This window comes from Suncus etruscus, chromosome 16, assembly GCF_024139225.1.
Source record: "Suncus etruscus isolate mSunEtr1 chromosome 16, mSunEtr1.pri.cur, whole genome shotgun sequence".
NCBI classification, from domain to species: Eukaryota; Metazoa; Chordata; class Mammalia; order Eulipotyphla; family Soricidae; genus Suncus; species Suncus etruscus.
The window spans coordinates 59,854,601-59,926,689 of NC_064863.1; the positions used below are offsets into that span (position 1 = coordinate 59,854,601).

The 72,089-nt window shown below is 38.4% G+C and overlaps 1 protein-coding gene and 1 pseudogene across 1 annotated transcript; both read left to right on the top strand.

Moving 5' to 3' along the window:
- The first annotated feature begins 9,786 nt into the window (after nt 1-9,786).
- On the top strand, nt 9,787-37,441 carry AMTN (amelotin). Its single transcript, XM_049789862.1, has 8 exons — nt 9,787-9,826; nt 13,702-13,796; nt 15,419-15,484; nt 16,757-16,846; nt 18,181-18,216; nt 20,072-20,098; nt 22,639-22,903; nt 37,212-37,441. Exons 1-8 carry the CDS (start codon nt 9,787-9,789, stop codon nt 37,439-37,441), a joined length of 849 nt encoding a protein of 282 aa, XP_049645819.1.
- Nucleotides 21,544-21,715, top strand: LOC126032865 (uncharacterized; annotated as a pseudogene).
- Nucleotides 37,442-72,089: the final 34,648 nt, after the last annotated feature.

Here is a 72,089-nt window from a genome sequence, read left to right on the forward strand (position 1 = left end):
AGAAAACACCATACTGCAAGTGTAATTATGGGGAAACAACAGGCCTCCACCATGCATAGAGAATGTAGATGGCAGTCTGATGACCTGTAAAGTACCAAATACCTACAACATTCTCAAATAAGAACCATAGTTATAGAAGAAATATGGAGTATGCTCAAATAACTAAAAGAAATTATGAAACAAACTAAACCCACAACCTAGACTCAAGAAGATATGGAAGCAGAAAGGAAAAATATTCTAACTTAAATAATAGGGGTGAAAATTTATAGACAAAATAAAAAATTCACTGGAGGCCTCATCAACAGATTAAAAGCTGTTGAGGACAGAATCAGTGAGCTGGAAGAAGAGCCACATTACAACTCCATACAACAGAAAAAGTTGGAAAATATCAATAAAATTATTTACTGGACAAGGGGGAATTTCTTAAGGAATTTGAACAGATGAAAATCAAAGTCTGGATAACTTAAACAAAAACAGTATAAGAATAATTGGAGTCTCAGAGATCCAGTAAGAAAATCCCCATGAATAATCAACAGTAAAGGAAATCATTGCAGAGAATTATCAGAGATAGAGTGCATGCAACCACTTCCAGGATGCCCCAATAGTAACAGCTAAAAAAGATACAAAGAAAAATACCCAAAGGTACATTGTATTCACAATGATGAATACTACAGATAATGATAGAATACTTAAGTAAGAAAGATCAAAAAGCGAAATTACATACAAAGATGCATCTTTAAGATTTTGGGGCCTGGAGAGATAGCACAGCGGTGTTTGCCTTGCAAGCAGCCGATCCAGGACCAAAGGTGGTTGGTTCGAATCCTGGTGTCCCATATGGTCCCCTGTGCCTGCCAGGAGCTATTTCTGAGCAGACAACCAGAAGTAACCCCTGAGCACCGCCGGGTGTGGCCCAAAACCAAAAAGAAAAAAAAAAAAAGATTTACAACAGATTGATCTTAAACAACCATCAAAGCCCAAAGAAAGTGGTGGGATATAGTTACAAAGCTCAATAAAATGAATTATTTGCCAAGAATACTTCACCCATCCAGATTTACATTCAAGTCTGAAGGAAAGATACATAGCTCACGGATAAACAACAGCTCAGAAACTTTAAAGACTCAAAATTAACCTTAAAGAGAACTGAAGGGTCTACTTTAAGGCAAGGCAGACCCAACAACAAATTTCTACAAAAAGATGCCACCTGAACCCATGACGATCATTTCTCTCAATGTCAGTGAATAAAGGCACCAATTTAGAGACACAGAATAGCGAAATGGGTCAAAAAATTAGATCCAAAAATTTGCTGCCTATAAGAAACATACCTGAATAAGTAGAGCAAACATAGGCTAAAAGCCAAAAGCTGCAGAACAATCATTCAAGCAAACAATCCCCTTACAAAGCTGAGGGTTGCTGCAAGTCTCCGGTTCCCAGTGTCACTACCGAATGAATCCATTTTCATCTGGGAACTGCGTGGCCTCTGCCACGGCAGGAGACCTGAGCAACAGAACCCCAGTCCCAGGGCCTTCTAAGGCCTTACAAAAGAGCTTTTCCCTCCTCACCAGTCCTTTTTTTCCCAAACTGCCGGGCTCATAATTATAGGTTGCCTCTGGGAAAGGAAATGGGATGCATGAGACCCACTGAATAAATAATACATGGTATTTGATATAGTCCCTATACAGTTCTCATTATCATATCACTATTTTCTAGAGTGCTCTATATGCAATCTATTCTGGGCAGCCTTTCACCAGTAATGTAAGGGCCGTAGAGATAGCATGGAGGTTCATTGTTTGCCTTGCATTCAAAAGGACGGTGGTCAAATCCAGGCATCCCATATGGTCCCCCAAGCCTGCAAGGAGCGATTTCTGAGTGTAGAGCCAGGAGAAACCCCTGAGCACTGCCATGTGTGACGCTGCCAGGTGTGACCCCCAAAAAGAAATTTAAAAAGATTACCCTCACCAAACAAGATTGGACCTGGCTTTAACCATTTCTCTTCTCTCTCTCTCTTCTCTCTCTCTCTTCTCTCTCTCTCTTCTCTCTCTCTCTTCTCTTCTCTCTCTCCCTCTCCCTCCTCTCTTCTCTCTTCTCTTTCTCTCTCTCTCACTTTCTCTTCACTCTCTCCCTCTCTCCTCTAGATTCTCATGTCCCATCTCATCTGGATCTGCTTTTTAACTATAACCCATGAATTGATCGAATGAGTATATATGTTCACCACACTAATGGCTGTCTACTGTTCATCTGTGATAGATGTAATAGATATGTAAATATATAATAGATATGTAATAGATATGGTATAGTTTCCCCCAGACAGTGCTCATTACCATGTGACTTGGTTACTTAGACTTGATAACCATAATTGTTCTTAAGAATGCTCCACACAAAACTTAAGCTATGAAGACTTTCTTCAATCTAGTTTACCCTTATCAAATATGATTGGCCTAGAAGGAAAACAAAAGGGGAAAAAAAGGAAAACCTTTTACAGTAGACTTTGCCTGCTGTACTTTTTTTTCTTTTTTTCTTTTTTTTCTTTTTGTTTTTTTTTTGGTTTTTTTTTTTTTTGGTTTTTCGAGCCACACCCGTTAGATGCTCAGGGGTTACTCCTGGCTACGCGCTCAGAAATTGCCCCTGGCTTGGGGGGACCATATGGGACACCGGGGGATCGAACCGTGGTCCTTTCCTTGGCTAGCGCTTGTAAGGCAGACACCTTACCTCTAGCGCCACCTCGCCGGCCCCTTCTTTTTTTTTTTTAACAACGATGATAATGACAACAACAAAAACAACAGATTGCACATCATGCATAATTAGACCAGACTCATCTGGCTTCTAAGATTGTCTCAAGAGAGCTTAATTCAAGAGATTCTTTTTTTTTTTTCAGATTTCTTTTTTTTTTTTAATTTTATAACTTTTATTGTTTTTTTTCTTTATCTTTATTTAAACACCGTGATTATAAACATGATTATAGTTGTATGATTACAGTCATGTAAAGAGCACCCCCCTTCACCGGTGCAACATTCCCACCACCAATTTCCCAGATCTCCCTCCTCCCCACCCCCCTACACCTGTACTCGAGACAGGCTTTCTACTTCCCTCATTCATTCACATTGTTATGATAGTTTTCAGTGTAGTCATCTCTGCAACTGCACTCATCACTCTATGTGATGAGCTGCATGTCCTGAGCTGCACCTACCAGCCCTCATCTCTCTTGTCTCTGAGATACTGTTAAAAATGTCCTTCATTTTTCTTAAAGCCCATAGATGAGTGAAACCATTCTGCGTCTTTCTCTCTCCCTCTGACTTACTTCACTCAGCATAATAGATTCCATGTACATCCATGTATAGGAAAATTTCATGACTTCATCTCTCCTGATGGCTGCATAGTATTCCATTGTGTATATGTATACTTTTTTTTCTTTTCCCTTCTTCTCTTTAAGTGTTCTGTCCCATATCATCTGAGAAAGCTTTTCAAATGTAATCCACAAATCTATCCTCTGGCTGCTGATATAGGCGCATGAATGTCTGTGTATGCCATACCAATGTCAGTCTAATCTCCATCCACAAGAGATATAACTTCTATTTATATAGTGTTGTCCCCTCTGTCATCGATAACCCTCCCCCCGTTTTTTGTTTTTTGTTTTTTGTGGGTTTTTTTGCTTAATACCTTACAAACCCTTTTAGACCCCTTCATGTTATTTATCAACATTTAACTTTTTTTTACTCTCAGTCCTTAATTCCTCATGAAGCAGAACATTCTCCCCAGTCCAGCCAGAATCCAACCAGCTCCCAAAGTGAAAAGATAAATTCTCAGCATGAGAAGAACCAACAGTCTGCTGCTACTGATTTGCTCTTGGTGGACCCTCTTCCTTCAACTCCCTTCACCATGGACTTTTGCTTGCTACCAGATTTGGTTTCTGAGAAATCCTCTGCTTGAGGAGACTTCCTGATATAGGACTTTTGGGAGCCATCTTCCCTAGACTCCACAAAACCAAATCACAGGTTTGATTTTTACCCCAAATTTTACCCCTTCTCCGCCTATTTAAAAAGATTTAAAGAGGACATATAAATTCCTCTTGAATGTTTCTTTTAGTTACACCTCTTTAATAGGCATAACCATTTTCGAATATCTTCTCATGTAGTAGCAATTTCCCCTATCCTTGGGATCCAATCAATATAGAATGTTAGTAGTAATGGCCAAAAGACACATGAAAAAAATGCTCCACATCACTAATCATCAGGGAGATGCAAATCAAAACAACTATGAGATACCACCTCACACCACAGAGAATGGCACACATCACAAAGAATGAGAATAAACAGTGTTGGCGGGGATGTGGAGAGAAAGGAACTCTTATCCACTGCTGGTGGGAATGCCGTCTAGTTCAACCTTTATGGAAAGCAATATGGAAATTCCTCCAAAAACTGGAAATTGAGCTCCCATACGATCCAGCTATACAACTCCTAGGAATATACCCTAGGAACACAAAAATACAATACAAAAACACCTTCCTTACACCTATATTCATTGCAGCACTATTTACCATAGCAAGACTCTGGAAACAACCAAGATGCCCTTCAACAGACAAATGGCTAAAGAAACTGTGGTACATATACACAATGGAATATTATGCAGCTGTCAGGAGAGATGAAGTCATGAAATTTTCCTATACATGGATGTACACGGAATCTATTATGCTGAGTGAAATAAGTCAGAGAGAGAGAGAAAAATGCAGAATGGTCTCACTCATCTATGGGTTTTAAGAAAAATGAAAGACATTCTTGCAATAATAATTTTCAGACACAAAAGAGAAAAGAGCTGGAAGTTCCAGCTCACCTCAGGAAGCTCACCACAAAGAGTGATGAGTTTAGTTAGAGAAATAACTAAATTTTGAACTGTCCTAATAATGAGAATGTATGAGGGAAATGGAGAGCCTGTTTAGAGTACAGGCGGGGGGTCAGGTGGGGAGGAGGGAGATTTGGGACATTGGTGATGGGAATGTTGCACTGGTGATGGGTGGTGTTCTTTACATGACTGAAACCCAAACACAATCATGTATGTAATCAAGGTGTTTAAAATAAAAAAAAAGAACATTAGTAGACAAATCTTTGTTCAGAGCTCATGTAAGCAAAAGGCAACGGAGACTGTTGGTCTTGACACCGAGGCTCCTCATATGTACTACTAATTCCACGTGGCATCGTCCCTTTTGCATAGGCACATTAAAATGGGAAAAGTTAACAGCTGAAAACAAGTCTTTATCAAATAGAAATGGGAACACAAAATTTTATACTGCGGTTGGACCTTATACCCTAAACACATGTGACACACGGGTCCTCCCACACCCCTCGCTGGCCCGTGCAGTTATTTCTGAGGGATGGGAGACAGGACTCCGTGCTTGGAGATCTCTCCTCAGTGGTCCCTCCTCAGAAGCAGCAGAACAAAATCCAAACTTGGCAAAGAGCCACAGTATACAAAAGAATGAGAAGAGGCAAAGAGCCGTATTCATTTTGTCCGGGAGCCACATGCGGCTAGAGAGCCGCTGCTGGTGTAAAGTGTCAACAAGATCATCAAGATTTCATAACTGGAAAAAAGTTCAGATTAAAAATAATAAGATTTTTGAAGGACGGTTGCACAGTGTGGTAATCTGCCTTGCTGCCGCTAGCCTAGCATGGACCTTGGTTTGATCCCCCGACTTCCCCCCAAGCCAGTTCCCCCAAGCCAGGACCAATTTCTGAACACATAGCCAGGAGTAACCCCTGTGCGTCACCGGGTGTGGCCCCCCAAATTTTGAGGGGAGCAATAGCGCAAGGGGTAAGGCATCTGTCTTGCCTGCCTTGCTGGTGCTAGCCTAGGATGGACCTTGGTTCGATTCCTGGCATCTCATATGGTCCCCCCAAGCCAGGAGCAATTTCTGAGCACGTAGCCAAAAGAAATCCCTGTGCGTTACCAGATGTGGCCAAAACAAACAACAAACAAACAAACAAAAAGATAATAAGGTTGGTTTTTTGGGGGGTTTCGGGCCACACCCGTTTGATGCTCAGGGGTTACTCCTGGCTCAGCGGTCAGGTTGAGATCTTTCCTTAGCTAGCTCTTGCAAGGCAGACACCTCACGGGCCCCGATAATAAGATTTTTAATGTGCAGACTTAGAGGACTAAGTGATATAATTTATCGTTTATAAAGCATTTTACTGAATCCTGAATTTTAAATCATTTCAGGAAGATTAATTAACACTTTCTGGTGCTCTCATTTTTGGAATGGGGATTTTTCCCTTTAATAGTACTTATTTCTTCAAACCTGACTTTGTAATTATATTACCATACGTAATCTTCCTTCAGACTTAAATTTTCTTGTCTAAGGAATTACTCAATCTTCTTAATTTTACTTGTTTATTTTGACTGCTCCATTTCTCAAGAAAGGTCATGTCAGACTTTCGGCTTGGAGCCAGAGGCATGCCTGCAGCATGCTCTCAATACACAATCCTTTGCTGAATCATCTACTATGCAGACTTTTGCAGTGATTCAATCGGAATGAGCTATTCATTAGCACTGTGCTTCATACTGGTCACAGAAACCATTTCTTTTCATTTGAATGTGGTAATAACAGAGACATAAAATTAAACTCTGCCTCCATCAAAAAATAAAGAAAATCAAGTCATATCCTTCCTCTCTGCATTTAATAAATATGATACACTGTGGGAAAGTGGATTCACTGTGTTATGCATGCCTTTCACACAACAAGATTTAAGTCATTAATGTTCCCTTCTCCCAAAGAAAGTCATGTGAAAGGAGGGATTTGTCCCTCTGGCAGCTGTTTCTTAAAGTACTACAACAAAGCTAGCAGCACCTAGAAGGAAAAACTGCAAACTTAGGAGTTCAAAGAATAGTTGATTGAATACAATAATGATCTAGCAAGCCTACGAAAATTATAAAAACTTATTTCCCTTTCACATACTTACAACATTTATGCTGCATTAACCCTCTGAAATTTGATTACTTTTACTTTGTAATTTTTCCTCAATCATAAATATTCTTTATCTACAAAATGTCCCATCTCTTCTCTGAAGGTTTCACTCAAGTTACTCTGGCTCCAACTTTTCATAGCATATATCTCTAATAATTGTTTATACATGAATAGTAAACAGCAAATACTTACAGTATTAATAACATAGAAAACACTAAAGAGGAACCTTGCACATAACCAACTTGGGTTCATTTTCTATCACCATATATGGTCCCCTGAGCCTTCCAGGAATGATTCCTGAGCACAGAGCCAGGAGTAAATCATGGGCACTGCTGAGGGAGGAAGTGAGAAAGGGAAGAACACTAAAATATGAAACAAGGCTCCCAGTCTTTGTATTTCAAGAAAAATACACAATCAAGGAATTAATAAAGAACTTTTAAAGATAACATTTTATCAAGTAACAAAGTGAGTAATATAAACCTCAAAAATGCTACAGATATTAGGGCCGGAGAGATAGCACAGCGGTGTTTGCCTTGCAAGCAGCCAATCCAGGACCAAAGGTGGTTGGTTCGAATCCTGGTGTCCCATATGGTCCCCCGTGCCTGCCAGGAGCTATTTCTGAGCAGACAGCCAGGAGTAACCCCTGAGCACCGCCAGGTGTGGCCCAAAAATCAAAAAACAAATGCTACAGATATTTAAAATCAATAATTTTTCCAACCTGTACTCGCTGCTTTTCTAATTATTTTGTTTCAAAATAGGAAGTAACAGGAGGCCTGAGTGATAACACAACCTGTAAGAATTTGCCTTATCTGCGGCCAACCCAGGACAGATCCGGGTTCCATCTCTGGCATCTAATATGGTCACCCGAGCCTACTAAGAGCAATTTCTGAGTGCAGAGCTAGAAATAACCCTGAGCACAGTCGGATGCGGCCCAACACACACACACACACACACACACACACACACACACACACACACACACGAAATAACAATTGATTCATACCTACACATTTGATCTCACTGGGTTAAGTATTTTATTCTTTGTGTTCTTAATGAGCCTCTTTAGTCTTCAAAACCCAGCTCAAGGAACTTCTCTATTAATTTTTTTCTATAGTTCCCCCAACAATATTTACCACACTCCCCTTATATATTTGAGCACTTAATACGAGTATTGTATTTCACATGCACAAAATGAATTACACATTAACATTTGTGTGCCTCATCTACATAATATTCTTTTCTTATAAATAGTAGCAAAATTGATTGCAGAATAAAATAATTACAGAAAAGTTTTGAAGAACATAACATTGTCTTAGAAATGTGGAAATTTTTCACTAGCAGGCATTTTATACCCTAAATAAACTAAAGTGTAAAAAAGAATACAACTCAAGGGAGGAGTAAACACATAGCCAACAGGATTTACCTATGTGGGAAGATTGAACAAAGGGAAGGGAAGGTCCTTACTGGTCAGGTGTACGTGAAGCATATCAGATCTGTGAACATGACCTATATGACTTGGAGGAACATGACCTACATGACCAGGGAAAGCACAGGAAGTGGCCTCCATTGTGACATACTGAGTGTTTACGCTAATAGGGTTCATCTCCCTCTACCCCAGTGAGGTGGGGTGGTCACAACCTACAGGGAGTCTCCTTTCCCTGGATGTGAGAATCTGCCCTACTAGAGTGGTCTCAAGATCTCAGTGGGGTCCAACTCTGTCTCTGAAGGGCCCCAGTCAGTTACAAAAGTTAATATGGCGTTCTGCATGAACTCTTGGAATAACACAAATTCATCATTGGTTTGAACTCAGAAATCCAAATCTCAAAACTGAAAGCTTAGACTTAGCTCTTAGTATCTCTTCTAGTAAAATAAATCTCACCGAACCCTTATATTTCTCTAGGCTGCAGTAAATTTTGCCTGATTAAAATTAAAGCAAATTGTTTAAAATTTCTGCAAGGCAGTTTGCCCATATTCTCAAAATTTTAAATATCCAAATTCTTTTATACAGAACTTCTGGGACTAAAACTTACAGAAATAATTCCACATATATGAATAAAATGTCACATATGATTTATGATGTTATTAGAGCTAATACTTTCATAACCACAAAATTATAAACTAAAATGAATATGAAGTAAATATCCCTGAAAATAAAATGAACATTAATATATAATTATTAAAATAAAGTAAATTATGTGTGCTGATATAAATTAATTTAGGCAAAGTAATTTGCAAAGCAACATAAATAATACATTTCATTTTTAAACTATACACAATGCTATTTATTTTGATGTTTTGTGTCTGTGTTCTTACAAACATGATAAAACAGGAGCATCAGGGATGTTCTTTGGAAAGAGATGAACAAGTATTTTAATTTTTTAATTATAAGGCACAGCTTTCGGAAGTACCCTTTATTCAAATGTAGACATTAAGTAATATGCTGTCTACAACTAATAACTCACTTAATGAAATGTTGGGAAATGAACAAAACCAAATGATTTCACACACAGCTAAGTCCTGATTGGTCTCTCAGTAACCAACTTCTTGGAATTGGATTTAAATTTCTTCTACAAATACTGGGTTGAGGGGGGTGGGAAATTCAACATAGAAACTGGAGAACTGGACTTTGAATATTATCTCTTCTCTACATTTTGCCTGGTCAAGAGAAAGGTAACATTTAAGTGGCCATGTTTCAACTAGAACCTGATCTTTAAAAAAAAAAAAAAAAAGTATCTCTTTCAAATGAAAAAAAAAATGTTGTGAAAAAGTAATCACCTATTTTTTTGAAGTATTTGCATTTGTAGTATCGTATTTTGTTATAGGTAACAATTTGAAACATGAAGAATGTGATTCTACTGTTCTGTCTTCTAGGACCAGTCTGGGCATCACCAGTAAGTACAATAATGGTTTGATTTGTTCTGTTTCAAATACCATCACTAAGAGTGATTAACATCACTAATTGTGGATCTCTCTCTCTTCCTATCCTTCAAAACCATTTTTTTGACTCAGTGAAAGATGAAATGTTAGAGCATACCACTATCTTGAAAATGTATCACTAGCTCGAGAAAATAGCTCAGAGAACATGGCTGAAAGCACAGGGCTAGGTTTCAATTCTAGCACTATATAGCCTCTAAACACTGTGATAGTTAACCCTGATGGACCCAGCATGGCTGGAGAAATCAAAACAAAACTAATTCAGTCTCTGAATTTTGTGAAATAAATGTAATTATTTTGGCAGAAAATAACTATTTTCACAGAAGATAGAGCAAAAGAACACATGAGATCATATCCACTCAAAGTAAACAAATAATTTCAAAAAGGGGAGTTTAATTAACACTTCCTAGAAACTAATTTTTGTCATCATAAAATAAGTAAACCATACCTTCTGATTTTTCTAATTAGAAGGCACAAAATATCTAGACAGTATAAATTCTCAAAAGGATAGCAAATAATCAGTATACCATGTAAATATACTCTATATTTTTCTATTACATTTAATCACAGGAGTTTTCACATATATTATACAGGGTTGTAGGGTTTTTAATTTCTTTAAGAAGTACATATCAAATACATACTTTATATAATGACCCTTTAATATTTTAGAAATGGGAGATATAACCTATAGTGCTCAGGGATTATTCTCAACTCTGCTCAGTTGTTCCAGGTGATGATTGGTGTAAGGAAGGATGTCAGGAATGCGTCATCTGATGATGGAGATCAAGTCAGGATCAGCCATAAGTAAAGCAAACTCCTAAACTCCTTCATTATTTATCTGAACCCCTTTAATCTTTACAAAATAGAAAAAAATAGATTGGTGACTCAGATATCTAAATAGACTTTCCTTTGATTTTTAAATATATACATAAATTTTAAAAATAATTCACTATGAAATAAGAAAGCAAAAATAAACTTTTCTAAACTGAACCTCAGTTCACTGAAAATTTTTATAATCATAACTTCATAACTACTTAGGTGCTATGATAATTATTGAAATATAATAAGAGCAGCAAATAAAATGATTCCTCATATGTAAACAAAGACTAGATCCTTATAAGTAATTAAATTATAACTTATTAATACTTTGAAGATAAACAATGATTTATGGGATGAGGAGTGGTACAGACATAAATAACCAACCACCCATGTCATTTCAAATAGTTACATGTCCTTTTAAAAGAAGCCATTATCAAAAATTTAATTTCTGCAAAATATATATAAGAAAAAAGTCTTTTCATTAATAGGTTTTTCACTTTATAGATAAACCTATTAAAATGTTTTCTAAATAGAGTGTCCCTGGTATATTTAAATTGCCATACATATGCACCTATATACATAACTTTTACAATTTGTTCAAATAAAGATAAAATCTCAAGAATGCCATTAGTATTCATAAGGAATGACATGCAGGTTATGCAGATTAATTGCTAATAGACAATAATGACAAAACAGCAAGAGAGCTAGTGTGAGGGAATGTGGGGGTAACACAAAAATGTCTATTAATTATAGTAATGATATTTAACAAATGACCAATCAGTATATATGGACAAGGTGTTTGTTATTTCTAAATAAACTTAAATTCTCTAAAGTCATACAAATAAATTAATTGAGACATGAACAATTCAAATTCTAGCCACTGTTTTTACCACATCAACCATATAATAGGGTATGTATTAGAGATCAGACAGGTAGCATATTAAGAAGAATGGTCAAAGTCAGACTACAAAAAAGTGAACTCAGCAAAGGCTTGAGAAAGGTAAAGCAATGAGTCAATGTCTGGGGAAATAGCATTTCAGACAGAGAAAACAGATGGAGATAAGACACTGAAGTACAGGGGCCTCATCTGTCCCAGTAAGTGTCTTGTATGGTACTAATAGCAGAAGTGAGGGGAGTTGAGGGAAGACAGAAAATCAGGGTGGCATTAAAGACCTAGGACCTGAGGACCTTTGAACCATCGGTTCTCAACTTTTACTCATTGAAAGTTCTGAAGCTTTACTCAATTTAGAAGTTGAATAATAATTCAGAAGTAACTAAGATAAGACTTATTTTTCAAAGGGCCACTATGATTGGTTTGCTGACATAAACTATAGATAGATAATGAATAGACTCATTTGCAAATTCCAATCTTATATAAGAATATATCTTGAAGGGATCTTTAAAAAATATATCAAACTTAATTGTTAAAACTGAAGGAAAAAATTCCAAAGTAAACTAGGAGTTAATGGTAGTTCCTAGGTGCATGCAAGTGAGTCAAAATTGACTATGGGGGCCGGTGAGGTGGCGCTAGAGGTAAGGTGTCTGCCTTGCAAGCGCTAGCCAAGGAAGGGCCGCAGTTCGATCCCCCAGCATCCCGTATGGTACCCCCAAGCCAGGGGCGATTTCTGAGCGCTTAGCCAGGAGTAACCCCTGAGCATCAAACGGGTGTGGCAAAAAAAAAAAAATAAATAAATAATTGACTATGGCTAAAGACCACACTGCAATGTCTTTTAGGATGTGGCTAAAAACAAAGGTGAGTTAGGACCAACCTGCCTGGAGAGGTCCCCCAAAAATGCAGGGGTTATACTGAGAAAGGCTAATGGAAAAATTTCTTTCTTTAAGGACAAAAAATTCCACTGGCAGGGATCACAGAACAAACTCTTCCACTTACCTTTCACCCTGGCAGAGCAATTTGCTTATCTGGTCCTTGGTTTCTTTATCTATAGTCAGAGACTGGAGCTATAGCACATTGAGAAGGGAATTTACCTTGGAGATGGCTGACCAGGATTCCATTCCCAGTATCCAGTGTGGTTCTTCAAGCACTGGAGTAATCTCTGAGTACAGACTTACGCCCTGAGAAAAGCTGGGTATGGTGGTGTAGTCCAAAACCGAATCAATCAATTAATCAATAAAAGCCATAAAATTATATCAGGTGGATGACAAGGAGACTTCATCCTAAAATTGTGATTATTTTTTGTTTTTTCTAAGAGTTCATTTTTGTGGGGGTTTTTTGGGGGGGCCACACCCGGTGATGCTCAGGGGTTACTCCTGGCTATGCACTCAGAAATCGCTCCTAGCTTGGGGGACCATATGGGACTCTGGGAGATGGAACTGCAGTTCTTTCTAGGTTTGCGTGTGCAAGGTAAAGGCCCTATTGCTTGTGCCACCGTTCTGGCCTTTTTAAGAGTTATTTTTTTAATTTATTATAGTTTCAGAAATGTATTTGCAATAGTGTTGGCATTTGTGGTGTACAGTTGCCTCACTTCATCACCACCCCCAGAATGCCCAAGACTCTCCATTCATGTATCTATGGCAACTCTAGTACCAGTGATTCTGTCCCTTCACCATCATGACTTGTCAACTATGAGATAAAAGCAAGACTCATAATAATCCAGTAAAAAATTATGGCATCTCCAGAACTGGAGAGAAGACAAATTCATGCATAGTTAAGGTGGAGATTTGTACTGGGGGTGCAAGAGGATGATAAAGGCAATTATAGAAAAGAAACTTGGAGTTTCTACCAGAAATTCAAATGCTTTAGTTGTCCTCTTCCTTCTCTCCTTCCCCTCTACATTCCTGCTTTGGCATTGTAACAAGCTTCATTTGCCCTTCCTATCATGCAAAAGGTGTCCCAGGGAATTTTAAAACACATGGAGCTCAAAAACACATTTTTGTCTTTGGAACAACTTGCTAGCTACTAGAAATAAATGAATATCGATAAATATAAAACATTTTATATTTATAAAATACATCTCTGCCCTTCATATATGTATATTTTTTTAAATCTCTAATACAGATCAACCCTGCTTTAGGACTTCCTCCGATAAGTTTGGTTCCAGATCAGGCAACACTAAACCAACAGCAGTCAAATCAGGTAAGAGTCCCGCAAAAGACATCACTTGAGAGTAACAGAGTAAACATGCTAAGACTACTGAATTTACATTAAAAACTAGAGTCTCAAAGCTAAACCAGAAAGAGCAAAAGGCTTCCCTGTGGAAAAATTATGAAGTCAAAATTCAATGCAGTTTTACAGTCATTCATCAAGATATATTTGTCTTGGAGAAAGCAATGCATCCTAATTATTTGTCCCTCTGTCTAAATAATAATTTGGCCTTGCAATCAGAGCTAGTAAAAATTGAAAGCAATTGTAACACCTATGCTCTTGAAATCCTGATGTATCATTTACGGTATGTGTCAAAGCCTGTAAAAATTAAATGGTAATCTATATTGTTTAAATCATCAGACCAGAACAGTTGCTAGGGAGTTTGCCTTACTTATGGTCAACCAGAGTTCAATCTGGCATTCTGTATAGTTTCTTGAGTCCAAAAGAATTGATTTTCTGAGTACAGATCAAGGAGTAACCCCAAGAATTGCCAGATGTTTAATTTTTGGTCTCAAAACCAAAAATAAAATTATCATCAACAAATTTCCTCATGGCATTTTATTTTAATTCTGCTCTTGCTGATGAATTCAAGTGTTACTGAAAACCTGTTCCTCAAAGTGCCTCTGAAGATTGCTGACTCTTAACTACCCCTTTATCCCTCTCCAATGTATTTAGGACTCTAATGTGATGGGCCTCCTCCTTTTATATATATATGAAATATTCAGAATTAATATAATCAGATAATATCAGGGTATAAAGTCCTCTCTTTAATATATAGATATTATTAAACATGATTCACTACTATTCTCATCCTTTTAGAAGCCTGAAGAATATACATTATGAACTTTTTAAAATTTTTTATTTAAATGCCATGTTTACAAGAGGTTTTTTTTACATAATGCAGTTTTTTTCCACCGATAAAGTTGTTCATGATTAAAGTACAGTCATACAATGTACAACAACCTTCACCAATGTGCATTTCCTGCCACTAAGCCCCCAATTTCTCTCCCACCCTCTCTGATGTCCTCTTCCCTCCTACTCACTATCTTTTTAACCAAAAAATGTAGAAGTTTTGGATGTAGCTCAATAATAAAGTACAAGCATTGAACTCTGGGTTTAATCTCCAATAATACACAGAGAATTTTAAAAAATCAGATACATGAATTAAATACTAAAACTAATAATAATTGATAATAAAACACAAGGTAATTTTACATTTTAGAATAATAAATGCCCAAACAATACATTTCCAAAGGTTATGCCCAGAGCCACAAAAAGGATGCCACTGAGACCTGAGTCTTCATCTTCATTTATCTTTATAATAAAACCAAATGTGGTGAAAGCATAAGTTACTTGATAAGAAGCTCAGAGTAAATAAAATACAGTGGTAGGGTGATGGCACATAACCAACCTGGATTCAGTCCTTGGCATTGTATATAGTGCCTCAAGCACTTCTAGGAGTAATTTCTGAGTTTAAAGCCAAAATTAACCCCTAAGAATCAATAGGATTGACCCAAAACAACAACAAAAAAGTTATTTGAGGAAATCCATTGTTGATACAATAGTGGAAATAGAAAGTCTATTTCTTGTTCACCAATTTTAATGTCCCACAGGTATTCTCTTCTGTAAGTCTAATACCATTGACACAAATGCTCGCTCTAGGGTCAGATCTGCAACTGGTAAGTACTTTTATATAATTTCAATTTTCAGTGCTAAATAAATATAATGTCTAATGCTATATTTATGCATAGCCACAAATAACCACATACACATTTATCATCATAAATAAGTTGGAAAAGAAACAACAAAAAACTTAGAGTTGAGGGGCCAGAGCAATAGCGCAGTGGTAGGGTGTTTGCCTTGTGTGCGGTTGACCCAGCACAGACCTTGGTTTGATCCCCAGTGTCCCACTTAGTCCCCAAGTCAGGAGCGATTTCTGAGAGTATAGCCAGGAGTAACTCCTGAGCAACACTGGATGTGGCCCAAAAGAAAAAAGAATAAGAAAAAAAAATGATTGAATGCTATTCAATAGATCTTACAAAGCTTTTTTGAGCAAGTATCAAGCTGATCTTCAAGTTTAAACTTTTTGGTTCTTCTCAACTCTTTTTTAAACTCCTATCTCAGCCCTCCATTACATTTTCCTCACATCCCTCTGCAATATCCATATATCTACATAAATAGTTTCATTACCCCAACAACATAAGCAAACTATAAGGAATAGAAAGATATAGTTTAATCTGTCTTAAGTAGAGAAATAACTGATTCTTTCATGATTAAAGTGAATTTTCCTCCAATGGACAGGTTTAAATATAGTATTTATTAAACCAAGTTCAGGCTTTTATCTAAGTTTTCATGGTGATATCTGGAAAAGAATTTATATCTTCATTTAAAAAAATAATTAAAAATTATTTTAGAAAGCATTGATGTGACAATAAAAAGTAAAAAGCAAAGATAAAATCTATATCTAATTCCCAAAAGAATGTGTTAAATGTCAAAGAATAAAGTTCTGAGAAAGGATTTGGGGTCTAATGTAGAATAAACAGCTCTATAATCTTTAAACTTTTCTTCCAAGGTTCCACATATTTAAGTCCAAATGAAATACAGTATTATATATTGACTTAGCAAATCCCTTAAAATGGTTTGAATGTATAACAATTGGTTAATTGTAACAAACATTGAGAGCCAGTCCACAGATAAAAAATTGTGCCAAGCAAATGGTGTGGTAGTACATGGAAGCTTTGAAACATGGGTGGAGGTATGCTGACACTGTTGGTGTGTAGGGGGTTGGGACAATATATACCTAAACCTTTATTATTAACAGTATTTTAAATTACTGAATTTAAAACACTAAATAAAAATAAAATAATTTTCATTTACTAAGAACATTTAATTTTTCTGACATTCAAACTGAAAAAACAAAACTCAATGAAAATATTTATTATTGCCTTTAGCTAAATTCTCCTGCAGGGATTACACCTGCTACTCAAACCCTCCCACTGTCCCTGGGAAAACTGAATGGACAACAACCACTGCAGCCACACGTAAGTTTAACAATAGGAATTTTGTTCTAAGCTTGTTCTAACCATGGAGAGTATTTCTTCTCAAGATCTAAAGGGAAATAAATAATTTTCAACTTCTTAAAGGTTTTTTCTAGTTCATTTGCAGAGTTATATTCTACTAAATATACAAGTCTTTGGGAATTTTATTCTTGCTGAAAACCTAAGAAAATAAAACCCAGAAAAACTATGCATACTATTCCCTAACTCTCTAAAATACATAACAAGAAAATATTGAGAATGTAGGAAGACTGACGAGTGGACATTATAGGGGAGATACTGAGGGTTATTTGAGTTCTTCTCAAATTTGCTCATTTTTCTATTAAAGATTTTCTGAGTGACAAAAATTATCCCTTTCACACCTCCCAGAAGACAAATAAGACAAATACAGCACATTTTCACATAGAAATCTCCAGTTCAATTCCCAATAGGTGATAGTTACCTGAGGACAACTATTTGTAATACTCACGCATACACAAACACACAAGATAGGCATAAAACTTAAATTCCGCAACTCTGAGTTCAGCAAAAAGTTCTGAGGTAGTCATGAATGCTTCAATTTCATTTTGTGCCCTTTTTCAATACCTTCAGGATCTCAATCCCTTCCCCAAGTTCCTAGTTATTTCCCATCTCCCACCACTGGTTGGAATCATTAAAAATTCTCAAAGCCCTTTCACACTATAAATTAGTATAAATTAGGCATCATTTGGGGGGGTGCATTTTATTTATTTATTTTGTTTTGGGAAAGGAACTATGCTTGGCTCTGTGTTCAGGAGATTGACCCCAAAGGTGCTGGGAGGGATTATATGCGGCGTCAGGGATTCAAATCATTGTCCACAGAATGGAAGGCAAGCACTCTGGTACGATCTCTCTGGTCCTGTATATTTTTAACAATGGACAAAGCACATGTAAACTGAGCTTCCCCCTCCCCATACTTTAACTCAGCAGCAAAATATTCAGGCAACATTTCCATGTGTGTGTGTGTGTGTGTGTGTGTGTGTGTGTGTGTGTGTGTGTGTGTGTGTAATACTTCAATAAACCTTACAGAGGCCTTAACATGGGTTAAGGCATTTGTTTTGCATGCAACTAACCACAGTCTGATTCCTTGCGCAAAATGATCCTCAAAAAACACACTCTGGGTATAATCTCTTGGCAAATTGGATGAGTTTCAGTTCCAGTTCTTTAAGTCTATATGATGATATATGATACAGTAATATTAAATATTTATTTGAGGAGATTCTTTATATATATGTGTGTGTGTCATTTGCCACAGCCTCCCTTGAATTCAATTTTTGATTAATTTTTTATCCTTTTTACAGATGTTACCAGTTATTGTAGCACAACTTGGGACCCAGGTAAATCTGTGGGTTTTTTGCTTTTTTTAATATCTTTATTTAAGCACTATAATTACAAATATGTTTGTAGTTGGTTTTTAGTTATAAAAAAAAAAGAATACACCCCCCCCCGTCACAAGTGCAACATTCACACCACCAATGTCATCCATCTCCCTCCTCCCCATCCTCTGCCTGTATTTGAGACAGGTATTCTATTTCTCTCTCTCTCTTTCTCTCTCTCTCTCTCACACACACACACACACACACACACACACATACTCTCTCTCTCTCTCTATCTCTCTACCATTATCAAGATAGTTGTCAGTGTAGTTATTTCTCTAACTGAACTCACCACTCTTTGTGGTAAGCTTCATACTGTGGGCCAGTCCTTCTCTATTGTTTCTGTGTATTATTATAATAATGTCTTTTGTTTTACTTAAAACCCATAGATAAGTGAGACTATCCTGTGTCTATCTCTGTCCCTCTGACTTATTTCACTCTACATAATAGTTTCTGTGTGCATCCATGTATAGGAAAATTTCATGACCTCATTTTTCCTGATAACTGCATAGTATTCCTTTGTGTATATGTACCACAGTTTCTTTAGCCACTCATCTGTTGTTGGGCATCTGGGTTGTTTCCAGATTCTGGTTATTATAAATAGAGCTGCAATGAATATAGGTTTGCAAAAGGCATTTTTGTATTGTGTTTTTATATTGCTAAGGTATATCCCTAGGAGTGATAAGACTAAATCATATAGGAGCTCAATGTTCAGTTTTTTGAGAAATCTCCATATTGTTTTCCATAAGGGCTGGACTAGACAGCATTCCCACCAGAAGTGAATGAGAGTTCCTTTCTCCCCACATCTCTGCCAGCAATTATTGTTCTTATTCTTTGTGATGTGTACAAGTCTCTGGTGTGAGATGATACCTCGTTATTGTTTTCATTTGCATCCCCTTATGATAAGTGATGTGGAACATTTTTTCATGTGTCTTTTGTCCATTTGTAGTTCTTTGAGGAATTGTCTATTCATTTCTTCTCCCCATTTTTGATGGGGTTAAATGTTATTTTTCTTTTTAAGTTCTGTCAGTACCTTGTATATCTTAAATATTGGCCCCTTATCTGATGGATATTGGGTGAATAGTTTCTCCCATTATGATGGGTATTGGGTGAATAGGCCTTTGTATCCTAGTCACTATATTTTGAGGAGCAGAAGCTTCTCAGCTTAATATAGTAACAACTTAATATAGTATCATCTTCGTACAAGAAACATCTAGACAAAATTACTAAATTTTGCATGCTGGGACTATGAATTTGGTTGTTGTTCTTTATTCTTTATTGTCATGAACATTGGTTTTCTGTGGTATATATCAGTTACTTATTAATAGACATATGTAAATTGTAATATAGGAAGTCATGTGTGACTCAAAAAACAAGCATTAGAAATATAAGTCTTGGGGCCGGGCGGTGGCGCTAAAGGTAAGGTGCCTGCCTTGCCTGCACTAGCCTTGGACGGACCGCGGTTCAATCCCCCAGTGTCCCATATGGTCCCCCAAGCCAGGAAAAACTTCTGAGCACATAGCCAGGAGTAACCCCTGAGCGTTACTGGGTGTGGCCCAAAAACCAAAAAAAAAAAAAAGAAATATAAGTCTTATGCTGCATAGAATTTTGTAATATAAGCACAGAGGTACTTTAATATATCATTCAAAAATTAAAACCTTTATGATCTTTAAAATATTTTAAGCTTTAAAAAATAAAAATAAAATAAAATATTTTAAGTTGTGAAGCGTCTTAAATCTATTTAAGCATTTTAAATCTTTAAAGCACCTTGAATCAATTACAATTTGTCTAACAATTTGTTTTATTTTCCTTTTAGGGTACTATCCTTAGCTCGGAGGAATTGGTAAATAAATTTTATACTTTTTACTATTTAAATTGTTTATTACTACCACAAAGCTGTTTGTTGTTGTTGTTGTTACATAATCTTTTAAACCACAAAAATTGAAGATGGTATGTATCATGATGCATTGATCATTTTTAGTTCATTAAATTAGGATATCTTTATCTCAGAGTTTTTGTCTCTATTATTTTTACTTATATTTAATCACATATTAAATAAAATACAACATATTCTGTTGTAATCAGAAAATCAATTTATATTTTAACTATTTACATTCTAGCTAAATTTTAGGATTAGAAATTAATTGCTTAAGAGTTGGAGAATTAGTACATGAGTAGTGTGTTTAGTTTTCATGAGGCTGACCCAGATTTCATCTCTGGTATCCCAAATGGTTTCCAAGCTCACTAGGAGTGATCCCTGCATGCAAAGCCAGGAAAAGTCCTGAGTATTGTCAAAATGTTGCAAAATGCAAAAGAAAAAAGAAAGAAATTGCTTAATTACAAACATGTTTGGAGTTGGGTTTCAGTCATATAAAAAGAACACCCCCTTTTTCAATGCAAAGCATGAATATGTATAATCATATATATTGGTTTTATTTCAGGTAAAATTAATTTCTTAATTTAAATTTTCATTTTTGTTGGTAGATATACTAATTTTCCAAATCTATAGTGAAAAATGAAATTTCTCTACAAATAACTTAAAGAGCTGAATATGAATAAATCTCATTGTCATTACTAGGAACTTCTAGGCATCTACCTATAAGTTATTTTTAGGGAAATAAATTACTTGGTATCTTAAATTGTCATCAAAATAAAGGACTGGAGCAACATGTGAGAAGAGTTTACTTTAATTATTCATCTTTAAATAACAGGTACATACTTGCTAGATTGTCCATGAATAAAAGCAATAAATGAATGCCTACATATATTAAGACATCTTAGTACATCTTTTCTATACCTTACTTTGAATCCTTATCAAATTACAGCATAAAGGTATTTCACATGTGTTGAGGAGCGACTTGGAGGTCTCATTTATGTGAGGCATTTGCTCAAAAGCATGGAGCTACAACTTCAACCACAAAGTAATGATTGTTATGTCAACTCTATAGTTGAGGCTCAAAATATTAAGCAACTTAGATCCCAAGGAAATAAAAAACAAAGTAGATCCAAAACAAAGCTATTTTTATTTAGTATAACAGTGGGTGTTTTTAACATTATTTAGTAGAACATACAATACTTAGATTTCTCATGCAACTGGCATACAGATACAACTTTGTTGAAATTTATCTTTATGACAAAGAGCAATGATCTTCAATCTGTTTTACTCTTGTGGACTGACAAAGATTGAAAGAATTCTCAGGTATTTAAAGTAGATATAAAAAATTTATAGTTATAGTTTTTTTATTTGTTAAATCTAATTTTGAAAATTTTGTCCAGGAATAATCCTAAAAGACTATAATTTAAAGAATCATTTTATAGTTATTTACTAGAGAAGTTTCTCTGAACATGTAGGGTACCAGAAACTATGAGGATGAGACAAGATACCCTCTCCTGAGTACGAAGCCGGCTTTAGGTGGCTTTCTTCAAGTTGGTGTGAGGGAGAGAGTGTAGTCTGAGTGGAATAAAAAAAAAGAAAAGAAAAAAAAAAAGAATAATCTTGAGTGCAGAGCCAAAAAATGAACACCCTGAGCACAATTGGGTGTGACATAATAATAATAATAATAATAATAATAATAATAAGTATTAATAATAGTAATAAACTAAAAGAAATAACCAACCTTAATCTTGGTTAAAAATCATCAACTCTTTGTAATCTATAAAAATGTCATCAGAACTCAGAGGTCCAGAGAACTGATTCCTGCCTGAAATATTTTTAAAATCAACTAATATTAAATTTCTACTTTAAAAAAAACTTTTCCCTAGGAAAATGCACAAGTGTAGGCAGCAGTATCATTTACTATTAATGGACAAGTTACAGACAATTCAATAAGCAGGAAGTTGCAGAGATTTCACATAGAATATACAGTGGCTTAATGGCCAAGAAGTATATTTATGAATAAGTATTTCAATGTTTTTCAAAATACATAAAAAGAAATATATAAATCAATCCATGAGATAAGTATAAATCTACTTGAGTTCATTTTCCATAGTTTTAAATATTCTAGCTTATGTTTAATAATTTATTAATAATTTTAATAAAAGGAAGCCTGGCTTAGGTCAACACAGAACTGTCTCATATCTGTGTGAATTTTCTACCTTAAATGTACCTCTGATGTGAACAAATTAATGCATTATTTCTTTGCAAGTGATTGGTTTTATTCTAGCTTTCATTATGGGAAGGAATTTTAACACTTCAAGAAGTTCCAGTAATGAAACCAGCAACAGGATTAGCTCAGTCCAAGAAGCATTTCCTTTTTTCTATTTTCTCTGCCGTTACCTTCTTTATCCTGCCCTCCCTACCCCAAATTACTGCCCTTCAAGGTTAAAATAACCATCCTTAAACTGTATATTTGAACTGTTTTCTCTTTACCTTCCTCTTTCCAGCCTGTGGCCTCACAACTCTTCACAGGCCTCATCCTCCAGCCCTTAGTCCAGGGAGCAATTCTGTCCAAAAGCCAAATAAATCCAGACATTCAGAATGGAGTGATTCCAGCAGGACAATCAAAACCAAATCCTGACCTCCAGGGAACCACAGAGATTCCCTTCTCAACTCCAAGTGGCATAGATGATGACTTTGGGGTGACAACTCCTGCTGGCATCCAAAGAGGTTTCCATCTTACTGAGGAAACCACCACAGAGTCACCAGATGGTAAGTTCTCCAAGGATAGAAAATGTCCCTGAACCATAAAAGTTATCACTAAGTGGAATAGATTTTGCTCTTTCAACTTACCAGACTTGGGTAAGTCTCTGAATCTTCCTAACCTAAAGGCAAGAAAGGAATCACATAAAATAAACTGAAGAGAACACAACAGATAAACTCAAACTCTGGTGGTAATTGTTGCAAGTCAGCCCCTGAAGAGTCTGCCACACTGTCTAGCCAACGTTTCTGAGGTGAAACAAATGTTGTAAACTTAAAATGCCTATTATTTCAAGCAAAATTACTTTACTTGTTAATTTGTGGGAATGTCTACAGGCAAATATCCTTACAGAAATAATTTGATAGTGACATTATTATCCCTAGCTTTTTAATTATCAACTTGAAATTTTGATGACAATAAAAATTATTAACTTCATTTTACTTTTGCCTACTTTTAAATTGTGTTTCTATTTTCTTCCAGGATTTCAGTAAGCTGGATTTTTTTTTCAACTAAACCAACTCAGACATGATTATACATGTGGATCTTTTTCAATGACCAGAGTGTAAAATAGATTTGATATACACTGGAGAGCATCAGGAAAAAAGTGTGCTTAGTTTATTTAAAATAAATCTTTTGAAATTTCAGAATTGGATACTTTCTGGATAACACTGACTTCTTTAAAAAAAAAAAAAAAGGAGCAGGATTTCTGGGTCTTTGCCTGGTATGTTGGGGGCTCTGGGAAGGACAGCTAGCCACAGGCCCCCTGGGCTGACCACCTAGTCCAGGGGTCCAAGGTCCCCCCAAACCTGGTGGGTCTTCAAGGCCACGCCTGGTTAATTGGGCCCTGGGGGGAGGGGGGGGAGAAATTCCTCCCTAGGCATCCAAAAACTACAGAGGCATGGCTGGGCTCAGAACACTCCGCATGCCAGGATTTCTGGGTCTTTGCCTGGTATGTTGGGGGCTCTGGGCAGGACAGCTAGCCACAGGCCCCCTGGGCTGACCACCTAGTCCAGGGGTCCAAGGTCCCCCCAAACCTGGTGGGTCTTCAAGGCCACGCCTGGTTAATCGGGCCCTGGGGGGAGGGGGGGGAGAAATTCCTCCCTAGGCATCCAAAAACTACAGAGGCTCGGCTGGGCTCAGAGTACTCCGCATGCCAGGATTTCTGGGTGTCTTTGCCTGGTATGTTGGGGGCTCTGGGCAGGACAGCTAGCCATAGGTCCCCTGGGCTGACCACCTAGTCCAGGGGTCCAAGGTCCCCCCAAACCTGGTGGGTCTTCAAGGCCACGCCTGGTTAATCGGGCCCTGGGGGGAGGGGGGGGAGAAATTCCTCCCTAGGCATCCAAAAACTACAGAGGCACAGCTGGGCTCAGAACACTCCGCATGCCAGGATTTCTGGGTCTTTGCCTGGTATGTTGGGAGCTCTGGGCAGGACAGCTAGCCACAGGCCCCATGGGCTGACCATCTAGTCCAGGGGACCAAGGTCCCCCAAACCTGGTGGGTCTTCAAGGCCACGCCTGGTTAATCGGGCCCTGGGGGGAGGGGGGGAGAAATTCCTCCCTAGGCATCCAAAAACTACAGAGGCTCGGCTGGGCTCAGAGCACTCCGCATGCCAGGATTTCTGGGTGTCTTTGCCTGGTATGTTGGGGGCTCTGGGCAGGACAGCTAGCCACAGGCCCCCTGGGCTGACCACCTAGTCCAGGGGTCCAAGGTCCCCCCAAACCTGGTGGGTCTTCAAGGCCACGCCTGGTTAATTGGGCCCTGGGGGGAGAGGGGGGAGAAATTTCTCCCTAGGCATCCAAAAACTACAGAGGCACAGCTGGGATCAGAACACTCCGCATGCCAGGATTTCTGGGTCTTTGCCTGGTATGTTGGGGGCTCTGGGCAGGACAGCTAGCCACAGGCCCCCTGGGCTGACCACCTAGTCCAGGGGACCAAGGTCCCCCCCAAACCTGGTGGGTCTTCAAGGCCACGCCTGGTTAATCGGGCCCTGGGGGGAGGGGGGAGAAATCCCTCCCTGTGCATCCAAAAACCACAGAGGCGCAGCTGGGCTCAGAACACTCCGCATGCCAGGATTTCTGGGTGTCTTTGCCTGGTATGTTGGGGGCTCTGGGCAGGACAGCTAGCCACAGGCCCCCTGGGCTGACCACCTAGTCCAGGAGACCAAGGTCCCCCCAAACCTGGTGGGTCTTCAAGGTCACGCCTGGTTAATCGTGCCCTGGGGGGAGGGGGGGAGAAATTCCTCCCTAGGCATCCAAAAACTACAGAGGCTCGGCTGGGCTCAGAGCACTCCGCATGCCAGGATTTCTGGGTGTCTTTGCCTGGTATGTTGGGGGCTCTGGGCAGGACAGCTAGCCACAGGCCCCCTGGGCTGACCACCTAGTCCAGGGGTCCAAGGTCCCCCAAACCTGGTGGGTCTTCAAGGCCACGCCTGGTTAATTGGGCCCTGGGGGGAGGGGGGAGAAATTCCTCTCTAGGCATCCAAAAACTACAGAGGCACAGCTGGGCTCAGAACACTCCGCATGCCAGGATTTCTGGGTCTTTGCCTGGTATGTTGGGGGCTCTGGGCAGGACAGCTAGCCACAGGCCCCATGGGCTGACCACCTAGTCCAGGGGACCAAGGTCCCCCAAACCTGGTGGGTCTTCAAGGCCACGCCTGGTTAATCGGGCCCTGGGGGGAGGGGGGGAGAAATTCCTCCCTAGGCATCCAAAGCCCCGCGCGTACTTCATGTACTTCATGTATTCAGAATATTCCTTATTCTTTTGTTATGTTTTGCAATACAGAATGTTTATTTTGTATTCTGCCCTTTTCCACACCCATACAAAGCTCTTTTTTACTCCTTAACTCTCTAACCCCCTCTCAAACATCACTAACCTACATTACTCTTTTTAACTTCAGTAGTGTACAATCCTAATCACAGTCCAAAGATGTGCATTGTGTGTGACAACCCCAAATTCTTTCAAGATATATAAAATGGACACGTATTTCTTTAGAATATTTTGTGGGTTTTTTTGGACAGCTATAATTCTTACTAAATTTTGTCTTATACAGTGATGATTCTAACCACTTTTTATCTTCTCTTTTTGAGCTGTTTAATAAGGAATTTTGGTGGAAGAGTCCCCCAGTTTAATGCTTATGATTGAACCATGTCATGGGAATCATTGGAATTGTTCTTATGGCCCCCATATGCGCCAATAACACCACGTGGCATTGCTTCTTATTTGCATAGGCACATTAAAATGGGAAAATACTATACATACAAATAAGATCCTATTTAATAGAGATTGGAACACACAAATCTTGTAGTGCAGAGGGACCTTACACCCTGAACATTGACATAACGACTTGGCACAGACCTCAGAAGAAAGGGCATAATCCATTCTCCCCTGAACCAGGGAAGCCATCCACGAAACATCCAGGCTGGTCTATAACATCACCTGGAAGCAATCCTCTACCATGGAAGACCTACACTGCTCAGACTTTGACCTGCTCAAAAGAGACTTCCCTTAACACTGAGAAGACTTAACAACGACAACGACCTGCTTACAGGACAGGGCTCCCTGCATTGCCCTTTGATTGTGAGGTGAAACGAGAGGATGCTCCACATCCTGACTTCAATGTAAGATATGCAGATTTCAGGATCTTTAATACAGAAACATGATACCAACAACAGAGACTGTGTGAAAAATAAAAGTGTGTTGGCACTACAGACAATGTATTGGATTGGACGATCTAGCTTGCCTGAAGCCTAGACTTGGTCTTATGCCAGGAAACTTCAGGGGTCGGGTCTCTTTGTACTTAGGCCAAGGTTATTTCTTTCCATGTCCCTCATATTTTGGTGGGCCTATGCAAACAACAATTGCCACTCTAACACCATTTTTACTGTGCTCCTTTGACTCTAATCTTTAAAAAGAACTCACTTAAAATTTGAGGTTAACGTAAGCTAATATGCATGTATATGGAAATGTAAGAAAATACTATGCCTGTAATGTTTAAGGAGTTACGTAAGTTTTATGGCTTTAGATTGCTTTGTGTACTGTTAAGAAATATTATAATGTGTTACAATCTGGGGACTTGAGGGACAAAGTAATTGTACATGGATTCTGTCTTATTTATCTTGATGTTCTTTCAAAGTTAAGATATCAGCAAGGGGACTTCTGAGAATTATGTTATGGGTGATTGTCCTTCCACTGTAACTTTACTTTGTCCTCTTTCTTTGTACCTTTGTTCTCATAATTAAAAATAAAAAAAATAGAAAAAAATATTTCAATGAAAGACAGTGTAATGATTATATCAAATTCAAAAAAATTAATTGTTTTAAATTTTATTTCTAAAACTTTTTTGATAATAATAAAAAAAAGGAAATAGTTGTTTGTCTTTGAAATATAGCATGATGATATAACTTTGTAACTAGAACACATGTACATTAAAACACATTTTGAAACAGTCATTTTCTTTTTTGGAGACAGAAAATAATTACATAAATGACATTTACCTCTAGGTATTTGATAATAATCCAGTTCTAGAACTTTCTCTGGAGTAGGAGGCACTACCAAATACATAAGAAATAAAGAAAGAGGGGCCAGAGAGATAGCATGGAGGTAAGGTGTTTACCTTTCATGCAGAAGGACGGTGGTTCGAATCCCAGCATCCCATATGGTTCCCTTGCCTGCCAGGGGTGATTTCTGAGCATAGAGCCAGGAGTAACCCCTGAGCGCTGCTGGGTGTGACCAAGAAAAAGAGGAAGGAAGGAAGGAAGGAAGGAAGGAAGGAAGGAAGGAAGGAAGGAAGGAAGGAAGGAAGGAAGGAAGGAAGGAAGGAAGGAAGGAAGGAAGGAAGGAAGGAAGGAATGAAGGAAGGAAGGAAGGAAGGGAGGGAGGGAGGGAGGGAGGGAGGGAGGGAGGGAGGGAGGGAGAGAGAAAGAGAGAAAGAGAGAGAGAAAGAGAGAGAGAAAGAAAGAAAGAAAGAAAAGAAAGAAAGAAAGAAAGAAAGAAAGAAAGAAAGAAAGAAAGAAAGAAAGAAAGAAAGAAAGAAAGAAAGAAAGAAAGAAAGAAAGAAAGAAAGAAAGAAAGAAAGAAAGAAAGAAAGAAAGAAAGAAGAAAGAAAGAAAGAAAGAAAGAAAGAAAGAAAGAAAGAAAGAAAGAAAGAAAGAAAGAAAGAAAGAAAGAAAGAAAGAAAGAAAGAAAGAAAGAACAAATTCTGATTTCCTCACAATACCTTCTCTTCAAGAAGAACTCCTGTAAAGGCTACACACTCAGTAATCCCTACCCAGGAAAATAGATCTAGAGCAGGAGTTGCTGTAGGAAATAATCCAAACCAGGTTGAAAGGGTTAATCAAGTGTGGTCAGATAGTTTTCTGCTAGAGAGAAGGAGAGACAGAAGGAGAGGGGGAAGAGAAAAAGAGCGAGAAGGAAAGAGGAAGAGAGATGTCAAGTAGTTTTCTGCCTTGAACATAGTGGGAGGAGAGGGAAGTGGGGAAGAGGAGAGGGGGAGAGAGTTGCCTAGCAGAACTATAGTTTTTATTGTGTACAGAGACAAGTCCCAGGTTGGGGAGCAAGAACAAAAGGCCTATCCTGAGCCAGTCCCACCTAGTTATGCTTGAGACTTGTAAAACAAGATGGTAAATAGGAAAATCCCTTGTATTGGGTAAAACCAAGTAGTAAACAAACAGATTCAAAGATACCAGGGATAATATTTGTTTTGGTTGAAACCAAGTTGTAAATTTTGAACCAATAAACCCCAAATTTAATTTAGTAAAAAAAATGTCATCACATAAATTATTCATGAAAACCAAGAATTATAAATCTATCACCTAACTTCAAGTTACTTACATATAGATATAATGATTGTGACCATTTTTAACTCTGGTATATCTAAAAGTCAGAAATTACATAAGTAAAAGTGATTTTTTTTTACATAATATTCTTGTTCTACACATTAAATCTATAACCAAACTATTAAGGTTCAAAGTGAAAAAGAGTTGGAGAAATTAATATAAACCAAAAACGTAATGTGTTTGTTTAGTTTTGGGGTATTTTGTTTATTTGGTTTTTGGGTTTTGGGCCACATTTGGGGGCAGTCAAAGGTTACTCCTGGCCCTCTGCTCAGAAATCACTCCTGGCAGTCTCAGGAGATCATGTGTGATGCTGTGAATTGAACCTGGGTCTGTCCCGCATACTCCATGTGCAAGGCAAACGCCCTATTGCTGTGTTATCACTCCAGCCCCATTTTGTTTTGTTTTTATGAAGTAACACTGGCTTATATCATATGTGTTTTAATATTGTTTTTTCATACTGTTTCAAAAATAAATTGTCAGGGCTAGAGCAATGGTGCAGTGGTAGGGCGTTTGACTTGCATGTGGCTGACCCAGGACGAACCACAGTTAGATCCCCCTGTGTCCCAAATGGTCCCCCAAGCCAGGAGCAAATTCTGAGTGCATAGCCAGAAGTAACCCCTGAGTGTCACCAGGTGTGGCCCAAAAATCAAAAGGAGGAAGGAAGGAAGGAAGGAAGGAAGGAAGGAAGGAAGGAAGGAAGGAAGGAAGGAAGGAAGGAGGGAGGGAGGGAGGGAGGGAGGGAGGGAGGGAGGGAGGGAGGGAAGGAAGGAAGGAAGGAAGGAAGGAAGGAAGGAAGGAAGGAAGGAAGGAAGGAAGGAAGGAAGGAAGGAAGGAAGGAAGGAAGGAAGGAGGGAAGGAAGGAAGGAAGGAAGGAAGGAAGGAAGGAAGGAGGGAAGGAAGGAAGGAAGGAAGGAGGGAAGGAAGGAAGGAGGGAAGGAAGGAGGGAAGGAAGGAAGGAGGGAAGGAAGGAGGGAAGGAAGGAAGGAGGGAAGGAAGGAGGGAAGGAAGGAAGGAGGGAAGGAAGGAGGGAAGGAAGGAAGGAGGGAAGGAAGGAGGGAAGGAAGGAAGGAGGGAAGGAAGGAGGGAAGGAAGGAAGGAAGGAAGGAAGGAAGGAAGGAAGGAAGGAAGGAAGGAAGGAAGGAAGGAAGGAAGGAAGGAAGGAAGGAAGGAAGGAAGGAAGGAAGGAAGGAAGGAGAAAGAAAGAAGTTGCCATACTGCCAAATACAAAAAAATTTTTCTATAGTCCACTGGCCCCCTTCCACCTATATACCACCACCACCCACAATGGTAATCTCATTTATGCCAAAATCCCCTACCAAGGTTTAGTTTAGAATTTGTTTAATCTGTTCTCTTGCTTAATTTATTTATATTCCATATAAAAGAAAGATATCCCATAATTTCTTTTTCTTTCTGATTTATTTCACTTATCACAATAGCCTCAAATTCCATCTAGATCTCAAAAATAGAAAAAATTAAGTAAATAGCATCTTGCTATATAATATAATTAAATATAATAGCATCTCAACCTCATCAGTACAGATCAAGTCAAAATATGTAGCCACAAATATATTCCTTAATAAGTTTTACAAGGAATTAAAGGTTTTCTAAAGGTTGACAATTCAATAATATTGCATATACAGGATCAGAATAACATATTTATGAGTTGCAAGATTTCCATGACCAAAGAGTAGTTTATCATTTAATTATAAAATTTATACCATTCATATTATAATTGCTAATTCAAACATCATAAAGTTGTCCTAAATAGATCTCTATAAAATTTATTTTCTCAATTATGTATTTTTCAACTATAAAATGAAATCAAAATAAACAAAATGAACTCTTATGGTCACCATGATAAATAATACATGAAAGTGCTTGGCACATTCAATACTACTATAGAAATTGACAACTTCCCACTGATGTGGACTTCTGTTGTCTCCACTCTAGTTCAACATAGTATTAGAATTCTTTGCAGCAGCAATCAGACAAGAGAAGGAAATCAAGCAAATCCAAAATGGGCAAAGAGAAAGTCAAACTATCTCTATTTGCAGATTACATGATGATATATATATTGAAGACCTGAAAGAGACCACACCACAAAAAAAATCTCCTAAATAATAAATCAATATAACAAAGTGGCCAACCACAGTCATTACACAAAAATCAGTTACATTCCTTTATATGAATAATGAGTTCAAGTAGAATCTATCCCATTTAATATAGTGTCAAAAATCATCATGCACATAAATAAAATAAAAAAAAACTGAAGAGTTTACTTTAAGGCAAGATAGATCCCACAAACACACCAGAATTCTACAAAAAGATGTCACAAAATCTCATGACAATAATCTCTCTCAACATGCTCCAATTAAGAGACACAAAGTGGCAAATTGGTACAAAAGTTGAATTCAACATTTTTGCTACCTGCAAAAAAACATTTTGGAATATTCAGAGCAAACACAGACTCAAAGTCAAAGGTTGGAGACAATCTTTTGAGCAAACAACTCCATGGATTACTTTGGGTGCTTGGCCCAGTTGAGGCCTGTGCCACCTTGTTTTCACATAAAGAGTAGTTATGAGTACACGATCCTGAAGCAAACACGGAAGTGTTTTATGTGGCATAGAAAAAGGATCTGGTCCTGGCGTGGCCTTTGGTGTGGTCACAACATAGATGGTCCATGGCCTCCTGGAATCTCTCAAGTCCTAGAGGCTCTGCTGGAATTTGTGTATCGAGAGATAGTGGTGGGCCCAGCTTACAGCACATGGATCCCGGTAGTGAGTCTAACCAGAGTTTCCATCTTTAAGATTTCAAAGTGGGATGCCCTACCAACCATAGTTGAAACCGTCTGCTCAGAGGCAGACATGGCCTTGGGTGTTTCTTGACCCAAGATTCTTGAAGGAGTACTGAAAACTGTGATCACTTTCCCTAAGCCTAAATTAAGGTCAACAAATCAGAGGCATATATACCATGTCCTCCTGGAAGGTACTACAGCTGTGGGGGCTTGTCCCTTTGATATTTCAATGGCAGTTTCCACACCAGCCTCTGCCCCAGAAAGCACTCTCCTGGACATGATAGTGGTCCTGCTCCCTGACCCCAGATTAAGGCCTCCAAAAGTTTGGCCCAGATGGACCAGTTCTTCCTGGGTACTCAAAATAAAAGGTGTTTCAGTTTGGAGTACTGTGGGACTTTGGAGAGGTGTTCTTTTCTCTATGCTCAAAGCCTTGAATCGTTTACATAGGTCTGAGACATGCACCTGGTTCTTAATTCTGTTGTTAGCCCTGGGTGGGCCAGGTCCCATGCCAGTCCCCCAACCCAGGGGCCTTGGTATCAAGTTTGCTGTGTTGTACCTGCAGGTGGCACTTTGTCAGGGGGAGGTATAGGCTGACTGACTCTTGTTGAATCCTGAGGAAGATCTCAGGATGGGAACCTGCAAAGTTGATGGGGTATCCATAGGTGATGTTAACCTCCTCTTATGTAGGGAGGGGCACCAGGGTTTAGTGATGGGTAATTGCCATAAAGGAACCCAAGAACCTGCTGTCTGAAGATGCTGTCTTCTAGTCTCCAATCTTTCAGGATGTGAGGCAAGGCGAGGACAAGGACTGGATCACTTCCCACCGGGAGGCCGCTGCACAGATACAGCAAAAGACTAGCTTAGGAAAAGGAGGTAAATCTGGAATTAACTAAGCGAAGGTTAGGAGAGACTACCAAAACAGCTGTCTCCAACACAGGCAAAAACCCAAGTTGCTAGGTGCAGTTCACAAACCCCTTGTCCTTGAGCACATCACAAAGGGAGAGGTCACGTGGTGAGGGGAGAGCCCGGCAGGGGACAGAGCTCAGACACACCCACTAAGCTGGTGCGGTAGGCACTTGGCTTCTTCTTGTCCGTGAGCTTTGCTCAAAGGCATATTGGAAGGAAGGCCCATCTTACTAAAATATCTGAACCTTAATCCACCCCACTGTGGGAAAATAGAACGTTCCTAGTAGCTACCAATTGGTGGCTTATTTAGGGGGCTGTTGCCCCTTATGAATTTTATGAATGAACCCAGATGACCCCTTATACTAAAAATTAGAACATTCTGCCTTTTTGTTTTGTTTTGTTTTTAATTTTTATGAGAGAGGCTTTTGGACTACATCTTTTGGCACTCAGGGTTTAATTCTGCCTCTGTGATCTGGAATCACTCTCGGTGGGATCAGAGGACCATATCTATTGTACAGACTTTATTTATGGCTTTGTTGTTTCTTTAAAATTTTATAAAATTTGGGCCCGGAGAGATAGCACAGCGGTGTTTACCTTGCAAGCAGCCGATCCAGGACCAAAGGTGGTTGGTCCGAATCCTGGTGTCCCATATGGTCCCCCGTGGGTGCCAGGAGCTATTTCTGAGCAGACAGCCAGAAGTAACCCCTGAGCACAGCCCAGTGTGACCCAAAAAAAAAATTTTTTTATAAAATTTTTTGGTTTAACTTTTTGAAATTTAAATATGATTACTATAAAGTTATTTATGGTTGTCTTCCAGTCTTACAATACTATCCTTGATGCATAAGTGTTTCTCCTACCAATGTCTCTGATTTTTCTCAAATCCATTCCACTGGCTGCCTCTGGTAGGCATTTTGCTTCTCTCTCTCTCTCTCTCTCTCTCTCTCTCTCTCTCTCTCTCTCTCTCTCTCTCTCTCTCTTTCTCTCTCTCTTTCTCTCTCTCTCTCCCTCCTATCACTCTCTCCTCCCTCTCTTTCTCCCCTCTCTCCCTTTTTCCTGTTTTAGACACTTTAGTTTACACCATTGTTAAAACGAAGGGATTCCTTGCATATCACTACATCTACATTCAACACCCATTATTTTTATTTTTCCAAGTGATCAGTTTCAACTATTATTGTTATACTCATCTGCCCTAATTGCACAACTCCACAATTTGTGGCATTTTACCTACCATAGACTGGCCCTCTTTTCTGATGTCTCAATTCTTTTAGATAACACAACATTTTGAGTTATATACATGACAACTTTGTTGCAAAACTAAGTTTAAATAATTATCAAAGTATAGATATGCATAAGAAGGCTTAGCAATAAATAATCTGCAGGTGGCCGGAGCAATAGCACAGTGATAGGGAGTTTATCCTGCACATGGCTGACCTAGAACAGACATGGGTTTGATCCTCTGCATTCCATATGGTCCCCCTAGCCAGGAGCGATTTCTGAGCAATTTTTGAGCGCATAACCAGGAGCAACCCCTGAGCACCACTGGGTGTGGCCCAAAAAAAAACAACAAAAAAAAATCTTCTATAGACAAATTAGGTCACTCAGGTCACTTTGTGATTTTGTGGTGATTAAGCAATATCTGCTATATGCCTGTTATATTTTAATATATCTCTGACAAAAATAGATACAAATATATTAAATAAAATATTTCCAAAATTAATATAACAAAACACCATAGCCAATCATAATTAATTTTGGGACACACTGGTCCTGGCTTAAGAGAAAATGCTTAAAATGTTTTCACATAAACATTTTTTAGGAGTGGTGAGAGGAGTCAGCTTTTCTTGTAACAGATTTTAGAGGAAAGGCTTTTAGTTTATTCCCATTGAGAATAATATTTGCCATTGGCTTGTGTTAAATGGCCTTGACTATATTGAGAAAAGTTCCTTCCATTCCCATCTTATTGAGAGTTTTTATCATGAATGGGTGTTGGACTTTATTAAATGTTTTCTCTTCATCTACTGATATCATATGGTTTTTATTTTTCCTTTTGTTGATATGGTATAATATGTTGATTTATTTGCATGTATTAAACCATCCTTGCATTTCTAGAATAAAGCCTAATTGGTTATGTTGTATGACCTTCTTGATGAGGCGTTGGATCCCATTTGCCAGGATTTTGTTGAGGATCTTTGCATCTGTGTTCATCAGGGATATTGGTCTGTAGTTTTCTTTTTTGGCATCATCTTTGCCTGGGTTTGGTATCAGGGTAATGTCAGCTTCATAAAAATTATTCAATTTCTGTTTCTTCAATTTCCTGAAAGAACCTGAAAGGGATTGGTAGTAGTTTCTCTTGAAAGATTTGAAAGAATTCATTAGTAAATCCATCTGGATCTGGGCTTTTGTTTTTGGGAAGACTTTTGATTACCATTTTAATTTCCTCAATAGTGATGGGACTGTTTAGGTTTGTTAGATCATCCTGATTCAACCATGGAAGATTATAAGAGTCCAATAATTTATCCATTTTTTCCAGGTTCTCATGTTTTGTGGTATAGAGCTTGTCAAAGTAGTCTCTAATTACCCTTTGTATATCTCTATTATCAATAGTGATATCCACCCTTTTCATTTCTAATCTGGTTTATTAAGTTTGTCTCTCTAGCTTACTTTGTGAATTTTGCTAGTGGTTATCAATCTTGTTTATTTTTTCAAAGAACCAAATTTTGCTTTCATTGATCTTCCAAATTGGTTTTTGGATTTCCACTTCATGAATTTCTGCGCTAAGTGTTGTTATTTCCTTCTGCCTGCCTATTCTGGATTCATTTTGTTGATGATTTTCTAATTTTATAAATTGTGACATTAAGCTATTTATGTAGGACCCTGCTTTCTTCCTGAAGTGTTCTAACAAAGCTATAAATTTTCCTCTTAGTACCACTTTTGCTGTGTTCCATAAATTCTGAAAATTTGTGTCTTCATTGGCATTTGTTTTTAAGAATTTTTTTATTTCCTCTTTGCTTTCATCTCTAACCCACTGGCTATTTACTAGTGAGCTGTTTAATTTCCAGGTGTTAAAGTTTTTCTTCTGTGTCTCTTTTTAGGTCATGTCTAATTTCAGTAGTGTGTATATATATATACATACTTTCTTCCATATATATATACCAGTCCACTTTCTTCCATTTCTCTTTTAAGAGATAGTATATTCTTCTTGGGTGTCAGCCTGGTTGGCCTATCAAGGAGTAGCAGGGTGGTGTTGATGTCTTCCACTATTATTGTGTTGCTATTGTTGTCTTCTTTAAGATTTGTCAACAATTTTATTAAATATTTTGCTGGGTGTGATTTCTTCCTATTGCACATATCACTCGATTATTAGGAAATATTCATCTTTGTCCCTTATAACTTTTCTGAGTCTGAAGTTTGTGTCATCTGATATTAATATGACTACTCTAACATTTTTAAGGGAGTTGTTTGCTTGGATGATTGTCCTCCAACCTTTGATTTTAAATCTATGTTTGTTCTGACTATTCAAATGTGTTTCTCGTAGGCAGCTTAATGTTGTCAGCTTTTTTATTCATTTTGCTGCTATGTGTCTCTTAACTAGTGCATTTAGCCCATTGAGGTTGAGAGAGATAATTGTCATTGGATATAGTGTCACCTTAGTGTAAAAGTTTGGTCTGTCTTGTCTTAAAGTAGACATTTCAGATATCTTTTAAGGCTAGTTTTGAGTCTGTAAAATTTCTGAGCTGCTATTTATCTGTGAAGCTATGTATGCATCCTTCAAATCTGAAAGTGAGTCTGGCTGGGTGCAGTATTTTAGGTGAAGATTCATTTCATTGAGTTTTGTCACAATATCCTACCACTGAATTCTAGCCTTGAGGGTTTCTTGTGACAGGTTTGCTGTAAATCTTAAGGATGCTCCTTTGAATGTAATTTCCCTTTTTTGATCTTGTTGCTTTCAGTATTCTATCCGTATAAGTGGGATTCATTATTGTGACTAGGATGTGTCTTGGGGTGCTTTTTTTCAGGTCTCTATTAGCTGGTACTCTCCAGACATGCAGGATTGGTTGAATGCCATCTTTATCTCCAGAAGTTTCTCTGTAATTATGTCCTTTACTGTTGATTCTTTCTGGGGATTTTCTTCTTGTGTCTCTGGGACTCCAATGATTCCTATGTTGTTTCTGTTGAGTTTATCAAAGACTTTAATTTTCATCTATTCACATTCTTTGAGTATTTTTCCATTGTCTGATCATTTGCTTTAAGGCTTTTTATTAATCTCTTCTGCAGTATGAATTGTTCTCCATCTCATCTTCCAGCTCACTGATTCTGTCCTCAGCTATTGTTACCCTATTGAAGGGTCTTTCCATTGGTGTTTTCAATTCATATACCGAGTTTTTCAGTCCTGTTATTTCAGTTTTGATTTTTCTGATTTCTATCTCTGTGATCTGTTCAGCTCGATCTATGCTTTCTTTGAATTCTAAGAACATCCTCCATATTTGTTCTCTAAACTCTTTATCTTAGAGGCTAACTCACTGGTAGTTACTTTTAGGTCCATCAGAGCTGCCATATGCATTTTTATGCATGGTGTTTTGCCCTGCATTGTTTCCCCCCCATTGACAAGCTGGCAGTGTGAATTTTTCCCTAAGTGTTATGGTGGTGTTCGTGGGCTAGAAGATGCATCTGGCCATTAAGAAAAGCGGTGCAGCAGCACTCCTCTGGCTCCACCCTTTGTGTGTGGAGACAGCCTATCTTGTGATGAACCCTGAAGAAATTATGTTCACTGGGACCTTTCTCAGCTGTCTCATGCATAAAAGTAGAAAACCAAGCAGGGAGCAAAGCAGTGGCCTTTTATAATGTCTCCTTTGAGACCAGGCACATGGCAGGAATCAGGCTCCACCTTTTGCAGGCCAAGACAGCCTACCTTGTGATGAGCCCTGAAGAGATTATGTTTGCTGGGGCTTTTCTCTGCCGCCTCAAGCAGGAAAACAGGAAACCAAGCAGGGAGCAAATTAGCGGCCTTTTATAATATCTCCTTTAAGCCCGGGCACATGGCAGAAATCCTAATTAAATTTTCATTTATTTTTTTCAATGCTTATATATTTTTCACAAAGTTCAGTTTATATGCTACTATAGTACATGCTATTATATGTCATATAATAGACCATTTTCATATAATTATTACAAATATTCTTCAAGATTAGTTTGTAGTATTAAATTATATTCTGTTATATGAATTATCCATACAATTATACAGACAATTTCCTAACATTCTTAAATAATTTTTGTGCACAGTAAAAAATATCCTTGATTATCTCTCTCTAGCTACATACAAAAGTGGAGCTGAACTTTCTATCATTTATCCTTCTCTCTCAGAACTGATATCAGAGAAAATATTTGATATTTTTTCCTCATCTCTTTACATGATAAATACCAATGGTAGCAGAAAAATGTATTTGGTTAGAAAAGAAAGAAAAAGAAAAGAGAGTTTAAGAAATATACTTTTAGTTAATGGGAAGGTGGCTGAAAAGGTGGTGTGTTTCAGAAGCATAAAGATTTTACTGTCTCAGAGACCCCCAAACAAAGGAGGAAACTCAAAGAACCCTATCTAGTAGAGAATCCCAGGCAATTTACAACTTGCTGTGGAAACTAATAACTAAGGATAGGGATTTATATTATAGGAAAAATAACTAAACCTAAAGTGAAGGTTTGTTTTTTCCCTCCTACAATGTATAGAAGAATTGTAGAAACATTAACTGGTTTTTGGAGTTTTTTTGTTTGTTTGTTTGTTTGTTTGTTTGGTTTTCAGGCCACACCCGGGGGTGCTCAGGGGTTACTCCTGACTATCTGCTCAGAAATAGCTCCTGGCAGGCACGGGGGATCTTATGGGACGTCGGAATTTTAATCAACCACCTTTGGTCCTGGAACAGCTGCTTGCAAGGCAAACGCTGCTGTGCTATCTCTACAGCCCCAACTGTTTTGTTTTGTTTCTGATTTTTGGAAGAGGCTGCGTATTCTCTCTGAGTAACTAGCAAAGTGAATACAGTCATAGCCCCTGTGAGGCTAGAAAAGTCTGTCAGATTTGAAAAACTTTTTAGTCCATACATGTGGCCACTGTGTGTTTGCTGGATCAGCTTATGTTTGATAATGTAATGTCTCTCTACACACACTCTTCCACTCTTAGGGATGTAGACATGGGGTTACAGAGAGACAAAACTCATATGCTATAATAACTAAAAGATGTGCTGCTCAATAACTGCTCAAATCAGACTTTATGTCAGCAAACTTCTTATAGTTAATTACCAATACCTTACTCACTGCACATCCTGTCTGCCAGCACACTGTAATTTTAGTCTGATTTTCTCTATAAAGGACCGGTCTCACCAAGTTAACCAAAACTAGTCCCAATACAAGCCTTAGAAACCCACTAAGAAAAACATCCAAATAGCACCCAGAAAAGTGTCTAATAATGGTTATACTGTGAGTTATTCTCACATCTAATTAGATCTCAGACTTAACCGTTACAATAACATGTACACTTTTTATATTTATAATAGTTTGAGTAACATGTTACAATAATGTTAACTTTTAACTATGATATCAATGTACCTTACTACCATTAAAGTGTACAAGACCCTCCACCAAGCTATTTCTAGTCTACCTCTTCATTCTCTTTATCAACTTCTCTCTAAAGATCTCAGATTGTAATATGAGTCCATGGGTCCATCAGAGTGTGACACTGCCCATTCCCTTCTTCTGTTAGCCTATATACCACAGATAAGTGCGGTCATCTGATAATTGTCCTTTTCCCTGGAATTTATTTTGCTTGACATATTAGTTATCCTGGTGTAAATCTCTGAGTGTTTATGTGAAGTTGGGAAAGAAGAGCCTGAAGCCTAGAGAAGGAAATCTGCCACTTTCCTTCTACTTCCAGTCATCCCATGAACAGCTAGGGAAAACTAGAATTTTGTGTCTTACTGAGGCAAGGAAAGCAAAGACCTTGCCCAGACCCTTTAGGTCTGTCACCTCCCTAAAAGAAAAGAATTTTAGGAGAAGATGAGAGTGAAGTAAAAACATGTATTTGAAGTTACTGAGGAAGGGAAAGGAAAAGAAAAGGGAAACAGTGATGCACTTAAGAGAGTATGGGCCTATTCAAAAATAGAGAGAAAGAACCAGTACACAGCCAAGCATGAAAGTACAAAATTCCACATCTCGGAGAGGGGAAAGAATTCCACATCTCCAGAGGAGAGATGAAGACAGCATGGACATGAAGACAGCCAAGGAGCACATATGGGCTCTTCCTTTATTTCTAGTTGGCTTATATAGGGTTTCTCCCAACCTTCCCCACATGGGACTAAAGAGAAAGTTCAGTGGGTAGAGTTTTCCAGGTTTGATCCTGGATACTTCATATGGACCAGGAGTAATCCCTGAATTGAGAATCAGGAGTAAGACCTGAACACAGCCAAGTGTGGCCCATAAATGACAACAAAAAATACTATCACTAAGAAACTACAAAAAGTAGCATATCACATTCTATCCATAGTTAAAACACTGTTACGTACTGAAAAAAAGGGGAGGCTACAGAAAGGAATAAATAAAGGTAACAGGAACAAGTACAGAGGTCTTTTGACAGTAAAAAGGCAGTGGAACTTTGTAGGCAGCACAATGAGTACTATATACAAATGGAAGTATAATGCTTAGCCCCTAAAACTCTATGATATTTAAGACAAATAGTCAATAACTTTAAAAAGTGGTTTTCAACATGTCTTTAATAACACTTTACTCAATGTTAGACAGAATTTCTTCACATTAATGCTCTCATGAAAAGTAGCAGAATGAAATAACATCACTTGTTGTACTGCTGTATAGATTCTGGATTCTGTTTGACCACTTTCATCCCATTTCTCTTACAAAGTTAAATTCATCCCATTTCTCTTACTTCTGTAAGTACAGAAATATAATTCCCCTAGTAACCATGTTTCCTTAGCATCTTCCCATCATTGATAAGGCCTCACTAATACCTTCCTATAATGACATTTACATCTTTCATGTGTAAGGAGCAGGTATTTTGTATACTATCCATCAGTTTGGGTTTTATGATGTAATATTAAGATTTTATTATGGCTCTAAACATTAGAAAAATACCACAGAGCTGATGTGTCCTTGTAAGAACATTATCAGTGAGTAAACAGTACCAATTTGTTTGATGTGATATTAAGTGGTGTCTGCTAAGCTTCTCCATTATCAATTTACTGTTTTCCCCTTTGAACTCAATAAATTGGGAGTAAAATTGGAGATAATGAAAACATCTTGTTAAAATATCCTCTTTGAGACTGTAGAGATAGCAGAGGAAGAAGATAGTAATCAGAAAGCGACTGTCCAACCCCGAATCCCAGATCCCAACCATAGAACCAACACAGTTTCCTGCAACAGTACCAGGAATCAAACACCTTCCAGGGAGTGCCTTATACCACTCTGGCACCAACTTGCGCCCAGTTAATATGACAGCCTGATGAAAAGGAAACATCAAACAACTTGATCTAAGAGCAGATTTCTCTTTTTCACCTTCATCACGGTAAGATGAAATCAGAAGACATTTCATCCTTAGATCTGCACAAAAATGAAGATCGCTAACTAAAGAATACTTGACTTTGACAACCACAACTGAGCAGAACTTTTCCTAAGACCAGAAAGAAAGACCCTAGCCTAGGCTTCTGCCTAGGATTTATGCAAAAACCAAGATCGCTAATTCCAGAGGTCTGACTTTGACAACCGTGACTAAGCAGAACTTTTGGAACCATAACAAAAGACTCTATCCTACGCTCCAAAACCCAAGATCACTAATTATAGAAGAATGACTGCCACAACTGTGACTGAGCAGAAGTTCTGGAACCCTAAATAAAGACTCTATCCTAGACTTCATCCTATGACCTTTGCAAATACCAGGATCTCTAATTTCAGAAGACTGATTTTGACAGCCACACTGAACAGAACATTTCCTGGCACCCTAAAAAGACTTTGGCGTTCAACAATGAGCATGTTTGGAGCCTGTAGTTGTTCCCATGACAGTTTGCTTCAAGGGTGGAGAAACCCTGTATCTCCTAAGTCAAGGTAATTCCCTTTCTAATTTCCCCAACATTTACTGTGCCTATGCAAAAATAAACCTTGCCACATAAGCACACCAGCCCCCATCTTTTTTTTTTTCTTTCTCTTGGTGTTATTTTGTTGCTGTTTTTTCTTTTTAGTTGTAGCTGTGCTTTTTGTTATTACTTGTTTTCGTTTGTTTTTTTTTCCTTTTCTTTCTTCTTTTAAATCTATATTTGTAGCTTCTAGATGGGCTCCTACCAGCTTTTTTTTCCTCCAACAGAACCACAGAGCTTGAATCATCTTGTTCTGCCTCAAAAATTGAGGGGGGAAAAGTGTATGGTATCAGAAGCAAATAATCGCATGAACATTGAGTGGAAATACTAATTGATCAGATCTAAACAACAAACACAAGGTCAACGACAATAGAATCAAGATAATCCAATCTTCAAAAAGCTATACGCAGAAGGAACCTGTTACACTGGCAGTCCAGGGGGCAGAGGGGTTGGTATGTGATTCATGTTGGGAACAGTTTGGAGGAAGGACAATACTAGTAGTGGGAGTGATCCTAATTCACTGTCACTATACACCTTAAATATAACTGTGAAAAACTTGTAATTCAAAGAAAATTTCCTGGCAATTAGGACAGGGGAATGTCATCTGCTTTGCATGTAGTCAACCCCTGCTTGATGCCTAGAACCATATATGATCCTGAGAATCACCAAGAATGATCACTAAAATCAGTGCCAGTGTAAGCCCTAAACACCACTAGGTGTCACAGAAAAACAACTACAAAAAGTTCTTGTAATGTGTTATAAAGTATATGCACTCAGCTCTAATTTTAAACTATTTACCCTAGTTGTGATCCTCATAATGAGTACTTTCAGTCAAAAAATAATAATTAATAATTGGATAGATTAAACAATCTTATGGATAATCATATGTTAAAAATTCTCCCCCAATACTTACTGTGCCTGTGCAAAAAAAAAAAAAAAAAGTGGAGGGAATGCCAAACCCTGCCATTCCAGCACCTCTTCTTTTTCTTGTTTTGTTTTGATTTGTTAGTTGTTTTTTTGTTTTTGGTTTTGGTTTTGGTTTTTGGGCCACACCCAGCGGTGCTCAGGGGTTACTCCTGGCTGTCTGCTCAGAAAGAGCTCCTGGCAGGCACGGGGGACCATATGGGACACCGGGATTCGAACCAACCACCTTTGGTCCTGGATTGGCTGCTTGCAAGGCAAATGTCGCTGTGCTATCTCTCCGGGCCCTGATTTGTTAGTTTTTTACTTTATTTTCCTTCTTTATTTTCTTCCACTTTTCTCTTCCCTTTTCACTCCTGTGATTATTATTTGGTGATTTTTTTTTCTTTTCTTATTAACCGGGTACTTCTTTTTTTTTTCTCTCTTCCTTTTTTTGGTAGCTACTACCAAATTTTTTCTTCCTGGGGCCGGGCGGTGGCGCTGGAGGTAAGGTGCCTGCCTTGCCTGCGCTAGCCTAGGACAGACCGCGGTTCGATCCCCCGGCGTCCCATATGGTCCCCCAAGCCAGGAGCAACTTCTGAGCACATAGCCAGGAGTAACCCCTGAGTGTCACCGGGTGTGGCCCAAAAACCCAAAAAAAAAAATTATTTTCTTCCTTTTTTTCTTCTCCTTTTTATCTCAAACGACAACAGAATCGATAATCTACAACAAGCTGTAAAGTGGAGACCAGTTACACTAGTATTCTGGGGGGAAAAGGAAGGAGATATGGGATGCATGCTAGAAACGGGGGTGGAGGGAGGACAACACTGGTGGTGGGAATGCCCCTCATTCATTATCACTATGTACCATAAATAATTCTGTGGAAAAAATAAAAAAATAAAAAATGAGGGAGGGACTTCAGAGCATAAAAACCGGCTAACCTTTGCAAAAGCTGGCTCCCTGTGTGTGACACCAGGCGGGGAAAATCCGCGAAAGTACACCGGCCCAGTGGGGCTCAGCTGTGAAAGACTGTGAGTGTGACCTGTCTATGTCTGTCTACTGTCCTCTTGCGTGAAACTCTTGCGAGTGGGGCAAAAAGAGCCTCCAGAAACCTCGCTCGCCCAGACGCCATTTTCAGGGAGGGACTTCAGAGCATAAAAACCGGCTAACCTTTGCAAAAGCTGGCTCCCTGTGTGTGACACCAGGTGGGGAAAATCCGCGAAAGTACACCGGCCCAGTGGGGCTCAGCTGTGAAAGACTGTGAGTGTGACCTGTCTATGTCTGTCTACTGTCCTCTTGCGTGAAACTCTTGCGAGTGGGGCAAAAAGAGCCTCCAGAAACCTCGCTCGCCCAGACGCCATTTTCAGGGAGGGACTTCAGAGCATAAAAACCGGCTAACCTTTGCAAAAGCTGGCTCCCTGTGTGTGACACCAGGTGGGGAAAATCCGCGAAAGTACACCGGCCCAGTGGGGCTCAGCTGTGAAAGACTGTGAGTGTGACCTGTCTATGTCTGTCTACTGTCCTCTTGCGTGAAACTCTTGCGAGTGGGGCAAAAAGAGCCTCCAGAAACCTCGCTCGCCCAGACGCCATTTTCAGGGAGGGACTTCAGAGCATAAAAACCGGCAAACCTTTGCAAAAGCTGGCTCCCTGTGTGTGACACCAGGTGGGGAAAATCCGCGAAAGTACACCGGCCCAGTGGGGCTCAGCTGTGAAAGACTGTGAGTGTGACCTGTCTATGTCTGTCTACTGTCCTCTTGCGTGAAACTCTTGCGAGTGGGGCAAAAAGAGCCTCCAGAAACCTCGCTCGCCCAGACGCCATTTTCAGGGAGGGACTTCAGAGCATAAAAACCGGCTAACCTTTGCAAAAGCTGGCTCCCTGTGTGTGACACCAGGTGGGGAAAATCCGCGAAAGTACACCGGCCCAGTGGGGCTCAGCTGTGAAAGACTGTGAGTGTGACCTGTCTATGTCTGTCTACTGTCCTCTTGCGTGAAACTCTTGCGAGTGGGGCAAAAAGAGCCTCCAGAAACCTCGCTCGCCCAGACGCCATTTTCAGGGAGGGACTTCAGAGCATAAAAACCGGCTAACCTTTGCAAAAGCTGGCTCCCTGTGTGTGACACCAGGTGGGGAAAATCCGCGAAAGTACACCGGCCCAGTGGGGCTCAGCTGTGAAAGACTGTGAGTGTGACCTGTCTATGTCTGTCTACTGTCCTCTTGCGTGAAACTCTTGCGATTGGGGCAAAAAGAGGCTCAGAGGAGCACGGCCGCTCCGCTTCACTACGCGGCCGTGCACTCTTTCTAAGGAAAGAACTCCATTGCAACAAGAAGGAAAAATCACACTAAGAACAGCGCTATATCACAGAAGCAAACATTTCTCTCTGGACTGTCTTCTCTGTTGCATGCTCGGGCCTAAGATTTGACCCAGTGTGAGGCTTCATCCACAGAGGACTCCCCTCCCTTAGAGGCAAGTCAGCCCATCCAGAAAGGGAGGAGCCAGAGGAGTGTGCTGCCTACATCATATAGACAATGAATACCACTACAACACGTAGAAAAACCCACAATACAAGTGTGACAATGGGGAAACAACGCAGGCCAGCATCAGACATAGAGAATGAAGATGACAATTCTGAGGACCAGATAATGACTGAACAAATAATCAACCTCTCAGATAAGGACTTTAGACTAGCAATATGGAAGGTGCTCAACAGACTCCAAGAAACCATGAATCGAGTTGAACAGAACACTAATAAGAACCAAGAAAATATGAAGGCAGAAATGACAAAACTCCAAACTGAAATAACATGTCAACTAACAGGACTGAAAAAGTCAGTAAACGAAGTGAATGACAAAATGGATAAGCTCTGGGACAGGGTATCAGAAGCTGAGAATAGACTTGGTGCTGTGGAAGATGAGATACATAACAATTCCATACAGCAGGAGAGATTGGACAAAAAACTTAAAGCAAATGAGCAGACAATGGAAAAATTAGTCAAAGAATGGGAACAGATGAAAATAGAAGTCTATGATAAGATCAACAGAAACAACTTAAGAATCATTGGAGTCCCAGAGACCCAGGAAGAAAATTTCCAGGAAGAATCAATGGTCAAGAACATCATTAAAGAGAAACTTCCAGAGCTAAAGAATATATGTGATCAAATCCTGCATGCCCGAAGAGTACCAACCAAAAGAGACCCCAGAAAAACCACCCCAAGACACATCCTAGTCACAATGACAAATCCCACAGATAGAGACAGAATTCTGAAAACAGCAAGATCAAAAGGGGAAATCATGTTCAAGCAAGCTTCCCTGAGATTTACAGCAGACCTGTCACCAGAAACGCTCAATGCCAGAAAGCAGTGGTGGGATATTGTGACAAGACTGAATGAAATGAATGCTTCACCCAGAATACTATACCCAGCAAAACTCACTTTCCGGTTTGATGGAAGAATACATGGTTTCACAGACAAAAAACAGCTCAGAAACTTCACAGACACAAAACCAGTCTTAAGAGAAAAACTGAAAGACCTAATCTAAGACAAGACTACCCAAAAGACACACCAAATTTTGAAATAAAGATGGCGTTAAATCCCAGGACAATTCTTTCTCTCAACGTCAATGGACTAAATGCACCAGTTAAGAGACACAGAGTGGCTAAATGGATCAAAAAACTCAATCCAACCTTCTGCTGCCTACAAGAAACGCACCTGAATAGTCAGAACAAACATAGACTCAAAATAAAAGGCTGGAGAAAAGTTATCCAAGCAAACAACACCCATAAAAAAGCTGGAGTGGCCATACTAATATCAGATAATGCAAACTTTATACTCAGGAAGGTTGTAAGGGACAAAGACGGACATTTTATATTAATCAAGGGGTACGTAGAGCAGGAAGAATTCACTCTCCTAAACATATATGCACCGAATGAGGGGCCAGCAAAATATTTAATACAACTGTTGACAAATCTGAAAAATAATATCAACAACAACACAATAATTGTGGGGGACCTTAACACGGCTTTGTCAACACTGGACAGGTCAACCAGACTGAAACCCAACAAGAATATACTAGACCTGAGGAGAGAAATGGAAGAAAGAGGCCTAGTGGATATATATAGGACACTCCATCCCCAGAAACCTGGATACACATTCTTCTCCAATGTACATGGGACATTCTCCAGGATAGACTACATGCTGGCACATAAAACATACCTCCATAAGATCAAGAGGATAGAAATTTTGCAGACTACCTTCGCTGACCACAAGGCTCTGAAATTATTTGTGAACTCCAAAGGGACTCAGAAGAAACACTTTAACACCTGGAAGTTAAACAGCCTCATGCTCAATAACCAGTGGGTCCGAGATGAAATCAAGGAGGAAATCAAAAGGTTCCTGGAAACAAATGACAATAAAGACACAAACTCTCAGAACTTATGGGACACAGCAAAAGCAGTACTGAGAGGAAAATTTATAGCTTTGCAAGCACACATCAGGAAGGAAGAAGGAGCTTACCTGAGTAGCTTAATGACACAGCTAATAGAACTAGAAAATGCTCAACAAAAGGACCCAAGAATAGGAAGACAGAAGGAAATAACAAAGCTGAGAGCAGAAATCAACGAAGTGGAAACTCAAAAAACAATCCGAAAGATCAACGAAAGCAGAAGTTGGTTCTTTGAAAAAATAAACAAGATTGATAGACCACTGGCAAACCTAACAAAGAAAGAGAGAGAGAGAAACTTGATAACTCGTATCAGGAATGAAAAAGGAGAGATCACTACTGATATGGCAGAGATTCAAAGGGTAATCAGAAACTACTTTGAAAAACTCTACGCCACTAAAAATGAGAACCTGGAAGAAATGGATAAATTCTTGGACTCTTATAATCTTCCACGGTTGAAGGAAGAGGATGTAGCATATCTAAACACCCCCATCACCATTGATGAAATTAAAACAGTAATCAAATGTCTGCCGAAAAACAAAAGCCCAGGTCCAGATGGATTCACTAATGAATTCTATCAAACTTTCCAAGAGGAACTACTGCCAATCTTGGCAAGACTCTTTCATGAAATTGAACAAACAGAAACACTTCCAAATAGCTTTTATGAAGCCAACATCACCTTGATACCTAAACCAGACAGAGACGCTACCAAAAAAGAAAATTACAGACCAATATCACTGATGAATGCAGATGCAAAGATCCTCAACAAAATCCTGGCAAATAGGATTCAATGCCTCGTTAAGAAGATCATCCACTACGATCAAGTAGGTTTCATCCCAGGAATGCAAGGCTGGTTTAACATCCGTAAATCTATCAACATAATACACAACATCAATAACAAGAAAAATAAAAACCACATGATCATATCAATAGATGCAGAGAAAGCATTTGATAAGGTCCAACACCCATTCTTGATCAAAACTCTCAGCAAGATGGGAATGGAGGGAACCTTTCTCAATATAGTGAAGGCCATCTACCACAAGCCAGTGGCAAATATTATCCTCAATGGAGAAAAACTGAAAGCCTTCCCTCTAAATTCTGGCACAAGACAAGGCTGTCCTCTCTCACCACTCCTCTTCAACATAGCACTGGAAGTACTTGCTATAGCGATTAGGCAAGAAAAGAATATCAAGGGAATCCAGATAGGAAAGGAAGAAGTCAAGCTCTCACTGTTTGCAGATGACATGATACTCTACTTAGAAAACCCTAAAGACTCTATCAAAAAGCTTCTAGAAACAATAGACTCATATAGCAAGGTGGCAGGCTACAAAATTAACACACAAAAATCAATGGCCTTTCTATATACCAATAGTAATAAGGATGAAATGGACATTAAGAAAACAACCCCATTCACAATAGTACCACACAAACTCAAATATCTTGGAATCAACTTGACTAAATATGTGAAGGACCTATACAAAGAAAACTATAAAACTCTGCTCCAAGAAATAAGAGAGGACACACGGAAATGGAAACACATACCCTGCTCATGGATTGGCAGGATTAACATCATCAAAATGTCAATACTCCCCAAGGCATTATACAGATTTAATGCCATCCCTCTAAAGATACCCATGACATTCTTCAAAGAAGTGGATCAGACACTTTGGAAATTCATTTGGAACAATAAACACCCTCGAATAGCTAAAGCAATCATTGGGAAAAAGAATATGGGAGGAATTACTTTTCCCAACTTTAAACTGTACTACAAAGCAACAGTTATCAAAACAGCATGGTATTGGAATAAGGATAGGTCCTCAGATCAGTGGAATAGGCTTGAATACTCAGAAAATGTTCCCCAGAGATACAACCATCTAATTTTTGATAAAGGAGCAGGAAATCCTAAATGGAGCAGGGAAAGCCTCTTCAACAAGTGGTGTTGGCACAATTGGATAGCCACTTGCAAAAAATTAAACTTAGACCCCCAGCTAACATCATGTACAAAGGTAAAATCCAAATGGATTAAAGACCTCGATATCAGCCCCAAAACCATAAGATATATAGAACAGCACATAGGCAAAACACTACAGGACATTACAGGCATCTTCAAGGAGGAAACTGCACTCTCCAAGCAAGTGAAAGCAGAGATTAACAGATGGGAATATATTAAGCTGAGAAGCTTCTGCACCTCAAAGGAAATAGTGCCCAGGATACAAGAGCCACCCACTGAGTGGGAGAAACTATTCACCCAATACCCATCAGATAAGGGGCTAATCTCCAAAATATACAAGGCACTGACAGAACTTTACAAGAAAAAAACATCTAACCCCATCAAAAAATGGGGAGAAGAAATGAACAGACACTTTGACAAAGAAGAAATACGCATGGCCAAAAGACACATGAAAAAATGTTCCACATCACTAATCATCAGGGAGATGCAAATCAAAACAACGATGAGATACCACCTCACACCCCAGAGAATGGCACACATCACAAAGAATGAGAATAAACAGTGTTGGCGGGGATGTGGAGAGAAAGGAACTCTTATCCACTGCTGGTGGGAATGCTGTCTAGTTCAACCTTTATGGAAAGCGATATGGAGATTCCTCCAAAAACTGGAAATCGAGCTCCCATACGATCCAGCTATACCACTCCTAGGAATATACCCTAGGAACACAAAAATACAGTACAAAAACCCCTTCATTACACCTATATTCATTGCAGCTCTATTTACCATAGCAAGACTCTGGAAACAACCAAGATGCCCTTCAACAGACGAATGGCTAAAGAAACTGTGGTACATATACACAATGGAATATTATGCAGCTGTCAGGAGAGATGAAGTCATGAAATTTTCCTATACATGGATGTACATGGAATCTATTATGCTGAGTGAAATAAGTCAGAGAGAGAGAGAAAAACGCAGAATGGTCTCACTCATTTATGGGTTTTAAGAAAAATGAAAGACACCCTTGTAATAATAATTTTCAGACACAAAAGAGAAAAGAGCTGGAAGTTCCAGCTCACCTCAGGAAGCTCACCACAAAGAGTGATGAGTTTAGTTAGAGAAATAACTACATTTTGAACTGTCCTAATATTGAGAATGTATGAGGGAAATGTAGAGCCTGTTTAGGGTACAGGCGGGGGTTGGGTGGGGAGGAGGGAGATTTGGGACTTGGGTGATGGGAATGTTGCACTGGTGATGGGTGGTGTTCCTTTTATGACTGAAACCCAAACACAATCATGTATGTAATCAAGGTGTTTAAATAAAAAAAAAAATTAAAAAAAAAATTAAAAAATAAATAAATTTATATAATGTACTTTGCATTTTATTGATATATAATTGAGATATTTAGAACATACATATTTTATATATTATGTGCATATATAATATGCAAAATAATTAAAATTTACATAATGGTGATTTTATATGTGTATATATTGTAAGTTTTCCAATCTATTCAATTAAAATATCCATCACCTCACATATTTTCTTTTTGGCAAGAAAAGTAGAAATTCTGCTCTCAGAAAATCTCAGTTGCACAATGTTAATAACTACAGTTATTACATTATATATATATTATCCCATGACTTATTCACCTTCTATCTAAAAGTTTGTACCTTTCGCCACCTGTTGTGTATGTAAACATTTCTATGAGATTATTATGTTACTGTTCCTACCCTAATCGATTAATTGTGCCCTACCCTAGGGTGTGACCTGGCATTCTGCTTCCATCCTAGGGTTGTTCCTGATTCTGCTTCAGCCCTAGGGTGGTACCTGATTCTGATGTGTAAAAGCCAGGGTCTGTGGGAGGCTAGGGCTTTTTTCCAGAGGCTTATTCTGAGGCTTTTGGCTTCAACCTTATGCACGGAATAAAGCTATTACCTTCAGAAGCTTGACTGCCTGTTAGCTTTATATCCTCTGCACTCACCTCAGAACCGCCAGCTGAACAGGGTGGGAGACACATGGTCCAAGCTGGAGGAGAAAGAACTCATCCTCCATCTCTTCATCAGTCAACCCCATCAAGGACTGAATTGCAGCAACCACCCTCTAATTCTCTGCCCTCCCAAATATTATTGTCATTCTTCTACTCCCTGTGTCTATATGAATTTGACATTAGGTTCCACATATAGCTGATATAGTGATGATCAGGGGTCATAACTTTGTTGCAGTGCTTACACATTTGGTTGCTGTGCACCTGAGATCACATATTTTCGTTGTAGTCAGTCATCTGAAGTGGTGGTACTTTCTTTTCTTTTTTTTTTAATTTATTTAAACACCTTGATTACATACATGATTGTGTTTGGGTTTCAGTCATGTAAAGAACACCACCCATCACCAGTGCAACATTCCCATCACCAATGTCCCAAGTCTCCCTCCTCCCCACCCGACCCCCGCCTGTACTCTAGACAGGCTCTCCATTTTCCTCATACATTCTCGTTATTAGGACAGTTCAAAATGTAGTTATTTCTCTAACTAAACTCATCACTCTTTGTGGTGAGCTTCCTGAGGTGAGCTGGAACTTCCAGCTCTTTTCTCTTTTGTGTCTGAAAATTATTATTACAAGGGTGTCTACTGTCCTCTTGCGTGAAGCGGTGGTACTTTCAAGCCAAGTCTTGTACAGCTGAGCCAACCCTAACGTGGATCTTGATCTCCCTCTGCTGGTCATCAACGGAAGACTAGAGCAAAATCAAAAACATCTCAAAGCACAGTACTGTACCTCGCTCACACAATCAAAACAGTTACAGCACTTACTACTTGCTCTCCCTTTTCCTGAAATTTACCTAATTTTCTCCAAGAAATTACCTAGTCACATAATGGTTTGTAGGCTTAGAAATCAGAGTACCCATTCTGTCCAATAAGATGATTGGTACATCTGGGGGTGGGGGCTCCGACCTTCCGGCCTTCTGGCTCAGGAAGGATCTCTTTCCTTCCTGGGAGCCGAGCAGGGAGGTCCTGCCAGCATGGCATTTGGCAGCCCTCCGCCATGCCAAAGGCTGCTTTAACCAGGCCTAGGAAGGGTGCGGGACATGGGTCACAATAGGTTCTGGCATTAGGACTTACCAGGGTTGTTTCCTTATTAAACCTGTCCATTGTGAAACCGCGCGGGGGCTAGTGCTCCCACGAGGAACATTATAAGAAATATATGGATATCATTGTGTTTCATCTGCTTGTCATTATCTGAACGCCGTCCAGGTGCTCGTTTTATTCCTTTACTTCCTCGCTCCCATCTCTTGTTACCCCACATTTAACCATTTTTTGTACTAATGATTTTTGTTTTGGCCAAGGTGGATTACATATCTTTCACAGTAATTTTTGGGTGGAGTCTGAAGCTTCAGCAAGCAACTTGTCACTGCAAGGTTCCATGCTGTAAGCTTTTTGGCCAAGATAAGGTGAAGATGCAGCCTCAGCTGCCCCCCACAGCCTTCTCTCTCCTTCCTCCCCGTCCCCAGTGTTATTCCTGGACACCTGCTCAGGGTCCCAGCAAGTGGGTTCCAGTGAGGTGCAATTTAAAAGAGACCCCAGGCTTCCTTGTTCCTGCAAGGGGCTGGGAGGGGACTGCTGAACTTTCAACTTTCAGCAATTAGGAAGCAAAAGCCTCTCGGGGAGTCAGAAGCTTCAGCAGGCAACAAGGGGAGGGCATGGCTCCATGCTCTCTTTGCTTGTCCAATCACAGACCAAAGTGGTGTCTTGGAAACACCCCCCTCCCTCTTGACTATTTCTGAAACATAAAAGGGTCACATGTATATCCTTTGTATATCTCAGATGTATTCCCTTAACATCTATAACTCTTTTCGAATATCCTCATATAGTGACAATTTTGCCCACTGGATTTGTTATTTTATTGTTTGATTTTCCCCCTTTGAGATCTGTTTCATAAGCAATACAGATAGAAGAGTATCTCTGTATAGATTTCATGTTTGTACCAAGTTACGGGGAATGTTGGATTTTATTCGTTGGCCCCCCAGATGCACCAACAATATCTTGTGACATTGCTTCTCTTTTACAGAGGCACATTAAAATGGGAAACTAATACATATGCAAACAAGTTCTTATCTAATAGAGATGGGAACACAAATTTGGTAATGTAATTAGGCTTTTTTACCCTGAACATTGGCATAATGATTTGGCTCAGGCCTCAGAAAAATGGGCAGCGTCCACACACACCTGAACAATGGATAACATCTATGGAAACAACAGCAATTGTCTTTAACATTACCAGGATCCAAGCCTCTACCAGGGAAGACCTACCACTGCTTTGGCATTGACTTACTCCAAAGAGTGCTCCCAACACCCAGACGACTCAGCAACAGTCCGCATGCAGGGCAGATCGCTCCGCATTTAATGGTATGCTGAAACTAGAGAATGCTCCACATCAGCCTGACATTGATGAAAGAAATGCACAGAATCCAGAGTCTTTAAATATAAGAATCTGATACCAACAATAGCTAAAGTGTGAAAAAGTTTCACCAGGACCTTGAGAATGACTGGAGTTGGACGGACTGGTATGCCTGGAACCCAGAGTCTGTCTTTTTTTTTTTAATTTTTTTATTTAAACAACTTTATTACATACATGAATGTGTTTGGGTTTCAGTCATGTAAAGAACACCACCCATCACCAGTGCAACATTCCCATCACAATGTCCCAAATCTCCCTCCTCCCCACTCAACCCCCGCCTATACTCTAGACAGGCTTTCTATTTTCCTCGTACATTCTCATTATTAGGATAGTTCAAAACGTAGTTATTTCTCTAACTAAATTCTTCCCTGTTTGTGGTGAGCTTCATGAGAGTGAAAGAAAGACGCAGAATGGTCTCACTCATCTATGGGTTTTAAGAAAAATGAAAGACATTCTTGCAATAATAACTTTCAGACACGAAAGAGAAAAGAGCTGGAAGTTACAGCTCACCTCATGGAAGCTCACTAGAGTCTGTCTTATGCCAATAAACTTCTGAGGTGAGGCCTTTTTGTAATCAGGTCAAGGATTTTTTTTTCCATTTTCCCCATTTTTCTGGACCTATGCAAACAACGGCGATTGCCACTATCACACCTTTACTATATTTTTTTACTCTTATCCTTTAAGGAAAAAAATACAACTTACTAAATTTAAAAACAAATAACTGTAGTAGAATGCCTGTCTCGAATACAGGTAGGGGATGGGAAGGGGGAGGGGTTAATGTTACACTGGTGAAGGGGGGTGCTCTGGTTATGACTGTAACACAAATATGATCATGTTACTTAAATAAAAAACATATTAAAAATGAAAATAAAAGATGATTGATACAGATTCATGTTAGGTTATGAAAATAACATGTCTTGGGGCCGGGCGGTGGCGCTGGAGGTAAGGTGCCTGCCTTGCCTGCGCTAGCCTAGGACGGACCGCAGTTTGATCCCCCGGCGTCCCATATGGTCCCCCAAGAAGCCAGGAGCAACTTCTGAGCGCATAGCCAGGAGTAACCCCTGAGCGTCACAGGGTGTGGCCCAAAAACCAAAAAAAAAAAAAAAAGAAAATAACATGTCTTCTTAAAAATCAGGGATGTTCTTCAACCATAACTTCTGTAAGATACTGAAATATTTAAATTCTTGAAGTTCCCAAAAATAAGAGATGCTTTGAATTAAAATATGAGAGTAAGAGCAATTAAGATATAAAGAAATAGAAGAGAAAAAGGTTGTGAAGAAATATTATTCTATGTGTTTTATCTATTGTGTAGCTGAGAGGTGCAGTTATTATATTATATTATACTATATTGGTTCCAAATATAAACACAAAATTCAAATTATAACCAGTCACTGTCAAGTCCAAAACTGGTCTTAATAAACAAGTGTTGGGATATGTGTCACACAATCTCAAGAAGTTGCCTTTAAACAACACATTGCTCATATGCCTATACTGTTATAAGAATTTATCAAATAAAGCTCTGAAGACTTTAGGATGTCAAAACATTTGACAGAAGTTTGTGTTGACAAGAAAGATAAGGGTTTATCTTATTTTTGAGTACTTAAAGAAAACTTTTTGAGACAACCAACATTGTCAAAATATTTTTCTTTTTTATTTACAATTGTTTTAATTGAATCGCTTTGAGATACACAGGTACAAAGTTGTTCATGATTTTCAGTCACCTATTGTCCAACACCCATCCCTTCACCAGAACACATTTTCTGCCACTAATGTCGCCAGTTTCCCTGCCACACTTCCTCCTGCCCAACCTGCCTACCTCAATGGCAAACATTTTTCTTCTCTCTCACACATGCTCTCTCTTTTTTCCCTCTTTCTCTTCCTTTTAGACACTGTGATTTGCAATATTGTTAATGAAGGGGCATCGTGTATATCACTTACCTCCTTTCACCACCAAGTTCTTGTTTAGAGTGATGATTTCCAACAATCATTGTTATAGTGGTCCCTTCTCTACCCTAACTGCACTCCTCTGCTCTTTGTAGCAAGCTTCCTACCATTGACCAGTCCTACTGGCATTTGTCTCTTGTCTTTGGTAATTATTACCATACTATCTTTTTTACATATCCCACAAATATGTGTTAACATTCTGTGTCTACTCCTCTTTCTAAATCATTTTGTTCAGCATAATACTCTTCATATCCATCCAAAAGTAAGAAAATTTTATTATGTCATTTTTCCTAACATTTTTGTAGTATTCCATTGTGTAGATATACCACTGTTTCTTTATCCCCTAAACTGTTTTCTTACACTTGGATATTTTACATACTCTGGTTATTGTAAATACTGCTGCAATGAACATAGGAGTGCAAGTGCCTTTCATGCATTGTTTTGTGGCGCCTACAGTATCTTCCCAGAAGAGGTATTGCTGAGTCCAATGGAAGCTTAATTTCTAGTTTTCTGAAGAATGTTTATATTGTTTCCAAAAATATTTTACCAGCCAACATTCTCACCAGCTATAAATGAGACTCCCTTTATCCATACATCCACCAGCACTGATTGTTCTTGCTCTTCTTGATGTGTATCAGTATCTGTGGCATGAGGTGATATCTCATTGTTGTTTTGACTTGCTTCTCCCTAATGGTTAATAATGTGGAGTGGTTTTTTATGTACCTTTTGGCCACCTGTATTTCTTTTTTGAGAAAGTTTCTATTCATCTCCTCTTACATTTTGGATGGAGTTGGATGATTTTTCTTATTAAGCTCTACCAGTGTCTTATATATCATAGATATTAAACCCTCATTATAAAGGTATTGGGTGAATAACTTCTCCCATTCCATGAATGGATTTGTATTCAGCTCATCATTTATTTTGAGGTTCAGAAGCTTCTTAGTTTAATGTAGTCCCATTTGTTTATCTTTGCTTCCACTTACTTGCTTATTGATGTTTCCACTTCAAGGTATAGCTTCATTATCATGAAGAGTTCTGCTTATATCTTCTTTTATACACTTTATGAATTCAGGTATTTAATCCATTTTTATTTAGCCTTTGTGCATGGTGTTAGAAAGAGATCTGATGATGATAATTGAAACTGATCAAGCTGGACGAGAACTGTGTGCTGAAAGAAGATAAAGTGATATCATAATACCTTCATTAGCAATAATGCAAACTGTAGTGTCTAAAAGAAAAAAAATAAGAAAAGAAAGGGAGAAAGTAAATACCTGCCCCAGAGGCAGATGGGGGTGGAAAGGAAATTGGGAACATTGGTGGTAGAAAATGTGCACTGGTGATGGATGATGTACATTCTATGACTAAAACTCAATCATGATCAATTTTGTAACCAAGTGTTTAAATAAATAAAGTAATTTTTGTTTTGTTTTTGGGTTACACCAGTGATCCTCAGGGGTTACTCCTGGCTTTGCACTCAGAAATCACTCCTGGCTTGGGGAACCATATTGAATGCTGGGGGATCGAACCACAGTTCATCCTAGGTCAGCCGTGTGCAAGGCAAACTCCCTACCATTGTGCCACCATTCTGGCCCCTAAATAAAAAGAAAGAAAGAGGTCTTAGTTTAGTTTATTGCATGTAGCTGACAAGTTTTTCCAATATCACTTATTGAAGAGGCTTTTCTTGGTTCACATCACATTTTTTTTTGCTCCCTTATCAAAACTTAAGTTATATATACCTGGAAACCTGTCTCAAAAAGTTTGATTTGACTCCACATACCTGAGAGCTGTCTTATTAGAATACCATATTATGACAAAACATTTTTAATAGAACCCAAATTAAAGGGGCCAGAGAGATAGCACAGTGGCTTTTGCCTTGCAAGCAGCCGATCCAGAACCTAAGGTGGTTAGTTCGAATCCTGGTGTCCCATATAGTCCCCCATGCCTGCCAGAAGCTATTTCTGAGCAGATAGCCAGGAGTAACCCCTGAGCACAGCTGGGTGTGGCCCAAAAAAACAAAAAACAAAAAGAATCCAAACAAAAAGAAAACAATGGGATATGTTCTTCAAACATTTTGTTGCTGATTGCTATATTAGGAAAATATCATATTATTAAAAAGTTATTCTAGCAGCTTAAAGTAGGTAATACACATTCAATTACAAAAGCCAGTGATTGATGTACCAATAAAACGTTTTGATTCAAAATATAATGTAAAGTAATTTTGAAATGTCAAATAAGTGGATCAGACACTCCTGAAATTTATATAGAGCAATAAATATCCATGAATAGCTCAAGAAATCCTTGGGGAAAGAAGACAGGAGAAATCACTTTTCTCAATTTTTTTTAAACCTCAGTGAGTGAGTTTGCTTTATGATTTTTTTAACTTTCACACAGTATTTGAATGTTACCCATTAAAGTTTTCAGTTTGGATATCTCCAATTATATGAGTATTAGTACAGATATATTTGTGAGTTTTGTACATTTGTACACTTTGAAAATTTTGTTTACCCATTTCCTTTTTAATTTTATTTACTTTTATTTTTTAAATAACCCTTCACCAGTGCAACATTTCCATCACCAATATCCCAAGTGTCCCTCCTCCCAACCCCACACCAGCCTGTACTTTAGACAGGCTTTCTACTACTCTCATTCAGTCACATTTTGTTATGATGGTTGTCAGTGTAATTGTTTTCTTGACTACACACATCAATCTCTGTGGTGAGCTTCATGTCTCTGAGAATAATTACACAAATGCCTTTCAATTTTCAACCCATAGATGAGTGAGACCATTCTGTATTTATCTCACTCCCTCTGACTTATTTCACAGAGCCTAATAGATTCCATATACATCCATAGATAGGAAAATTTCATGGCTTCATCTCTTCTGATGGCTATATAATATTCCATTGTATATATGTACCATATATTAACCATTCATCTATTGAGGGGCATCTAGGCTGCTTCCAGGATCTGACTATTGTAAACAATGCTACAATGAATATAGGTGTGAGGAAGAGATTTTTGTATTGTACTTTTGTATTCCTAGGATATATCCCTAGGAATATATACCTACAATCCAGCTATACCAATTTTCTCAATTTTAAACTGTACTTTAAAGCAGTTGTCATTCAAATAGCATGGTATTGTTATAAAGACAGATCCTCAGATCAATAAAGTAGACTTTAGTATTTAAAAAGGATCCAAAAGTTTATGATCAATTAATTTTATATAAAGAAGCAAGTAATACAAAGTGGAGCAAGAAAAGCCTCTTCAACAAGTATTGCTAAGAAAATTAGTCAGCTACCATGCAAAAACATGAACTAAGATCTGCTACACCCCACTCTGGAGAGGCACACACGAAAGTGTAGTGCTCTCCTCAAATAAGAAATTATCTGCCAAAAAGGCCCGCTTAGAGTAGTCAAAATCACTTGATCCTTTGCGTGGATTATTTGGACATAATTTCATAAGGGCTGTAACTATTTCTCTCTTTATTTTAAACCTTTATTAGAAATCAGGCCTTAGTAAATTCTTTCTAACTAGAACAGCAATCAAACAGCCAAAAGTCTCCCATTTAATAGCTCCCTGTAATTTTTGCTACCTTGGCGCCTAAATTCAGGCCTTTCCATAAACTTAGCTCATAATAAAATAATTTTCATTTTTTCCCCAAAACTCTGAAACATTCCTCACATTCCAACTCCCCTGTAATTACGTTTTCCTTCTGTTTTACCCAAAGCAAAGGGAACCCAAAACTAGCTGCTTTTTTCACCTTCAGTTTCAACTCTTTTATATGCTAATTTAAGCTAGAGTCCTTCATTCTTTTCCCAGCCTCTTTGATGTCTAGAATCTGCATCTGCCTTCCAAGTCTCTAACCTTTAAAAGCTGCCAGCTCAAAAAATAAATTTGTCTCCGTTTCTGTAAACGAGAGTCCCCATGCAATCTGCGTGGTTTCATTCATTTCTACAATATATTTTCCATTGTTCGCCGTCCGTGTACCCACTCTCTCCCCGCGGATTTTTCCCGAAACTCCACGAAGGATCTGTTTGCAGGCGCTGGCGTTTTGCAAACAGGTTTGGCCCGCAACAAAGATCTCTCTTTAATGACATGCACAAAGGTCAAATAAATGTGGAAGAAGACGATATCAACACTGAAACTACAAGGTACATAGAGGATAAGGTAGGCAGGACAGTCTATGACATTGAAGATGAAAGCAGCAAGGATGAAACAAAACTGGCTAAGCATGTGTAAGCAAAGATAAACAAATTGAACTACATTAAACTAAGAAGCTTCTGCACCTCAAAGGGAATAGTGACTAGACTACAAAGAGTGAAAAATTTTACCTAGTACCTATCTACTAAGGGTTTAAAATATAAAATATACAGGCACTGGGAGAGTTTAACAAGACAAAAACATTTAGTCCCATCCAAAAATTGGGAGATAAAATGAACAGAAGTCTTCTCAAAGAAGAAATACAGGTAACCAAAAAGACACAAGAAAAATTGCTTCACATCATTAATCATCAGGGAGATGCAAGTCAAAACAACGAGATATCATATCACATCACAGAGACTGGCATACATCAAAAAGAATAAGCAGCACAAACAAAGGGAGAGATTCTCATTCACTGCTGGTGGGAGTGTAGACTGATCCAGCCTTTTTGGAGAACAATATGGATATTCCTCAAAAATTAGAAATTAACCTTCCATATGATCCAGCAATACCACTTCTAGGGATATACACTAGGAACCAAAAAACACCACACAGAAAATCCTTCTGCATTCCTATGTTTGTTGCACTACTTACAATAGCCAGAATCTGGAAACAATCCAAATGCTCAATAACAGAGGTGTGGCTAAAGAAATTGTGGTAAATCTACAAATGAAATATGATGTTGCTGTTAGAAAAAATGAAGCCATAAAATTTCTTTATACTTGGATGGGTATAGAGATTATTATACTGAATGAAATAAGTGTGAGGGAGAGGTATAGACAGAATAACCTCACTTATGTGTGTAACATAAGGAAGGGAAATATAGCATAGTAATTATACCTATAAACAATAAATAAGGATTCAGAAGGACCATTCCATGATAGAAAAATTGCCACATATAGTGAATCATTGAAATTAAGGAAGAGAATGGTTCACTATGGTAATAATAGTTGGAAGTGATAGCTCTGGACAAGAAAACGGGGTGCTAATAGGCAATAAAGTGATATGTATGATACTTTTCTTTCATTAAAATAGTGCAAACCACGGTGTTGAAAGGGAGGAAAAGAAGACACAGACAGGAAGAGAAAATTAAAATGTCTTCCAAAAGGCATAGAGGAGAAAAGAGAGGAGAAAGTGGGAGGGAAACTGGAAGACATTCGTGGCAGGGAACATACACTAGTGAAGTGTGGTGTACATTGTATAACTGAAACTCAACCATGAACAATTTTGTAACCAGAGTCTTAAATAAAAAAAATATTTTAAAAATTTTAAAAATATACAAGCTATACACAAAGGGAATCAATTACACTAGCAGTCCAGGGGCAAAGGAGGGAGATATGAAATACAAACTGGGAATAAGGGTGGAGGAGAATAACACTGGTAGTAGAAATGCCTCTGATTCATTGTCACAATGTACCTTAAATATTACTGTGAAAGACTCTTAATTCACTTTGATCACAATAATAATTATTAAAATAAATAAATTACTTAAAAAATTTTAATGTTGAAATGACTCAAGACTTATGTCAAGACTTATGTTTTAAATTTTTTTGTTTACTTCTGTGTAAGTGCTCAGAAATCACTCCTGGCTTGGGGGCCATAGGGGACACTGGGGGAATTGAACCTCAGTCTGTCCTAGGTCAGTCACATGCAAGACAAACATCCTAATACTCAGTTCACTGCTCCAGCCCCTCATTTTTTTAATATTTTAAAAATCCCACTTCTCTAAGAATTCTTATTAGCATATATGCACCAAATGTAGAATTGGAAAAGTATTATAAGGCTTTTGCTTCCAAACCTAGAAAAACATAGTAATAGTAATGGGAGAGTTCAACATGTTACTTTTACCACTGACTAGATCCACAAGGCAGAGCCCTACATAAGAAACTAAAAGAGCTAGGACTAATGGACTTACACAGGACATTTTATCCTCAAAAAGCAGAATATACATTTTTCTCAGGTGCACACAGAATATTCTCTAGGATAGATCACATTTTATGACATAATTATAACTTATAAAATTTTCAAACATAAAAATTATACTTGCTTTGCCTGTTTCCTCTTCTCTTCTATCTCCTAAAACTCTCCTGAGAAGGCCAAGAAAACCCCAGCAAAAACTGATTCCCAGAAACACCCCAGCAGAAAGGCCAAGAAAGACACAGCAAAAACTGGCTATCAGAGGCACCACAGCAGAAAAGTAGTTCATTTGTCTGTGAAGGAGGGAGGTGTCTGGCCCCTGCTGTGAGCTTAGCAACTGGGAGAGGAACTGAGAGGAACTGTCTCCTTTGCCTGTTTCTCTTCTCTTCTGTCTCCTGAAACTCTCCTGAGAAGGCCAAGAAAGACCAGTGAGAACTGTCTTCTAGAGGATCCAGAAAAGTGTAGCACTCTGCTTCACTTCGTGGCCATGCATTCTTTCTAAACAGTGAACCCCACCATAACACGTAGAAAAAATTACACTACAAGAGTGGCAATGGGGAAACCTCATAGGCAAACACAATGCATAGAGAATGAAGATGATAGCTCTGATCCCAAAAAAATACCAATCATCTGAATAATCTCTCAAATAAAAAGTTTAGAATAGAAATATGGAATTTTCTATACATGGATGTACATGGAGTCTATCATGCTGAGTGAAATAAGTCAGAGGGAGAGAGAGAGAGACACAGAATAGTCTCACTCATATATGGGTTTTAAGAAAAATTAAAGTCATTTTTGAAACAATCCTTAGAGACAATGAGAGGAGGGCTGGAACTTCCAGCTCACTTCATGAAGCTCACCACAAAGAGTGGTGAGTGCAATTATAGAAATAACTACACTGAGAACTACCATAATCACATGAATGAATGAGGGAACTGGAAAGCCTGTCTAGAGTACAGGTGGGGTTGTGGTGGGATGGAGGGAGATTTGGGACATTGGTGGTGGGAATGTTGCACTGGTGAAGGGGGGTGTTCTTTACATGACTGAAACCTAATCATAATCATATTTGTAATCAAGATGTTTAAATAAAGAAAAAAAAGAAATATGGAGGATCCTCAATAGAAAGCAAATAAAACATAGCTCAAAGTGAATAGAACACAAAAATATAAATCAGAAAATTCTAAACTGAAATAACAAGTCTGAAAAACATGGTAGCTGAACTGAAAACCTCAATGGAAAACCTCTCCAACAGGGTAACAGCAGCCAAGGACAGAACTCAACAGAAACAACATAAGAATCATTGGAGTTCCAGAGGCCCAGGAAGGAGATCCCCAGGAAGAATCAATAGTTAAAGACATCATCACAGAGAAACTCCCAGAGCTAAAGACTGCATGCAATCAAATCCTGCACACCTGAAGAGTACCAGCTGAAAGAGATCTGAAGAAAAACACACCAAGACACATCTCTATCCAACAGATAGAGATAGAATACTGAAAACAACAAGATCAAAAAGGGAAATTACATTCAAAGGAGCATCCTTAAAATTTACAGCAGACATGTTACAAGAAACTCTCAAGGCCAGAGGGCAGTGGTGGGATATTGTGGCAAGACTGAATGAAATGGATGGTTCACCTGGAACAGTGGTCCACAACCGTTTTTTTCAACTGAGCCAATTCTCGCCAAAACCACGATTGAAATTTATTTTGAGAGCCACACAGGGTGTGCACTGACAGAGGCTAGGAGCAGAGTCCTGACTCCTGGAGCAGCCACCCAACACACAGAAGAGACAAATTAAAAGTGTAAAGAGCCACATGTGGCTCACGAGCTGCAGGTTGCCGACCACTGACTAAAATACTGCACCCAGCCTAATTCACATTCAGGTTTTAAGGAAGAATACAAAGCTTCACAGATAAGCAACAGCTCAGAAACTTTACAGATGCAAAACCAAACTTAAAAAAAAAAACTGAAAGAGGCCCGCGCGAGCAGCCTGGCCCCGCCCCCGGCGACTTGCTGAAGCTCTCCCCAGCTAGGGAGACACCGTCCAAAGACGCAGCCAGCGCGAGCAGTTTGGCTCTGCCCCTGGGGACTTCCTTCAGTGGTGCTCAGGTAGGGAGACCCCGCCCAAACACGCTGCCCGCACGAGCAGCCTGGCCCCGCCCCCGGCGACTTGCTGAAGCTCTCCCCAGCTAGGGAGACACCGTCCAAAGATGCAGCCAGCGCGAATATAGCTTAACACAACTTATAGGTATAGCCAGTTCAGGCCTAACACCAAAATTTCTTAAATAATCAAGAACCCATAAAATTGGGGGAAAAAAAGGGTGGGCATTCAGAGACCTCTGTGCCCCACAGTCTACGTGCTTCTCCCTAAAGTGAGTGCAGCGCCCAGAGGCCACTCCACCTGGGGCATAGGGATCCCCGCATCCCCGACCCCCCCCCCCCGCACCAGTGCCCAGAAAGAGTGCATTCCCCTGGGACCATTCCACGTGGGTGTACTCCAAAGCATACCAATAGACGCAAAGAAATATGGGTAAATCAAAGAGAACCCTAACATCTGAAAATACAGAGACAGACCCTATCAAGTTTCCAAGTCTGCCAAAACGCACAGATCCATGGGAAGGTGACCTAAAAGTAGCAATGAGGAAGGAAATGCAAGAATTAATAAAACAAATGAAAGAAACCTTAGCTACCGAGTATAAGAAATCTATGGATGAACAGATCAGCCAAATTGAAGAAGAAATGTTAAAGAACATGAGAGTCCATACAAAAAGAAATGAAGGAATTAAAAGACAAAGTAACAAGCCTTACAAGCAGAAACACAGAGTTGGAGAGACACATTGAAGAACTCGAAGGAAAACTGCAAACAAAAAATGATCAAGAAACCAACAAAGAAATAAAAGGCAAAGCACTGGAAGGAAAAGTCCAATATCTAATGAACAAGGACAAAAGAAACAATCTAAGAATTGTGGGTATACCAGAAGGGGAGGAAATAGGGAAAGGGGAAGAACAAGTAGTCAGAGAGATAATAGCAGAGAACTTCCCCTCCATCTGGAAAGAAACCTCAATGCCAATCCAGGAAGTGAAAAGAGTCCCTAATAAAATAGACCCTAATAAAACAACTCCAAGACATATAGTAATCCAAATGGCAAAAAATAAAGAGAAAGAGGAACTCCTTAAAGCAATAAGAGAAAAAAAAACTCAAGTACAAAGGTAGGGACATAAGAATCAAACCAGATCTCCCATTCGAAATAATTCAAGCAAGACGACAGTGGAATGACATATTTAAACGACTGAATGAAAGAAACTTCCAACCTAGGGTCCAATACCCAGCAAAATAATCATTCATATGGGAGGATAGACTAAAAACATTCTCAAACAAGAACGAGCTTGAACTATTTGTGCAGACTAAACCAATCCTAAATGACCTGCTCAGAGATGAATTACACAATCCAAACCCCCGATTGTAACAAAAACCACCCTACACAACACAACTGCACAACAGTCATCTCTCTCAATAATCTCCCTAAATGTTAATGGACTAAACTCCCCAATTAAAAGACACATAGTAGAGAACTGGATTAGGAAAAATAAACCAGACTTCTGCTGTCTGCAAGAAACACACCTACAACTACAGGATAAGCACAGGCTTAGAATAAAAGGATGGAAAGTAATTATTCAGGCCAATGGAAAACAAAAAAGAGCAGGGACAGCCATTCTTATATCAGACCAAATTGCATTCAACATCAAGAAAGTGATCAGAGACAAAGAGGGCCACTACTTACTGATCAGGGGAACATTTGATCAAGAAACACTAACCCTGGTCAATATCTATGCACCTAATGTAGAGTCAGCAACATATGTGAGGCAACTGCTCGTAAACCTGGAGAAACACATGAAGGGAAATGTGATAGTAGTAGGGGACCTCAATACTCCACTATCACCACTGGACAGATCCACCAAACAGAAAAATAGCAAAGAAATAAGAGCTCTAAATGAAAAATTAGAAGATTTGGGGCTAATAGACTTATATAGAGCCCTACATCCCCAGAAAACAGAATACACATTCTTCTCAAGCCCACATGGAACCTTCTCCAGAATAGACCATGTCTTGGGATACAAAGCCAACCTATATAAGACCACAAAGGTAAGGATCATTAGAAGTACCCTTTCAGATCACTATGCAACAGAACTCAAAATTGACGTCAAGAAGAAGCAATGGCGAAAAACTAATACCTGGAGATTAAACAACATGCTACTCAACAACAGCTGGATCAAAGAACAACTCAAGGAAGAAATAAAAAGATTCTTTGAGACAAATGACAACGAAGAGACAACATGTCAAAATCTGTGGGACACAGCAAAAGCAGTAATTAGGGGGAAACTCATAGCAATACAGGCCTATGTCAAGAAGCAGGAAAATAACAAAACCAACAGCTTAAAAGATCACCTCAAAGAATTGGAACAACAGCAACAGAGAAATCCAACCACAACCAGACGGCAAGAAATAATAAAAACCAGAGCAGAAATAAACAACATCGAAACCAAGAAAACAATACAAAAAATCAATGAGACCAGAAGTTGGTTTTTTGAAAAAATAAACAAGATAGACAAACCACTGGCAAAACTCACCAAAAAAAAAGAGGGAAAACACCCAACTCAATAGGATCACTAATGAAAGGGGAGAGATTACAACAGAACCCCAAGAAATACAACATATCATGAGATCATATTATGAACAACTATACTCCACCAGGCTAGAGAACCCAGAAGAAATCGACAGATTCTTGGAAAAAAACCCTCTTCCAAGACTGGAAACGGAAGATTTAGAAAGCCTAAACAGACCAATCACCTCAGAGGAAATTGAAGATGTAATTAAAAAACTCCCTAAGAACAAAAGCCCAGGTCCAGATGGATTTACAGGTGAATTCTATCAAGCTTTCCAAGAAGACTTACTACCACTTTTCCATAGGCTCTTCCAAACTATAGAAAAAACAGGAATCCTCCCTAACTCCTTCTATGAGGCAAATATCACACTCGTTCCCAAAGATGGCAAAGACATCACCAAGAAAGAAAACTACAGACCAATCTCACTAATGAACATAGATGCAAAGATACTCAACAAAATCTTAGCAAACCGAATCCAGCACTTTATCAAAAAGATAATACATCATGACCAGGTGGGATTTATACCAGGAATGCAAGGTTGGTTCAACATACGCAAATCAATCAACATTATACATCACATCAACAACAAGAAAGATAAAAACCACATGATCGGGGCCGGGCGGTGGCGCTAAAGGTAAGGTGTGCCTGCCTTGCCTGCGGTAGCCTTGGACGGACCGCGGTTCGATCCCCCGGTGTCCCATATGGTCCCCCAAGCCAGGAGCAACTTCTGAGCGCATAGCCAGGAGTAACCCCTGAGCGTTACCGGGTGTGGCCCAAAAACCACATGATCGTATCAATCGATGCAGAGAAGGCATTTGACAAAATCCAACACCCTTTCATGTTAAAGACACTCAGTAAAATAGGCTTAGAAGGAACCTTCCTCAAGATAGTTACAGCTATCTATGAAAAGCCAACAGCCAACATTATACTTAATGGTGAGAAACTAGAAGCATTCCCACTAAGGTCAGGAACTAGGCAAGGCTGTCCACTCTCTCCACTCCTATTCAATATAACCTTAGAAGTCCTAGCAATAGCAATCTGACAAGAGAAGGGAATCAAAGGAATCCAAATTGGGAAAGAGGAACACAAACTATCTCTATTTGCAGACAATATGATGATTTACATTGAAAACCCTAAACAGTCCACAGTAAAACTCCTAGAAACAATTAACCAATACAGCAAAGTGGCTGGATACAAAGTCAACACACAAAAGACAGTAGCGTTTCTATATACAAATCACGAAGTCGAGGAGAGAGAGATTAAAAATACAATTCCATTTAAAATAGTATCAAAAAATATCAGGTACCTAGGAATCAACCTTACAAGGGAAGTGAAAGACCTATACCAGGAAAACTTCAAAACACTTCAGAAAGAAATTGAAGAAGATCTAAAGAAATGGAAGAATATCCCATGCTCATGGATAGGTAGAATTAACATAGTCAAAATGACTATCCTACCCAAACTTCTATATAGATTTAATGCAATCCCTATCCAAATCCAGACACCATTCTTTAAAGAAATAGAACAATCAATCACAAAATTCATCTGGAACCACAAAAGACCCAGGATAGCCAAACAAATACTGAAAAACAAGAAGCTGGGTGGCATCTCCTTACCTAACTTGAAACTATACTATAAAGCCATAGTAATCAAAACAGCATGGTACTGGAACAGAGACAGGACCTCAGACCAGTGGGTCAGAACAGAATTCCCTGACATAAACCCCCAGATATACAGCCAACTAATATTCGATAAAAGAGGCAAGAACCTGAAATGGAACAAAGAAAGTCTATTCAACAAATGGTGTTGGTACAACTGGAAAACCACATGTACAAAAGTGAAGATCAACCCATACCTCACCCCTTATACAAAAGTCAACTCAAAATGGATCAAAGACCTTGAAATCAGACCCGAATCTATAAAGTTTATTGAGAATAAAATAGGCAGAACACTCGAAGACCTATATATCAAAAAGGTCTTCGAGAATGGAGCACCATTGGCAAGAACTTTAGCAACAAACATAAACAAATGGGACTACATCAAACTAAAAAGCTTCTGCATGGCGAAAGAAACCCTACTTAACGCAAGAAGACAGTTAACAGAATGGGAAAAAATCTTTTCACTCGACATATCAGATAAAGGGCTGATATCTAGAACATACAAAGCACTCAGAAAGCTGAGCCCCCCAAAACCAAATAAAGCCATTAAAAAATGGGGAGATGAAATGAATAGACACTTCTCTGAGGAAGATAAAAGGATGGCCAGCAAACACATGAAAACATGCTCACCTTCACTCATCATCAGAGAGATCCAAATCAAGACAACAATGAGATACCACCTGACACCAGTGAGGATGGCTCACATTAAAAACAATGGGAACAATCTCTGTTGGCGGGGATGCGGTATGAAAGGAACTCTCAAATCAAACATATATACAAAGATGACATTAAATCCCATGACAATCATCTCCTTCAATGTCAATGGAATAAATGCACCAATTAAGAGACACAGAGTGGCTAACTAGATCAAAAAGATGAATCCAACTTTCTGCTGCCTACAAGAAACACACCTGAATAGTCAAATAGTCAAAGAATCAAAACCAAAGGCTGGATAAAAATCATCCAAGCAAACAACACCCTTATAAAAGCCGGAGTGGCCATATTAATATCAGACGACACAAATTTTAGACTCAGAAAAGCTGTAAGGGACAAAGATTGACACTTCGTACTAATCAAGGGATATGTGCAACAGGAAGAAATCGCACTACTAAACATATATGCAAAATATCTAATACAATTATTGAAAATTTGAAAGAAGACATCAATAATAACACAATAATTGTGGGAGACCCAACACGGCCCTGTCAACACTTGATAGGTCAAGCAGACTGAAATTCAACAAAATAAATACACTTATATGTTATATTTAAAATAACTGCATGAAGAAATGCAATGGTTTAAATGGTAGTTGTCTTGAATACTCTTGGTCTCAGAGTAAGTGCGGAGAAAGAAAGTAATTGAGTTGAGGAAGAGAAACATAAATATTAAATAGTGGGGGGGAGAGGCCAAATAGTCTTAAGTGTATTGATGGTATTAAAAACGAACAGAACTAAATATTCAAGCCAAAGTGAACAAGAGTGAAATCATTAAGGCCCAAACTTGAACAATCAAAACTTAAAATGGGCCTTAAAATTTAAAATGCTTATATGCTGGGGCAGAGGTGTTATTATGGGATACACTCTGGGAACATTGGTGAAGAATTTTGTTAATCTCAATGGTTTCAATAAAATATTTTAAATAAAATAAAAAGATAATGAATTTAAAAAATAAAACCACTTTTGGTAGATAACTCAATGAATTGGGCACACACTTTACATGTTGGATGTCTGAATTTAACCCCTCCCAAGCACCAAGACCAACACCTGAGCACTGAGCAAGAGTTTCCCCTGAGAATGGTCAAGTGTAATCTCTACCCGAATAGGAATTTCAGTTTTTCAATGTAGCTTGATGAGTTAGTCAACTTTTTCAGAAAATTAAATTTTACCTTTAACAAACAAGTGATTCATAAGACAAGAAAATAATGTAAGAATTATTGTTTGCTAAAATTTTTCTGATAGTAATGGGGCATTGATATTTCATTCATTCATTAGAATACTATTCTACAGAAAAAAATAATAATCCTGAAATTCCTTGTCTTGTTACTTACTACTAATGGTACTATAGAAATAATAGGGTGCAATAGGAGTTGTCTTGCATACTCTTTGTTTGTTTATTTTTTTTTGTTTTTAATACCATACTACTTGGCAGTTAATTACTTACTATTGTGAAAAATAATTTAATAAGAGATAAGAATACACTTGCATCATCTTATATCTGACATTTGCAAATTTTTACAGTGAGTATTCGAGTCACCAATCTGAATTAATGTTAATTTAGACATAAAATATGCAAATATATTTATACATACTTTATTAACAGTTTATTATTTTAATGCTTTGGTTTAGTAGCAATAAAATATATGTTGCATGTTATAGTTTGAATTTTTATGAAATAATATACTATTCGGGGCCGGGCGGTGGCGCTAAAGGTAAGGTGCCTGCCTTGCCTGCACTAGCCTTGGACGGACCGCGGTTCGATCCCCCGGTGTCCCATATGGTCCCCCAAGCCAGGAGCAACTTCTGAGCACATAGCCAGGAGTAACCCCTGAGCGTCACCGGGTGTGGCCCAAAAACCAAAAAAAAAAAAAAAAAAAAAAAAAAAAAATATATATATATATATATATATATATACTATTCATCAATCTAACTTTTTCTGACCTTATGCTTTTCATATATCTGACCCAAAACTGCCCTCTTATTCCTTGAATTGCTATTTCTTTTTTCAAAATAATATCTTATTTTTACTTCACGACCATAGTATAAGATCTCTGTGATCTGTTTAGATGATAGTCAAAACCAAATGTATATCTCAACATGTAGTTGCATGATAGGATTATTTTCTGAAATATTCTGCCTGTCTCATCTCCATCCCATGTAACACAGGTAATTATTTTGATTCACACCTAAAAACATCCTACTCATTAAAAAAATATCATACTTCCTCATTTTCTCACTTCAACAATCTATAATTTTTCTGAACATGTTATCATTAGTGCAATTAAGACTATTTCCTTTTTCCTATTATCATATGTAGACAGATTTAGCCTGTTATTACTTTTCCTAGCACTACTTTTTATTTTAAAGTTTACTATAATTCTGCTCTTTCATTTTCCTCTACTTCTTTCACAGCACAGCTTTTAATTTTACTTATAATTTCTAGCTTAGTCATTAAAAGTAGATAAAATTATCTTACTGATGCATTCTGGCTCCTTGTGTAGTCATGCTTAAACATATATTGAAATACAGTTTATTATAGTTTCCTACCACTTTAGATTATAGAGAGCATGTTTAAATTAACACACTTCTAGCATTATGTGTATGTAGGTTATAAATTAATTTTATTTCAGAAAATGAAATATTTATTGTATAAAAATAAATTCAAGCATTAAAGATAAGAAAAGGTGAAACCATAGGTCACCCCACCTTACACCTGTGCCTCCTCTCCTGTTATTCAAAGATCATTCAGGGACTTTATAATTAGATTTTTAATTCCTCCTTTGTGTGAAGCTGTCTTGATGGAAATCCCATGGTTCTATAACTTCTATATATTTGCCCCATAGCATCTTCACTGTGAGTCTTCCTGCCACAAAAATTTACACAACATGACCACTATTTATATGATAATTTTTCTATAAACAAGAGGCAAAAATAATAAGACAAAAAAAACATAAAAAATGGATTATAAATGGATGAATATGAGGAGTATTATACTGAGTGAGATCAGAGAGAGGATAATGATTGCATTAATATGTGAGAAATAATAAAATGGTTTTAAGAAAAAAAAAACATAAAAAAACAATGACAAAGACAAAAAATGCGAAATATTCTAATTTAGGGATCAAATAGATAGTACAGTGGGTAGGATGCTTACCTTGTGGAAACCAGGATTTATTCCCCTGGACCTCATATGGTCTCCTGAGATCTGTCATAAGAGGACCCTGAGTGAAGAGCTATGAATAAGCCCTGAACACCATCATGCATTTCCAAAAACAAAACAAAAATCTAATTTTTATATAGCATGTAATCTTCTGATTTCATATTTTAGTAAGACTGATTCACACTTCAGTAAGACTGATAACTGAAATTGCAAAAAGAAAATATGTGATTATGAATAAACAAAAGACTCAAACAAATGCTTAAGTATATCTACAAAACAATAAAAAATATTGCTATGAATGTACACAAAGTAATAATCATATTGGACTTATATAATTTTGTGTTATATTCAAATTTTTTTTGTTATATTCAAATTTCTTACAGTGGACCAGAGCACTAAAACATCAGACCTACATTCACATGCCAAATATCACTGGGGGATAACCCTGCCACCCCAGTTCCTCTCAGGATGGTTTCTATAACTTAAACAACATACTCAGAAAAAATGAGTCACAAAACTCGGCAAAATCAAAACAAATACTCCC

What these genes read in the sequence shown, in the direction of transcription:
- AMTN (XM_049789862.1), top strand. Translation starts at nt 9,787, where the DNA reads ATGAAGAATGTGATTCTACTGTTCTGTCTTCTAGGACCAG. An exon ending in GTTCTGTCTTCTAGGACCAG is followed by an intron (nt 9,827 to 13,701) that starts TCTGGGCATCAC and finishes ATGTATATTTTT; the next exon opens with TTAAATCTCTAATACAGATC. An exon ending in ACCAACAGCAGTCAAATCAG is followed by an intron (nt 13,797 to 15,418) that starts GTAAGAGTCCCG and finishes AATGTCCCACAG; the next exon opens with GTATTCTCTTCTGTAAGTCT.